Source organism: Trematomus bernacchii, unplaced genomic scaffold (assembly GCF_902827165.1).
Source record: "Trematomus bernacchii unplaced genomic scaffold, fTreBer1.1, whole genome shotgun sequence".
Classification (NCBI taxonomy): domain Eukaryota; kingdom Metazoa; phylum Chordata; class Actinopteri; order Perciformes; family Nototheniidae; genus Trematomus; species Trematomus bernacchii.
This window is the reverse complement of record NW_022987728.1, coordinates 1,502,080-1,571,743: the sequence shown is the minus strand read 5'-3', so window position 1 is coordinate 1,571,743 and position 69,664 is coordinate 1,502,080. Positions and strand designations below refer to the sequence as shown.

The window sequence follows — 69,664 nt, the reverse complement described above, 5'->3', positions numbered from 1 at the left end:
GGAAGAACTCATATCTTCCACTTGAGTATAAGTATAAGTATTCAGATCTTGTACTTGAGTAAAAGTAGAAAGACTCAGATCTTGTACTTGAGTAAAAGTACAAGTACTCAGATCTTGTACTTGAGTAAAGGTAGAAGTACTCATATATTGTACTTGAGTAAAAGTAGAAGTACCAGAGCAGGAATACTCTGTTACAAGTAAAAGTAGAAAAGTATCAGCATCAAAATATAGTTAAAGTAGCGACAGTAAAAGTAGTCATTATGCAGATTGGTCCATTTCAGAATAATATATATGATATGTTTTATAATGATTGATCATGAAAGTGTTCTCAAAGCTGGTAAAGGTGCAGCTAGTTTGAATGACTTTGTATACTGCAGGGTAGCTTGTGAATTTACTCCAGGTGGAACTAAAGTCTGATTTAACACTTGGTTATATTTCACATCATTCATCCACATCTGTGAAGTAACTAAAGGCTAAATGTATTAAATACATGTAGTGGAATAAAAGTAGACAATTTACCTCTGAACTGTAGTGGAGTAGAAGTACAAAATAGCATAAAAAGTCCCTCACAATTGTGCATAAGAACAGTATTTGAGTACATGTACTTAGTTACTAACCTTTGGTTGTGGAGTCCCGCCCCCAATATCTCTGGACGCCCAATGAGAGGACGAGGATGCAGAAAGGAAGCAGAATCAAGATGGTGGAGATGGAGTAGGAGGTGAAGATGATGAAGCTGTTTCTGCAGTCATAGCAGTTGTAAGAGGAGGAGGAATCAGAGGAAGGAGGAAGGAGCGAGGCGTTGGAGGAGTTGGAGAACATGGCTGTTTATATAAAGGAGAGAGAGAGGGAGAACATCTAGATTAGACATGGTGGAAACGTCAGAAAAGGAAGAAAACATGCCATTAAATTCCATTAAGTCAGCCCTCAATTCTAGATGAGACATGGTAGAAACAAAACACCAATAACCCAGCTAAAAGTAGTTTTAAAGTAAACTAATAATTAATTCTGAATTTAATATTTATTTGATCTTTTATTGGACATTTTAACTTTATCTTTGTATTTTTATAAAAATATCTTCATTACATTTTTTCTAAACTTATATTTTAGAATAACTTTAGGGTTTTTTTGGGACATTTTTACTTTAACTTATGTTGTATAATAATTGTTATTTTAGCTGCTTAAATTTAAATAGATATTTTTATTATATATTATTTAATATTTTATTGCACATTTTGACATAATATTACAAATATATATATTTATATACAGTCATGAAACCCAATTCCCCCCGAAATAAATAAAGCATTCTGAAATCTAACTCCTGACATTGAATCAGCTAAATATTTTAGATTACACAATTAAATTGTTCTTAATTATCTGTCGATGTTAAGGATATAAGTATAATGTACTGACCTTTTAATAAAGCAAAGAAAGGTTCGTTTTTCATAATTAATAAGTAGATAAAAAAACAAAAGTAACTCACTTTTTCAGCAGCGTTTCTTCTTCTGTTGTCTGGTCTCTCCAAACTGAACGACAGCCTTCTCACTCCTATATATTAATATCTGTGTGCAGGTGCCTTTGTATTTTTTTCCTGTTTGCATGAAGATGGGATTTTTTGCATCGCCAATACAGGTATCATGATAAAGCCCTGAAACATTACACTGTAAATCTCAGTATGCAAATGTCCTTTTTTCCTCCAGCTGTATGACGTCCACAGATCATTCATCAGAGACAACAACAACACACAGACACACACAACAATCTTTAACTACATCACTCTTTATTAAATGAAAACACACAACTTTTACACCAACAGTTCTCCTTTATAACGTTTACACTTCTGTATTTTAATTTTCATGGATCATGCATGAAGTCACACTGTAATCAAAGCGTGACAGTAAACAGAGATCACTGATGAATAGAGTAAAGGGAGATAGAAATATATTAATCTATTGTTGTTATTTGCATCACAAACACACATTTCAAATGATTAGGAAGGTGGGGAAGGCGGAGGGATTCCCCAAAATGCTGACACACATTTAGGCTGTTTTATACGGAGCCCCCTAGGGGACATGGAGAAGGAAAAAAAAATTATTTGGAAAAAAAAAAAACCTTTGCGAGATCTCGCAATACTTTTAATTTAGCTCAATGTACTTCCTGGTCAGTTCGGCAACACAGAAACCACAACAATGGAGCGGTTCATCGATTTTACTTTGAGCTTGGCCTTAAATATAAAGATATAACATCAGTGCTTGGCAATAGGGGTTTCACATTAGTTACATTATTAATCCTTGGATATTACATGTCACTGCATGCATGCACGGAGCAGCTGTAGCACGGAGATCATCATATCATTCTGTCTTGTATTACTTAACAACAAAAAACAAAACAAAAAAAAACCGGCTCGTTCGCAGGCGCGAGCCGGCTCGTTCGCCACCGACACATCACTATTTCACATAAGTGAAAGACACCTCAAGATAACACGTCGCAAAGCATACTCTGAGCTGAGTTATTAACAGATTCGAATTTCGCGGATCAATAACTCATGAACATAATGTTGTAAAAATACAAACAACATGACTTTACAATCATAGCAAGGTAGACAACGAGCTACAGAGTCGTTTTTATCAGAACAGTTCGATACGTGCCCTCATCCGAGCTAAACTTCAAGAATTGGTCACAATCTGCAGCTGGAGGAGGGAGAGGAGTGCTTAGGGACCGTCTACAAACTGCAACGGGATTTTTGTGATATCTCGCAAATCTTTTTTTTTTTTTTTTTTTTAAATAATTGTTTCTTTCTTCTCAATGTCCCCTAGGGGGCTCCGTCGTTTTATGTGATATTTATTTGATAATTAATGTAATATTTTACACTTTATTTTGCAGCTAGGTCCTCCTAAAGCCATGTTTGAGTTTGCACCCTTTCTGTGAGTGTTACTTGCTATTTTAATACAAAAAACAGCCAATATAACCAGGCTTTAGGGGAGTCTGACTGGTGAAATGTAGTATAAAATTCTTTATTTTCAACAAGATTTTGTCACTTTTTTCTATTAGAAAAAAACAAATGTGTCATAGAGAGACAGCTATTTAGAAAAACCCTACAAAAAGAAAGGTTTAAACTTACTTATTTAAAGGGGACCTATCATGCAAAATGCACTTTGGTACGTCTTTTATACATGAATATGTGTCCCCGGTGTTCCAGGGAACTCACCAAGTGTCAGAAAACACTCTCTATTTTCCTCCATACCCAAATCTCTAAAAAAAGGGGCTGCAACGGATCTGATAAAAACTTATCCAGATTTGAACACTGTCCTGACGTCAGGACAGTGGCGCTACGGCTATTGGGCCAACTCCACCAATCAGGAGGAGACAGCCACGGTCATTGCCGTTCGAAAGCGCTGGAGACGCTGTAGTACATATGCCAGGCATGTAGGTGGTGCTGTTCTCACTGAATCTGCCCTTGCAAAAACAGGGATAAAAAAGTGAAAATTGAGCGAAATGAGGCATGGCTAAAATGCATGATCTGTTTGGTATTTTGAAAAAAAAAAAGTATAAATATGCCTTATATAGGTATGGTCCTACATTATATTATTAAAATATAGCATGATAGGTCCACTTTAATATTAACTAGAAAAACCTAATGATATATATCAGTCTTTGCTTATTTTGTTTATTTCTAACCTTTTCTCCTTCTGGTAATTCCCATATATTTCGCGAGACTAAATCAACACACTTGCAAGCGTTTAGACGAGTTGAAACTTGACTACTCTGTGCGTCTAACCTCTGCTCTGCTCTGATCCTGAATCAGTTTTCCTGCAACACGTTAGTTTTCCTGCAACACGTTAGTTTTCCCGCCCTGTGCAGAAACAGCAGTGGCAACACCAAACTACAAGGCAAACCCAACCAGGTACTCGCCTCCATCACCACGCACCGGAAGCTCTGGCTCGTCAGCGATAAAGCGTAGAAAATCGTTGACAACAAACTCCCCCCAAGCCTCAACAATAACGCCCCCAAAATGGCCGTGATGGTGGAGAATGCACGCCTTTTTGATCGATCCACCCTCGCTATGCCTCCAACCCCCGGTCCTGGACGCTTTAAAACCCTGAGCACGGAGAAGCTACAGAAAGAAATGCTGATCAAGGTTAGCGCCAGTTGCACAGTGTACAGCATAGCAATAACAACCAATTCTTCCGTCACGTTTAAGCTCATTTCCGCACAGGCAATCAGCCACACACTCCCAACGCTGACGTTTCTGATTGTGTCGCCGCGGCTTTGCCTCAAACTCCGGTATTTAATGGGATGAACCACGGCCAGGTAGCGCTCGACACAAATAAGGATGTGTAAGGACATCTGACCGCAACTGGTGATGTAGTAAACATGGGTCGAAACCAGCCTCATGGCCTCCGAGTTGAGAAGGACGCTGAGGCAGTAGAAGATGGATCCGAAAACCAGGAAGACCTCCATGACGGCCATGTTGTAGGTGATGATGTCCGAGTGGTTTTGTTTAACTGAGCGATGTCGACGCCATTGCTGGTGCCCGAGGAAGAGGACTGTGATGGAGAGAGGGACGATGATGAGGGTGACGCATACGGTGAAAACGCCAAAGATAATGTTTCCAATTTCGACTTCATAACAGCTGAAAAAGAGAAATTCAGGAGATTGATGGGGATGATCGAAGGAGGAAGAGGAGTTGGCTGACATGTCTGAAGCCCTGAAAAAGGAAAAGATAAAAAATATGTTTTCCCAAAATAATCTCACGCCCAATTTACACATTCACACACTTGGTCAGGATTATTCACCAGAGAAGGCAAGAGTACACACATCCTACTCAAGTAGAAGTACAGATACTCGTGTTTAAAAAGTAGAAGTACAGACTAAACTTCTTTACTCAAGCAAAAGTAAAGAGGCTTTGAAATGTACTTAAAGAGCAACTTGCAGTGAATAAATGTGTAGGAAAATGATGTATACACTAGATTTTCAAATAAATATACAGAAATATACACTACAGTGACATATGGCGTCGTTTTTGTAAGACATTTTTACTTCCGCATAGAAAAAGCCTCCCCATGTGACCTCCCGCATGTGACGTCACATGGGGGAGAGCGGCCGGTCTGACGTATTAATAAACATGGATCACAATGCTAGTTTTGACACAGAAGAGGTTGAAAATATATATTCGAATGCATATAATTATAATTATGAGCCTGCTAGGCGTCCAAGAGACCAGGAGCAGCCAAGGATTAGAAGAAATAACGGCCATCGGCGAGAAATGGAGCTGTGGTGTGAGGAGAACCAGTGGAGAACAGGGCAGCTGTCTTGGTGACTGACCGGCGTTAGCTACAGTTAATGTTAGCTAACGTCGTCACATCATAACATTGTAAAGTTAGCTATCATATATCAGGCTATAACTAAAGTAGTATTGATAATATAGTAACGTTACTGGCAGGACTGTTGATACTGATCCATAACAGAAACTAATGCGCAAGTATCAGCCGTATCTCGCGTTACCTAATGCAACTCCACACTACGTCTTACGGTGCTGTGTACCAGAGGGGAGAGAGAGAGGAGCGAAGGGGGGGAGAGAGAGAGGAACGAATGGGAGAGAGAGAGAGAGAGAGAGAGAGAGCAGTGAAGGGGGGGAGAGAGATGTAATACGGTTTCCTGATAAACGTTTTGTTTGATAGGCTTCAGCTGTGGAGAGTATGTGCTGCAGGGAGGTGGATGCACCTCGCACAACGCACCCAGGAACGAAAGCTAGCTCCGGTCCTTTTCCTGTTAGGGAAACTGTGGACTCGATGTCCTGACACTGACAGGCTCGAGTTTTTGCAACCTGCACAAACTCAAGCTCACCATGATTAAAAATGGTGAAATGCAATGTAAAATTACCGAAAAAATACCAGCTCACTAAATCACAACCGCTCAAACCAACTACAAACTACTACCGCGGATTGGGCAGAGAAGGAGTCCGAGAAAGTTGCTCCCCCATGTGACGCAATATGACGCGTTTGACGTATGACGTTAAAAAAAGCTGTTTTTAGTAGCAGAGCTCAAAACGGCTCCTTTCCCTCTGAATTCCTGCACTTATGTCTTGTAAAACATATCAAATCCTGCATTAACTTTTTTAATTGTAATTTTTAGGCAAGGTTAAGCATAAATGTAGTAAAAAAAAAAAACTGCAAGTTGCTCTTTAAGTAAAAAGTACCCATAACTATCTGTTTTAAAGAGTACCTGACCTCCCTTTATATTAATATAACAATAATGTCATTGTTAGCTAATGAATGTTTCGATGTTGAACAACGGAAAAATGACAACGTTTTCATTGGTCCCTCTTCTTTAGAGAAGACCAGGGGCCTCATTTATAAAGCCTTGCGTCGGATTGGCATGGGAAGGTTGCTTACGTAGGACAAAGCAAATAAATACGCACAGACATTTTCTGATTCATAAAAGACTGCGTACCGGCGCAGGACTTGCGTACGGCACATCCTACGCCGGTTTTCCTTTATAAATCACAATCAACTCGAAATGCGGCGCAGCTTTTGCGGGCTTCACGTAACGCCCATATTTGCCTATAAATAGTCAAAGAAACGCCCATTCATTGTGACTGACTGCATGAAGAAGATCGCAGGAAATGACGACAGAACAGCTAAAAAAGACATCTCACACCGTGTCAGATTTTGGTTATTTTGGGGAGGTCGAGATAAATCATATTGTTTGGTGGATGCAGTTTGAACCAGAGTAGCAGCATGGAGGTCGGATCGTCACCAAAATAAATAAATAAGTGGTCCGAAAAAAGTTAATGACAAAAAAATACACATAACCTTCCTCAGGCAGTGTGTTTGTACCAGGGACAGGAGACACCCCCCCTTGATGAGAAACTGTTAGAAATTATCGGGGAATCCCTCCGGAGTGGAGTCATGACGACTGGATCTGAATTATTTGTTTGTATTTGGTGGTTTGTGTTCCAGCTGTCGATCAGCAACTATATATCCATAATCCACCAGTTAAAGGAAATACAACTAATGTGTTGTGTTATATTAGCTGTACAATTGACCACATATGGTGTTCTTAGTTTCCATACCTCCTGTGTTTTACGAGCGACTTATCAAGTAGGCTATTGGCGAACGGCATATTGCGTGGAGGACCGCACATTTTCCCGTCAAGTTTGTTTTTAATAAATCGCAAACATTGCGTAGAAACTGGCGTACGCCATCTTTTGAGCGTACGCACCATTTATAAATGAGGCCCCTGGAAATGATGGATACACGGATCGTGTTCAAATCAATAGGCACGCAATGACTCTAAATAATAATGATCACGCCACCAAACACACATTCAAACTAAAGTAACCAGCCTGTTTTGAAAATGTAAGAAGTAGAAAGTACAGGTATTTGTGTTCAACATGTAAGAAGTAGAAAGTACAGGTATTTGTGTTGAAAATGTAAAAGTAGAAAGTACAGGTATTTGAGTTGAAAATGCAAAAGTAGAAAGTACAGGTAAACATTTAAGAAGTCAAAGTAAAAAGTCGTCAGAAAAATAAGTAGTGGGGTAAAGTACTGATACCAGAAAAATGTACTGAAGTACATTGACAAAGTATTTGTACTCCACTACTTCATACCTCTGCTATTCACTCTAGCCTCGCTCCTTTTCTCTCTTCATTGTAACAAAAAAACATTTTATTTGGGATAATTTACAGCTAAACTGAGCCTATAAGATTGTTTTACAGCCACATCCATCCTCTGCTGGCATGATGACAAATGCAAATGGCCCAACCCAACATCTCATATTCTCATCACATTTGTAATAACTGCAGGGTCTCTCGGTGTAGATGTCTCCGCTAAAACAAAGTATGGATGATTAGAAAGTCGAGAGAAATTGAGGAGAGCTAAACATCTAAAGACTTCATCCTGGACTCTGGGAAGATTAGGCACTTCTTTAACTAAATTAAACACAGATCAATTAGTTAAGAAGTAATTGCCAGATGAAGTCATAACACAAGTGATCGTATTATAACATTAACAACTTAAACATGTAATTATATTCTTAAAAGACACCCACCTTGTTAGTGTTTCTGCCCTTCGTGCTACTGAGACGCCTCAAAACTGATGTCTGATCAGAAAAGTGTGTGTGTGTGTGTTTCTGTAAGTGTGTGTGTTTGCATATTGACAAACCTTTCCTGACTTTAATGCCTTTTCATACGGTTCATTTCTCTAGGTAAATTGTTCTCGTCTCATACACCTGTTGCAGTGACACTAACCTCTAATGACTGAAACAATAACAACATCATTCATTCATTCATTCATTTCGACAAGTCATCAACTTTACTGATAGATTAGCCAATAATAAATCAGTCTATTTAAAAATCTAACATTTTGAAAATCTATCTATTTATTGTCTGAGTTTACATTCAACACCTGTGTCCAGTGTCGTAATACATGAATGCAAATCTGACTCTGATTGTATGCGTCATTTAAAATATACATTTGACAGAATTTAAATCCCAGCAATGACTTTTGTATTCAAATTAAAAAAGAAGATACGAGCCTGCAGGTAAAACATTATTCTGTGGTGTTGTTGGACTATCATGCAAATAAAGCAGATTAAAGACTGCATCTGATCAGATATCAATGATTTGGTATTAAACTAAAAGCTATTATAGTTGTATTACTTCAAAAAGCTCACTAGATGTCACCATTTATCTCTACGTTTTTGATTAATGAACCTCCATTTACATATTATATACAGAACTACGGTGTAATTACGTAATGAATGAAAAACTTAGATAGCAGGTTCCTCATCAATGCAATTTACAAGCCATAACAAAATTAAATTAAAAAATAAAAAGGAATAAAGATACTTTAAAGTTTATTTTTGATGCTTTTACTTTATTCGAGTTGTACCAGAAATGGCAGATTACGCAAAATAAGTAGTTTTGGTACTTTAAATATACTTTTTATGCTATATTATAGTTACATATATTCTTGCACATGCACATAAAACTCACTAGATGTCACCATGTATCTCAACATTTGATCTTTCTTTAAATTTGCCCAACAAGTCCTCCAACTCATACGGCCAAATAGATCAATTGTTCAAGCGCTTATTACGACCTATAATCACGTTTTAAAGTTATCAACCTCTAGTGCTCCCGTTGACTGCAAACGCTCCGGAGGGTCGTATTTTCATAAATAACCCTCTCTGGAAAATCATAGGATAGTTTGGCCATTAAAATGCTTTTTGATTAGATTTCTAGCGAGAAGTGTATATTGTACTTTTAGAATCCACGTCCAGTGGATGTGTAGGATCTATAGTTTGATAGATGATTTGAGGTCTCGCCAGGAGAACGTGTAACGGCAGCATCCATGCCTACCATGGCATTGTTAGCGTCAACCCTCACGGGGTGAAAACAGTATTTCCAGTCTCGAAGTTTTCATAATAAAACCGTATTCCCCTCACTGTCAAATGATTTAATTATGGGAAATACGAAAACGTCTTTTAAAACTACAATTCCCAGTAGAGACGTGCCATAGAACATGTTGCGAAACACAATTATCCAGCATGTGTAGTTCTGGGGGGTGAGGGGTGGGGCTGGACCTGTTCGAGTCCAGTTTTGGATAGTGTGCCGTGGTTTCATTCCATTTCAAAGAGCTGTTTGACGCGAGGCGTAACCTTGGCGCACTGCCACTCCAACATCCTATCACAGAGCTTGAGGACTAATCACGGGGTTTGTCAAGCAAAGCGGATGTTGTAGTCCCAAACGATAGCTGAGGATTATGGGTAGTGTAAATCAAATCAAATCAAATCAAGGTTTATTTATAGGGCACATTTAAAAGCGATTTTTGGTCGGGCCAAAGTGCTGTACATGTAATAACTACAATCACATAAAAACACATTTCTATAATCACAATAAAAGACAATAAATTACAACAGATATTTAAAAAGAAAACACAGGGAAAAGTCAGGAGTCGTGCTCCGCTCTGACTAAAAGGCCAGGGAGAAGAAGTGTGTCTTAAGAGTAGATTTAAAAACCCCTACGGTCTGGGCCCACCTCACATGGAGGGGCAGAGTGTTCCAGAGCCTAGGGCCAGCTGCTGCGAAGGCTCGGTGCCCTCGGGTTTTGAGCCTGGTCTTGGGCACTATCAGCAACAGCTGGTCAGCAGACCTTAAAGCTCTGGCTGGGGTGTAGCGCTGGAGGAGTTCGGCTATATAGGCCGGAGCCAGCCCATTTAGTGCTTTAAAAACAAATAAAAGGAGTTTAAAATCAATTCTGAACCGAACTGGAAGCCAGTGCAGTGAGGCCAGAATTGGGGTGATGTGGTCATGCTTTTTGTGGCCAGTGAGTAGACGTGCAGCTGCGTTCTGGACTAGCTGCAGGCGTTTAATTGACGCCTGGTCCATACCCATGTACAGAGCGTTGCAGTAGTCCAACCTCGAGTAAAGTAGCGAGTAAAGGAAGTAATATGAAATAATTCCAACTCATACTACAGATTAAAAGGGGTATGATTTGTAAAATATGCATAAAGAAAAAGTAAATCTGTTCAGTTCTCTTTCATATGGTTTTGAGAGATGTATCCATAGATTTAGTCCCTAATGTTGCTCTCAAAGTGCACCAGATTGATGCATTTAACTTCAACATTTAAAAAAAAATCTTCCCGGAGGAGCATGCCCCCTGACCCCCTAGAGGAGGTTAGGTCCACCACCTGCCCACACCCCCCGTCAAATTGTCCCACCCACATTGAGGATGCTTCCTACGCCCATGCCTGAGACACAGTTTCGTGAATATTGTTGTTTTTTGCCCCCACGGGCAGGGGCATGGGGTTTGACAGGTTTTAAAGTATCCCATGTGTTAGTGAATTTTTATATATTTTCCTTTAGAATGGCAGGAAATTAGTATTCAAATTTTGATTTAATTTTTTGTCCCCCCCAATGTTGACTCCATGAATACGGCGTGTGTGTGTGTGTGTGTGTGTGTGTGTGTGTGTGTGTGTGTGTGTGTGTGTGTGTGTGTGTGTGTGTGTGTGTGTGTGTGTGTGTGTGTGTGTGTGTGTGTGTGTGTGTGTGTGTGTGTGTGTGTGTGTGTGTGTGTGTGTGCGCAGAGAGTCTGCAGCGGTGTCGCAGAAGCCCCCCCGACCCGTCTTTCTTAAACCATGCAAAATATGTGTGTGCATAAAGCTGAGGTCATAATAACACAGAATTTGGTGATATATTGTGTATATAATAATAATTTAAGATGTGAAATTAATTCCAGTTTATTTGTAGTACTTTCTTTTTTTATTGTTTCATTTGGTGGCATCAATGTGTGCATTAGATACAGATAATGGAGCAGTTGCTTTAGGGCCTCATATATAGTATACTGTAGCCCTTAAGGTCAAATCATGAGATCCTCGACCACCCATTTGATCTTGCTCTCTTTAAGTAAAGTCTAAGGCTTTGTATTATACATGAAATATAGAGCAGGTGAAACATGTATTCAGGCCTCTTTATCAGAATAAGGACATGAAAACATCGATGCCAAATTGTATTAAAAAGGAGGCCACTGTGATTGTTGCCATGGCAGAGTTATTGAAATAGGAGAGAAATATGGGATAGGTCTGTTTAGCTGTGCTGCAAACCATAGCGTGCACTCATTTGACTTGTGATATGTTTCCTCCTAAGTCAAGTAAGAGCAGTCTTTGTTCTTGTTGTGCTGTTTTGATATGTTCATGTAAATGTGATGTTAATATTCCGGGAGCCTTCCTGTGCCACACAGCGACTGCCCCAGTGCTCTGTACATGGCCTGGCTGGATCAGTCCGTAATCCCTACTGTATTATGTATATTTATATTTAATATTTTACTTTAAACATGATCTGTGAAGCTAGACAATTACCAGTTTAATAAGTGGTTGTTATCACTATCTTTCTTGTAGAATTCAGACAATAGTTTTCAATCGTTCCATATCAAGTCTTAAGGTTTTGTTTAAGGTATCCCACACTGACTTACACTTGGTCCTTTTGAGAAATTGTTTTCTCAAAAGTATCTTGTTTATGCACAATTATTGCTATTTACTGATCTTGATATACTTTAGGATAATACTAATGAATAGTTATTGGTGTATAAAATGCCTGCACATTTATTTGAATATCTTATTTCAATAAAATGTATGCTATTAAGAGCACTACAAAGTTCTCCCATTGAAACGGAAACTGGAGTTACCGCCTGGCACTTGTGTGCTTCTGCCAACCAGTCATGTAGCAGTTTACATCCATGTCTGTCCAACATGTCATCGATTCATAATTTTATCCTATCTGAAAGTTGAGTGACATTGTCATAGCTAACATATTAATTCTTGTTACTGCCACAACATCGTGTTTTGTGAGGTCACAGAGACTTTTGGCCTTTTGACCACAATCAAAAGGTCAAAAATGTGACAGAAATGGATTCATCCTTGAGTCCAAGTGGAAGATTGTGCAAGACTTGAATGAATTCCTCACGTTCTCCTGAGATATAGCATTCACAGGAATGAAATAGCTGGATGGACAGACTCATAAGAATAGAGACAACAAAGAGATAATGTTTTTGACTTGTGTTTCAGAATAAAGAAACTATGTGACTGAAACTAAAATAATTGTGACAAACTTGTAATATGAGGGGCTCAAATACAGCCAGAATGTTCTCTTAAAGTTTTTCGACATATGGTAACAAGCAATATCCGAACAAAAATATAAAAATATAAACATGCAATAGTTATCATTAGTGCATATTTTGGAATGGTACCTTTCTTTCCGTGTGTCAGACAGTCAACAAGGAAGTGTGTTCAACCTTTTTCCCTGTTACATTTAATTAATATTCTTTCCTTCAATGGATCATATATCCACCATGATAGACCTCGTTGACATCTGAATTTTAATATTCAAATGTTTCCCCAAAGGTGGCTCAAAGAGAGCAGCGACCACGTGGATATCTGAGTCTTCACCAGCACATCGAGAGAGACGGAGAGAGAAGCAGCTGACAGGACGACTCAGGAGAAGTAAGTGTGATTCTGTTCAGTCATTTTCATATTTTGTTTATGTTTGAGAAAGATATTCTCCTTCAGAATATTTTCCAAAGGGGAGGAACATTTAATGAATCACATCTCAATCAGAAGCAATGAAATCTAAAACCCTATTATGTTCATTTATTCCCTTAAATAATTTGTTTCTCTTGAAATCACTTGGAATGTTTATTTTTTGATAAAAAAAACTCAGTGTTTATTTTGAATAATAAACTGTATCTAATGTTCACTTTGAAACATTTAATTTTTTACAAAAGTCGGCACTTTACCAAGAACGCTGGACATTTATAATGAAAACAAAACAGTCTGAGTCTAGTGGACATGTTTGCCCTGAGTTTTACCTTTCAGGTTCATGTTAGGTTTTTAGAGCTTTGTGGGCGATGTATGCAGCCTGTCCCGTAGACATTACTCAGGGCTGGAAAAACACTATTTTCCTGCTTTAAAAAACGGTGGTAAATCTTAAATGTTTTATTGGAGACGATGTGTATACACAGCAATCTCACTCTCAGTTCAAATAAACAAAATGTAATTTTCATTAGGGTTAGTTCACCCCTAATGAAATAATTAACACACATCTTTTAATTGGGCTTATAAAAGCAACGATACACAATTTAATGAAGCTAGAATTTCAGTTTATGTCTCTGATAGTAGGAGTACATTGTAATGTGAATAAATAATCTACAAAATATATCACCAGCAACATATTAATACGTATAGCCTCGAGAAAAAAACAAACTGACAAAAAGTCAGTGTTGTTGTGTGGCACTATACAGTTATTGTTTAGTTTGCAAATGGTGTTTCATTGAAATGAGACATTTCCATGTGCTAAAAATAAATGTTATGGTCAAGTCAAGTCAAAGTCAACTTTATTGTCAATCTCAAAATAGGTTTGTACACACGATCGAAATACTGTTTCCGACAGTCCCGAGGTATAAAATAACACATTAAAATACAAGAACACTCAATAATTACAAAAAAACACGAAATAACCGTTTACTTAAAGTAAGCAGGATATATATATATATATATATAAAAAAAGATGATGTACATAGTGCAAATGAGAGTGCAACATATTTCCATAGCAGCGTAAAAGTGACTGGTGCTGGATTTTTTGTGTTTGTGTGTGTCTGTGTGTGGGGGGGGGGGGGGGTGTTAAAGTCCAGTGGGGGCACGGTGGAGAGGTGATATAGAAGGGAGAGAGGGGAGAGGTGGGAGGGGGGGAGAGAGTTCAGCCTCCTGACAGCCTGGTGGTGTGTGCCTGTTACTGCTGGTGCTGCTCAGAATTTGCATTTCCTTAACATGAACTTCCTCATTAAACTGCTGCACTGAAGAGAGTGGTGCAGTCTGTGTTTCTGGTCATTTGACTGACCCATTAGGTTTTTTAAATAATTTAAATGTAACTGACATAATTTATAAGATTTGTAAATGATCACTGTACACTAACAATGTTGGTTTCATCTAACAGAGCAAAGATGCAGTGGAGTCTGTTTGTGCTCTTTCTGATGGGTAAGTGGATTTTAAATTAATATCACATCTGGAGTCATGAAACTGCTCACTCTTCATAACAATAAAAAGTGGAATAAGTGAACTCAGAGCTCCATTAAGATGAAGGGGATGATGTAAGAGGTGGGGGTGATTCTAGTACTCATGAGTTTGATTTAATGATCAGGTGCTTGTCATACTGTCAGCTCCATCACTGCAGAATGGTCTCTGTTTTTAGGTCAGTGTTCCTTCTTCACATGTCACCTCTATGAGTACCACTTCATTCCTGAGGGAAAGACCTGGGATGAAGCCCAGAGTTATTGCAGAGAGCATTTCACTGACCTGGCCACAGTGTCTGACATGAGAGACGTGGAGAGACTGACTAACTCTTCACAGACTACAGGCGCCTGGATTGGACTGAGGAGCATCAATGAAAAAATGATCAAAGAGTGGCGCTGGTCTCTGCCGGGGGAGAAGTACAATCCTACAGAATGTGATCCAGAATGGCTTCCAAATGAGCCGAACAATGGAGGTGTCGATCCTGAGAACTGTGTGGTGATTAAAACCTCCCAAAAATGGTACGATGACCATTGTTCTCGCACCCCTAAAAGGTTTATCTGCTACAATGGTGAGTATATGTCACTATTAACGCTATATAAATGATATCATACTGTGTAACAATAGTTGACAGATAACACATGTTGTACACTGTGGTTACATTTAATGAAAATAAATGTTGCTTTTTACTTTTAAAATAACATTATTGGTAACTTTGATACAATTCTACTTGTTTGAATAAATTGTAATGGTAAAGTATAGGCCTTTTTTTTATGATGCAATCTACATTATTATACCAAACACTTTCATCAATCTGAAACTTAAGTGAGATGGGATTCATATTTGTTTTACATTATTTGTTTTAACATGATTTAAATAAGAGAACATTATTTAAAAACTTGTAAAATGTGTCTTTTCGTTCTCACAGAAACAGGGCCACAGAAATACTTTTTAATTGATGAACCAAAGAACTGGCTTGAGGCTCAGAGCTACTGCAGAGAAAATCACACTGACCTGGTCAGTGGAATCACACACATCAGATCAGATGGATTCAAGGAACGGGTTGATGAATTCAAGAAACGTGTCCAAGATAAGGGTATAATTCATAAGGTCCTGTGGATCGGCCTGTTCAGAGAGATCTGGAGCTGGTCAGATGGGAAGAATTTCTCTTTCAGACACTGGGATCCGGACTCATTTAAAGATGAAGCCTCAAAGACATGTGCTATGACTACGTCCAATGGAAAGTGGAGCTCCGACAACTGCATGGATCCAAAACCCTTCTACTGCTATGACGGTGAGTTTTGCAAAAGTCTATAAGTAAAGTATTCTTATTTCATGTCTTCAGTTATATATTTTTACATTCATGTTGAATATCCTTTAGTTGTGAAAATATGTTTAATATACACAGAATTAATGATCTGGATTCTGTCCTTAATCTTACGAGAGACTGTGAATATAATATTCTTACTAAAGTTTGAATATCATTTAGTCATGTTTTTGTCCTTAAGACGCATCTTTTTAACCTGGCTTTTACACAAGGTGCCACGTCATTTCTGGACTTATATTTCCTTACCATTGGTTTTTATTCCATTTGTATCTTATTTATTTATTTTTTGTGGGGACTTGTATGTATTTAAAAAACACAAGGATTATTGTAAGAAAGGTTCTATATTATTACAGTTGAGTTTTTCTGCAATAAATAGTTATCCTAACTAAAAAATATATCCATTTCAATTACAGACAAAGTGATCCTGATCAATGAGAGTAAGACTTGGGATGAGGCCCTGACTTACTGCAGAGAGAACCACCATGACCTGGTCTCCATCACTGACAGTCACCAGCAGAGATGGGTCGAAAAGAGAGCCAAGATGACCGACACTGAGTTCGTCTGGCTGGGAATGCGCTACACCTGCACTCTGGATCTGTGGTTCTGGGTCAATGATCGTCTGGTCTGCTATCACAACTGGGCCCAAGACAACATGGATGAGCAGTGTGGCATGGCTGGAGTCATGGAGAGAGATGGAGAGTGGTACACAAAGGCTGACAGTGAAAAGTTTCATTTCATCTGCGCTAAGTAAACCCATTGGTATATTTACTGCAACAAGCTCACTCTTCTCTAATATGTGTCTGCTCTCTGGGTTTATTGAATGGCTCTAGTTCAAATATAGAAATCACAACCTGAAGAGGGGAGAAACTAAATTACTAACAGATTACTAACTGAAATTGAGAAAAATGGGCGACACTAAATTTAACATGTGTTTGCCTCTGTGAACATCTGAATGACTTGATATGGTTTTGTTGTAGTAGTTATTGATATAATGCATGTATATTTATCCTCTTAAAGTGTGAAACCTGTAATCTTCATTTGAATTGTTGTTGTGTCCTATTATATGTTTATGAGAAAAAATATATAAAAAGACAAATCTATTATGTTTTGCTTTCCATAAAATATGTTACGTTATGGTTGAAATGTGGTGATGGTTATAATATGTGTATCACTATTTTTGTCATATTTACCTTAATGGAGTTTTAACTGGATGTTTAATTGTCTAAAACTGAATAAACGATCTGACCCAAAAACAAGGTGTTGTTCTTTCATCCACTGGCTTTAAATAGTCATGTTTTACATTTACATAAGAGGTGCTTATTTTAAAGTAAAACAGATATATAATCTATGGGTTTATAATTGTATAAACTTGTAAATTGATGGAGATGTTTTTGTTGGTCTAGTTATCTTTTAACACTAGAGGGCGCTCTTTAACCAGATATGCTGTTGAAAATATGAGCCTGCTGTCAGTGAGATATGCCTATGAAAGTCACAGCAATGCATGAAAAAACATCTTACAAACAATTTCATTATGACTTTCAAAATAGAAATTTGGTGAAAATAAATGTCCTGTGATATTAAAACATGAGCCTCAATTTAACCCCATTAAATATTTTGGAAACTTTACTGCACACGTGTTCAGTTTTACACTATATTGAAATGTAAAAGTTTAATTAATATTAGCTATATGGGCCATTCTACCGAATTGGACCAAAGTCAGGTTGGAAATGTTTTGAAATTTTGTATGTTTTTTTCCCAAAACTTTGTCCATATATATTTTGTACCATATCTAAATTACACATATCTAGTAAAAGAACCGTACATTTGTATATCGTATTTTCAGACTGTATTGGAATGTTCTTCCTCTACCAAAAATGGTCACTACCGAAACATAGTACATACACTGTAGTAGAAAACTATTATATTAACCTGTTAAGATTGTTTTACCTTCCCTTCTCTAAATAGTATTTTAACAAATATTTCTTGAGGGTTTTCACAATTAAATCAATAAAAGTGAATTTTTAATCAAATTTCAAAGTTCAATTTATACAATTCATAAAAATCATAATGCAAACTTTCTTTGTCAAATGCATAATACTGATCATATTGATTCCAGAGTTTATGATTGTTGAAATTGAAAATACATTAAACCAATCAGTATCATATCATTTTAGTTGATAACTCAATATACTTAATTTTTTACAAAACATCCACTGTTTCGGTAGTGACCACAGTATTTTGCTCTCAAGGTTGTATCATATTCCCTCAACCTTATTGCTTAATCTTAACTCATAACATGCCTTATGTTGAAGTGTGAATGTTTGAAGCTACTGACCCAGATTCAGTACTTTAGTAACAGGCTGAAATAGAGGGGAATGAGGCTAGAATGGGTGATCTGTTTGGTATTTTGAGCAAAACACTTCATAGACATGTTTTTTATATATCTGAGACTTATAATATATGCCTAACAATAGCATAATAAGAGACCTTTAAAGTAACACACTGATTTTCAGACTTTAAAACACATTTATTTCAAAACTATGGGATTTACCTGCTTACCATTCCATTTTGTCACTGCCGAAACGTTCATGTCAATTACCGAAACTTAACCATATGTTTCAGTAGTGACTGTTTCGGTAGTGACGATTCTAGCTAAAATTGAGCATAACTAAAGAATGCTAGCAAGTGCATGGCTAGCATACACGTTTTTGAAGAGGTTTACACACATAAAAACCTAATACTTTGCATAAAACCCAGAAAAAGTTTACTTAATTGAAGATAATATGTGTTCGGTAGTGACAATTCTTAAGGTTACAATTTTCTGATTTTGGAACAGATTTATATCAAAAGTATGGGATATAGCTACTTGCCATTCAGCCATGAGGGACAGGGATGCAGTGTCACTGCCTTGTCAAAAATGCAGGGGTGTGGCTAAAAACCAGGCTCAGCCATTGGACTAAAACCCTTTGTGTTTCGGTAGTGACATGAAAACTGGGGACATGATTTTTTGAGTATAGTTTTTTTATTAAAAAATGATACCCACAATAAATCTAAATATTCCAACTTCTGTTTGAATGTAATCATAAAGATCTTCTAAATACACCATTGAACAACATTTAAAAAAAAGGTTTATTTGTTATTTACAGAAATTGAAATGTAGATGTCAGGGTTGGGGACAGCTACTTCCCAATAGAAAGTACCCTATAAATGATGTTTTTGTATATATTAAGCTTATCACTATATAATGTAATGCCTTGTGTTTAAATAGACCATAACATATTCTTAGTAAATATCTATGTCTGAATACTTAATTGTTTTGTTAAATAGTTTTTCTTGTTGTGGGACCGCACTTTGTACTAATTCAGTAGAAAGTCCCATATAACACGTGGCAGAAACATACATTATCGTCTGCTTTTTTCAAACAGTTTAAGAGAATATCATTTTTTCTATAGTTAAAAATATGTTCTTTGCTGCTCTCTGGTGGACAATCCGTGTTCTGCTAGAGCAGCCTCCCTCTCCTCCATCCTCATCCTTCTGAACCTTTTTCAGCGTTGACATTAAACCACCAGTTCTCCTTCACACCCTCCAAGAACTGTGAGTTTCTGGCTCTGCACCCTCGCTGCATACCTCCTGCCTCAAAGACCTACAGGGTAACTTGGAGCGGATCTGTATGTCAATTCACTCGGCTCCAAAATGTGCTCTCATGGCTTCTCCTGGAAACGACTTGATTACTAAAACTCTGGGACTCCCTCCTGGCTGGTCTACCTGCAAGCACCATCCAACCTTTACAACTCATTCAAACTGCTGCAGCTCGACTGGTTTTCAACCTCCCTAAGTTCTTCCCATGGACACACCACTCCTCCGCCTTCACTGGCTGCCAGTGGCTGCCTGAGCCAGGCTGTTGTTCCCTCGTGCTTCAAGGTAACCACCATCATACCTGTGCTGAAGAAGTCATCACGTTCCTGCTTCAATGACTTCCGCCCCGTAGCGCTGACTTCCACCATCATGAAGTGCTTTGAGAGGCTAGTCATGAAGCACATAAAATCTTACCCACCCCCCCTCGCTGGACCCGTTTCAGTTTTCTCACCGAGCGAAGCGGTCCACTGAGGATGCAATCTCCTCTGCTCTCCACCCAGGCTTCACCCACTTGGACACTAAAAACTCTCATGTTAGGATGCTGTTCATAGAATTTAGTCCAGCGTTCAACACCATCATCCCCCAGCAGCTGGTTTGTAAACTAACAAACCTGGGCCTCAACCGCTTCTCTGCAACTGGCTGCTGGACTTCCTTACTGCCAGACCCCAATCTGGGGTCTGGCAGTAAGGGTCGGCAACAACACATCAGGCACCATCACACTCAGTATGGGGGCCCCCCAAGGATGTGTGCTCAGCCCCCTGCTCTTCACCCTGCTGACCCACGACTGCACACCCACCCACAGCTCCAACCACTTCATCAAATTTGCGGATGACACATCCGTGGTGGGTCTCATCCGCAACAACGATGAGACCCACTACAGGAGGGAGGTGAACCAGCTGGCCACGTGGTGCATAGATAACAATCTCTTTCTCAATGTGGAGAAAACAAAGCAGATTGTTGACGACTTCAGGAGAACCTGCACCCAACACCCACTGACCATCGGTGGTGCTGCTGTGGAGCTGTTTTATTTAGGTTGTAATATGTGCATATGTATAAATGTGTCTTTGATTGGTATATACATATTTGCATACATATTTTTATATATATTTGTTTTTGTATTCAGGATTGTGGGAAACGGTATTTCGATCTCTCTGTCTGTACACACAAACTGAAAGATTGACAATCTTAGCCGGGCCGGCTAAAATGATTGGTCGTGCTTTTTACAGTACTACAGCTTCCACAGATGACATTTTTTTATGGATTTTTTGTCAAAGCACTTCAGATATTCATTGCTATCGGGATGTTAAGAGCATTCCATGGAATATAACAAAAAGTGTATCTCGAGCCGGTTTCTCAAACTTACTTACCCTACCTTTACATTAAACTGTTTGAAAAAGGCGGACAATTATGTATGTTTCTGCCACGTGTTTTAGAGCTTAATGACAGCCATGGAGGAATCCCTTTACATTATAAACCCATACATTATATTATATATGTGTTTTACTGTCAAATAAGCACCTCTTAGGTAAATGTAAAACATTCATATTTAAAGCCAGTGGAAGAAAGCACCACATCCTGTTTTTTCGGATCGTTTATTCAGCTTTAGAAAATTAAACATCCAGTTTACCTTCTTTCCAAACTCAAAGAAGGTAAATATGACAAAATAAGGTTTTACATATTTTAACCATCACCAAAAAGTTAAATATTTTATGAAAAGCAAAACATTATAGATTTAACACAACAATAACTCAAATGATGATTACATGTTTCACACTTTAAGAGGATAAATAAACATGTACTCTATGAATAACTACTACAACAAAAACATATAAAGTAATTCAGATGTTCACAGAGACAAAAACACGTTACATTTAGTGTCGCCCATTTTTCTCAATTTCTAATCCTCAATTAGTAAAAATAAATTATTAATAATAGTAATTAATAATAATAATTCTGTTAGTAATTTAGTTTCTCCCCTCTTCAGGTTGTGATTTCTATATTTGAACTAGAGCCATTCAATAAACCCAGAGAGCAGACACATATTAGAGAAGAGTGAGCTTGTTGCAGTAAATATACCAATGGGTTTACTTAGCGCAGATGAAATTAAACTTTTCATTGTCAGCCGTTGTGTACCACTTTCCATCTCTCTTCATGACTCCAGCCATGCCACACTGCTCATCCATGTTGTCTTGGGCCCAGTTGTGATAGCAGACCAGACGATCATTGACCCAGAACCACAGATCCAGAGTGCAGGTGTAGCGCATTCCCAGCCAGACGAACTCAGTGTCGGCCATCTTGGCTCTCTCTTGGACCCATCTCTGCTGGTGTCTGTCAGTGATGGAGACCAGGTCATGGTGGTTCTCTCTGCAGTAAGTCAGGGCCTCATCCCAAGTCTTACTCTCATTGATCAGGATTACTTTATCTGTCATTGAATTTTCTTTAGTTAGGGTAACCATTTATTGCAAAACAACTCTCAACTTCAATAATATAGCACCTTTCATATAAGGATCATTTGTTTAAAAAATAAATAAAAATGAAAGTTTCTTAAGTTAAAGAGATACAAATACAATGAAAACCAATGACAAGGAAACATACGGCCAGAAATGATGTGGCACATTCTGTGAAAGCCAGGTTTAAAAGATCTGTCTTAAGGACAAAAACAAACAAATAGCTTAGTGATATTTAAAACTGCTCTTTCATGTTTTTTTAAATAATTTTAAGTAAAATTATATTTGTTCTATAGTAAGAATAAACAAATTATCCAGATCTCTAATTGTGTGTGTATTATACATATTTTTATCCACAAAAGGATATTCAACATACACGTATAAATATTTAACAAAAAACATGAAACAAAAAAACATTCAATGACTTTTTCAAAACTCACCGTCATAGCAGTAGAAGGGTTTTGGATATGTGCAGATGTCGGAGCTCCATTTTCCATTTGGCGTAGTCATAGCACAAGTCTTTGAGGCTTCATCTTTAGATGAGTCCGGATCCCAGTGTCTGAAAGAGACATTCTTCCCATCTGACCAACTCCAGGTGTCTCTGAACAGGCCGATCCACAAGTTAGAAAAGCCATGGTGATCAGTGAATTCATCAACCAGTTCCTTGAATTCTGTTGAATTGATGTGTGTGATTCCACTGACCAGGTCAGTGTGATTTTCTCTGCAGTAGCTCTGAGCCTGAAGCCAGTTCAGTTCAGGTTCATCAATTACAAAGTATTTCTGTTGCCCTGTTTCTGTGTGAACGAAAAGACACATTTTAAACGTTTCAAGAATATGTTTTCCTACTTAAATCATGCTAAACAATGATGTTAAATATAATGAACACGATCTCACTAAAGTTTCAGATTGATGAAAGTGTTTGGTATAATAATGATGATTGCATAATCAAAAAATAGGCCTGCACTTTACCTTACAATCTATTGTAATCACAGTTACCAATAATGTTATTTTAAAAATAAAAAGCAAAACATGTTTTCATTAAATGTAACTCTGGAACAACTTGAGTTATCTGTCAACTATTGTTACACAGTATGATATAATTTATATAGCGTTAATAGTGACTTATACTCACCATTGTAGCAGATGAACTTATGGGTTTCAGGACAATGGACATCGTGCCATTTTTTTAGGGCCCTAATCACCACACAGTTCTCAGGATTCTTAACATGATTGCTCGGCTGATTTGGAGCCCATTCAGGTCCACATTCTGGATCACATTCTGTAGGATTGTACTTCTCCCCCGGCAGAGACCAGTGCCACTCTTTGATATCGCTTTCATTGATGCTCCTCAGTCCAATCCAGGCGCCTGTAGTCTGTGAAGAGTTAGTCAGTCTCTCCACGTCTCTCATGTCAGACACTGTGGCCAGGTCAGTGAAATGCTCTCTGCAATAACTCTGGGCTTCCTCCCAGGTCTTTCCCTCTTGAATGAAGTGGTACTCATAGAGGTCACATGTGAAGAAGGAACACTGACCTAAAAACAGAGACCATTCTGCAGTGATGGAGCTGACAGTATGACAAGCACCTGATCATTAAATCAAACTCATGAGTACTAAAATCACCCCCACCTCTTACATCGTCCCCTTCATCTTAATGGAGCTCTGAGGCCACTTATTTCACGTTTTATTGTTATGAGCTGTTTCATGACTCCAGATGTGATATCAGTTACAAATCTGATAAGATGATCCACTTACCCATCAGAATCAGCACGAACTGAATCCACTGCATCTTTGCTCTGTTAGATGAAAGCAATATTATTATTGATCATTGATCAATCTTATAAATGATGTCAGTTACATTAAAATTATTTTGAACACCTGATGTTTCAGTTAAATTAACACAAACACAGACTGCACCACTCGCTTCTGTGCAGTAGTTTAATGAAGATGTAAATGGAGAGAAAAGGCACATTTAAAGCAACCCCATCAGTAACATACGGAGCCCCTAAAGGACATGAACAAATAAATAAAAAGAGAGAGAAAAAAGTCGGGATCACGGGTTAGTATCTCGTTATCCCGACTTATCTTTTTTCTCTCTCTCTTTTTGTTGTCCCTTTAGGGGCTCCGTAATGCACCGTAGGCATACACCGTAAAATGTATTTTTAGCAGATGAAAAGGTCTTATTTGAATGAAACATGCAAACACCAGTTAGAAACTAAACAATAACAGTATAGTGCCGTACAACAACACTGACTTTTCATGTTTGTTTTATCAAGGCCATTATATTTTTCTGATTCTATAATTTTTCGTAGCCTACTATCAGAAACATACACTATGTTTTAGGTGTGGGTGAGGCTTTATGGGTTCTTTAACAGGAACGGAGAAGTAAACTGAAATAAAAGCTTAATTAAATTGTGTATCGTTGCTTTTATAAGTCCGATTAAAAGATGTGTGTTCATTATTTTATTAGGGGTGAACTTACCCTAATGAAAATTACATTGTGTTTATTTGAACTGAGAGTGAGATTGCTGTGTATACACATCGTCTCCAATAAAACATTTAAGATTTACCACCGTTTTTTGAAGCAGGAAAATAGTGGGTTTTTCAGCCCTGAGTAATGTCTACGGGACAGGCTGCATACATCGCCCACAAAGCTCTAAAAACCTAACATGAACCTGAAAGGTAAACAAAAATGTCCACTAGACTCAGACTAAATATTTTTTTGTTCATTATAAATGTCCAGCGTTCTTGGTAAAGTGCCAAAAAAAGTTTCAAAGTGAACATTAGATGAAGTTAATGATTCAAATTGAAACATTGAGATTTTAAAGGTAGGGTAGGTAAGTTTGAGAAACCGGCTCGAGATACACTTTTTGTTATATTCCATGGAATGCTCTTAACATCCCGATAGCAATAAATATCTTAAGTGCTTTGACAAAAAATCCATAACAAAATATCATCTGTGGAAGCTGTAGTACTGTAAAAAGCACGACCAATCATTTTAGCCGGCCCGGCTAAAATAACTGGATGGCCTACCTGCCTGTCAGCCTTCCATCTGTGCACAAACTTATCTTGTGCCCTCATTGGTCATGTGCGCGTTCGTGTGTGTTGGAGGAGGGGCTCTGTAAGGAAGTCTGAAGGAAGGGGCATATGTTTTCCGGCTGTGTATTTTCAAATTCTAGCGATCTCGAGCCGGTTTCTCAAATTTACCTACCCCACCTTTAATACAAATACATAAAATATTACAAGTGATTTCAAGATAAACAAATTATTTAAGGGAATAAATGAACATAATAGGGTTTTAGATTTCATTACTTCTGATTGAGATGTGATTCATTAAATGTTCCTCCCCTTTGGAAAATATTCTGAAGGAGAATATCTTTCTCAAAAATAAACAAAATATATGAAAATGACTGAACAGAATCACACTTACTTCTCCTGAGTCGTCCTGTCAGCTGCTTCTCTCTCCGTCTCTCTCGATGTGCTGGTGAAGACTCAGATATCCACGAGGTCGCTGCTCTCTTTGAGCCACCTTTGGACAAACATTTGCATATTAAAATTCAGATGTCAAAGAGGTCTGTCATGGTGGATATATGATCCATTGATGGAAAGAATATCAATTACACGATGTAACAGGGAAAACAGTTGTTGCCTTTTTTAGAGTTATTAGTGATTCAAGATTAATTATTTAATCAAATGGGGTACATAAGATAAAATAAATAAAACAACTTTGACTTGATAATTTGGTTCACAACATTAGACCTGTCCTCTAATCTCTACTAGAATAAGATAAGTGTGCATGTTTGGGTGTTTTAACACTCCAGTGATGTACCTAATCTTGATATCCTTTTCATTACAGAGCTGGGAAAATGGTGTATTGATTAGATTCTGATCCGTGCACGTCCAATTTTGACTGACTTTAGTTCTAATGTTAATGTTAATTTGACTTCAACCCATAAGTAATTATTTAAATTAACTCTACATTTCACATGATGATGGATTAGTGTTCCACAGGAATACACAGTTGCACTGCTCTCAAGCAGATAGCAGAAGGAATACCGGCAGATGAGCCTCTGCTTCACTGGGGGATCAACTACAGTGCTCACTGAATGAGCCACACAAAAGCAGAGCAAAAGGGGTTGAAATATGGCGCTCTGATGAAGAAGAGTTTGAGCCAATCAGCACCTCAGTGCTAATCTACAGTATCAGGATGCCTTTACACACCAGACACTCGGTGTCATAAAGGGAGGAGGAGAACGAGTCAGGAAGCCTGACGGACATGTTCTTCCAGCTCTCGTACAAAGATGAACTTTGAATTGAATGACCAGATGTTTACAGATGTACAATTAATGATTGGTTTTTATATTTCCAATGACCAGACATGTGTTAAATAGTGGTGATTCATATATTTTTGTCAGATCAGATTACACTTTCGCACTAAACAAAATAAATGTTTTAAATAATAAAAGGTATTGAATAATAAGGTATTTCTACTATTATCACAGATAATGTTAATATCCTTAAGTATTGAACAAAATGTTATTAGACTAAGGTTTTTAGGTTTTCAAAATTGATAAAAAGAGAGGAACTGTTGGGGAAATATGTTCCAATGTATCAGTTCATGCTGTCCTGACTGAGCACACGCACCTGTAGCCTTGGCTGCTGTGCTCTCAGTGCTTTGTCTCCCTGTTCCTGCCTGTTGGCGTCAGCTGATAGAGGTGTTATGATTCTATCTTGTTATGCACAATGTTGATTATTCTCTCTGAACTAGATAAATACAGGTCTGGGGTAGAGTTCTTCAGAATTGACGTGGCAACAGAAGTTTCCCCCACACATGCAATACATATATGAGAGGAACCAGTTACAATACGCAAGTGTGAATCAGTCAATTCCTGCCACACAAGGGTATGGCAACCTAAACATGTATTATAAAGACTTTCTGTAACTGTGTACACCCTTCGTGAAAGTTATAGAGCATTAAATGATAAGAAAGTATACTAGAAATTAGAAATACTGAAGGAAAAAAGATACATTCACAATATAATGTGTACTAAAATAAACTCTATCAAAATAAGAGACATAACAGAGGTTAAACTTACCCTGTTTCTTCTCTCCTCGCTTCACTCTCTGCGTCGTACTGGTTTAGACTTCTCCCAATAGATGTTTAATATGTCGCTAATTTACTGCCAGCATTTGAATATTACAACACAAAATATTATGATCTCTGTCGCGACCATTGATCCAAAGCAGAAGTCCATATCAGTTATGACAGGACATTTACATACAGTGATGTAATGGAAAAAACCCAGAGATGGGACCCGGAAAGCTGGCTGTCCAACAAACATGGTTTAAAAAATGCTGAAAGCTACACTGATGAAAAGTTTGGAAATAATGGTTTTATCCTCAAAAGAAATACAATTCATATTAAGCTGATGTCCCGACGGTGTTTAACAACAGGGAGAATACATTTGGAACTAATTAAACCCAATATCCTATCTTTTTTATTTGTTTCACAGAGTGTGTTTGTTTCGACCCATGGCGAAATATGAACCGAGTCATTGCTTTGTGATCAGCTTCATTTTACTCTTGTAAAAATATGAGGTTTACATTCTGAGAAAAATGCATCTGTTAATTAAATAAGCTGATAGATACAAACAAATAAAAAATAATAATGTAAGTGACCCTGGAGCAGTGTTTTTCCAGTGTCTTATGAGCTCTCACAGCGTTTTACATAAACAGGTCAGCATTCACCCGTTGTCACCCATTCATACAGAGGCCGAAATTAACATACACACATTCAAGCACCGTTTAGTCTTACGTCCCAGAGGGGTCTCTTGGGGGAGAACAGAGACATACAACACCAATACATTGAGGCAGTCGGAATAGAAGTGGGTGCAGGTGGTCCTAGACTAATTTTACTGGCGGGGCCGTGATGGGGCCAATCATTTAATGAGAGGCAAATGTAATGCAGGGAGAAGGAGATTTAAAATGTTTTTGTTTAAAGTCAGAGCGCATAATAAAGCATCAAATACCATTATTGGTGTTTGATTAAGTAACAGAGTTTGTGTCAATGACTTTGTTATCATTTTATTTGGTTGTTTTAGTTACTTTGGCCCAAGATACAGAAGAATAAAATAAGTTTGGGATAATAAATACATTATTTATGAAAAACTTTGGTTTTATTGTATTTCTTAATATTTGTTGGGATTTGTCTAAGTTACAACATTTGTTCCAGTAACTCACTTATTAAATTATATTACTGAAAAAAAGCACAGTAATTTAGTATTTTACATTAATTGAATTATCATAGATTATTTTGGAGTCGGGCCACAGGGGGGTCCAAGCTCCCCGTCACAGCCCCCTGTTTGCCCCTCCTAGAAGTGCCCCTGGCTACACACAAGACATGTTTAAACCAACAGGGCAGTGTGTGTTTGCTGTTACATCATGTATAGGATATTTTTTAGCAACAATGGATCCTATATCAACCATGATAGACCTCTTTGACATCTGAATTTTAATATTCAAATGTTTGCCCAAAGGTGGCTCAAAGAGAGCAGCGACCTCGTGGATATCTGAGTCTTCACCAGCACATCGAGAGAGACGGAGAGAGAAGCAGCTGACAGGACGACTCAGGAGAAGTAAGTGTGATACTGTTCAGTCATTTTCATATTTTGTTTATTTTTGAGAAAGATATTCTCCTTCAGAATATTTTCCAAAGGGGAGGAACATTTAATGAATCACATCTCAATCAGAAGCAATGATCTATTCCTAATAGAACATATATTTGTTTCAAAGTAGCACACACACACTCTGTAATCTGATTCCCTCCACAAGGTAAACATGTGGAAAAGCAAAGAAGATAGTACACATTTAGACAAAAACAGATGTTTGCATGTTTATCTGTCAAGAGAAAGCTTTCAGAACAAGATGCAAACCTTAAAATGTAAAGGTCAATTATATTGAATATGACCCAAGGTTGCTCAGGCTTTATACCAAAGGTCCCATGTCATGGCCATTTCTACTGATCATAATTCCATTGTTGAGGTCTACCAGAATATATTTACATTGTTCAATGTTCCAAACTCACATTGGTTTCTCATACAGCATCTCTGTATAGTATGTGTATTCACTCTCTGTCCTAAACGGCTTGTTGGAGCTCCTGCCCCCCCCCCCCTCCCTATGAGCCCACTGTGCTCTGATTGGTCAGCTCGCCCACTCTGTTCTGATGAGTCCACCATCGTTACAGCAGAACATCAGTGATTATGTGTTACAATGGCGTTTGTTAGCAACCAGGAAATGACCCCAGTAATGACAAACAGATGAGAATGCTGCGTGGGGTCTGGGTGCCGTGTTGGAGGGACGTTGCGGGGCTCTCTGCTCCGCCCTTTGAGGCTCGAGAAGCGGACAGTGTGAGCTGGATTACTGGTGTCGTTTCCTGGTTGCTGCGTAGGGTCTGCGAGACAGCCTGGCTGTGAGTTTGTGTGTGTGCTCAGGCTGAGTTCAGGCTGAGTTTTGTTGTGTCTCGCTGTCTCAGGCTGAGTTCAGGCTGAGAAATCCGCGGAGTACAGCGGCTGAGAAAAGATAAGGCTGAGTGAGTGTGTGCGTGTGAGGAGCTCCACGGATTGGTCCATTTGGACCTGGGCATGGTTACGTCACCATACTCAGGAAGAAAAAAATAGAAAAAGAAAAATCTGCAACGAGGCGTTCTGGGGCAGCAACCAGGTATTTTCTGTGTTAGAGTTTTACTCATTACAGGGTGTACTTTGAGGGTTTGTGACTTTGTAGACCGTTTACATGCAGAAGCTACATAACACACAAGGGGACGGGTAATAACTGGAAAAGCATGACATGGGACCTTATACTAAAGTTTTTACGAGCCAGTTAACAGAGGAAAACTTTCTTCATGCAGAACATCCATCTGTTTGCAACTCACATATATCATATATATCAATATTCTAATTACTGTATATATACTATTCTGCACAGTTTCTATTATTCTGTCTCTATTATATTCTATTTTATTTTTATTTACTTGTACTATTTTATCTGTTTTATTGTGTTGCACTGTTGGAGGAGCCTGTGACCTAAGATTTTCATTGTCATAACTACACCGTAGCTATGCACATATGACAATAAAAGCCTTGAAACCTTGAAACTTGAAACATCTTAATCCCAACAGTCATATCAAATCAATGGTGGCACCTCTGGTTAACAGTTTCTGTAATGAGAAGAACACAACAAAATTACTAACATGATTAAGAGCAGATTATATTGAAAAACTACACCCAAAGGATCATTCTGATTCCCTTTGCGCATATGTACTTATGTCACATGTTAAAAAGCACATCACATTATTTTTAGATACTGGCCCCAATGGTAAAGTGTGGATTTCTTGCAGGTTAAACATCTGCTTTATATTTGTATATGTTGTTTTAATTCTAAAAGGTTTGATATAACAAAAATCCAAAATAACAACTATATGTTCTGTAAATACTGGAGTCTATGTTCAGGGGCGGCGCCAAGGGGTAGCTTGGAGTTGCTATAGCAACTCCAACAATTGGCCTAGAAACGGCTTAGCAACCCCATTGTTTTGTTATGAAAATGTATCTATATATAATATATTTATACACATTCTCGCGAGATCTATCAGGGGTCATTGTAAGTTAAAGCGCAAACTGTTACTTGGCTAATGTTGTTATAATTCTCAGTATGTGAACACAGATCGAAAATGGAAAGATTTCTTACAAGTCAGCGTAAACGGCCGCGATCTCCAACGGAGCCGGTCCAGCCGGAAAACCCTGTGTGTGTGTGTGTGTGTGTGTGTGTGTGTGTGTGTGTGTGTGTGTGTGTGTGTGTGTGTGTGTGTGTGTGTGTGTGTGTGTGTGTGTGTGTGTGTGTGTGTGTGTGTGTGTGTGTGTGTGTGTGTGTGTGTGTGTGTGTGTGTGTGTGTGTGTTTGTGTGTGTCTGTCTGTTTGTGGTGTGGTGATGAGGTTAAATGCCACAGCATGCCAGTTGAAACAGTGAACGATCGCTATTGTGTACGCTTAGGGTGTAATGCAGCGACGTGCAGTCAGGGGAGGCAGGGAGGCAGAGCCTCACCTGTCATACTCCGATGTAACGGAAAAACAACTAAAGAAAAACTAAATAGTAATAATAATAAAATGTCTCCACTGATCTGTGTTGTAAGTGTGATTTATGTATGATTAGCTTTTTATAGTCAAAATCAGCAAATTTGCCGAGCTCCGCTACGGGAGCGATGAGAAGTGAGGCGGGACGTGCTCTGCCTCTCGTTAGCCCACAGTAACTTGCTGGAGCGCGGGCACTAATTTAGCGCGGGCACTTAGTTTGTGAGCGCGCTCAAGCCAGTTACTGTGAAGTAAGGTGAGGCACAGATGTATGGAGGACGGAACATGACTTAAGTATAAATAAATAAATAAATGTGTAAATAAATGTATGAAGAAATACAGGAATAAATAAATAAATACGTAAATAAATACAGGAATAAATAAATAAAATAATAAATAAATGCATAAATAAATATGGAAATAAATACACCAATGTATAAATAAATAAATAAAAGTCGAAAATAAAACAGAACACACGTTATTATATATCTTTCATATATTTCTACATTTACGCGACATACATTTATTTATTTATTTATTTATGTGTCCGTATGCTAATGAGGTGGGCGGTCCTAACCTCAGTCTGAAGCAGGATTCGCCAATTGTTGGAGCCAGGCAGAAGCAAGAGATTCGTGGCAAGTCACATCTGTTCATTCTGTGTACAGTGTACACCCACGGCAACTCGCTAATAATGGCTTTTTTATAACCCATAAATAATCCTTACAACTGTGGATAAACCATGGATGTATAAAGATAAGGGCTAAACAGTAAAGCTCCTGCATTCGAATCAGCGCGGTTAGCCAGGCGTTAGTATAGCCCTCTGCCAGAAATGATCACACACTCCTGTAACCAATCCTGCTTCAGACTGACGTTAGGACCGCCCACCTCATTAGCATACGGACACATAAATAAATAAATAAATGTATGTTGAGTAAATGTAGAAATATATGAAAGATATATAATAACGTGTGTTCTGTTTTATTTATTTATACATTGGTGTATTTATTTCCATATTTATTTATGCATTTATTTATTCTTTTATTTATTTATTTGTGTATTTATTTCAACATTTATTTATTTATGTAATTATTTCGTCATTTATTTATTCCTGTATTTATTTATTCCTGTATTCATTTATTTATTTACGTATTTATTCCTGTATTTCTTCATACATTTATTTACACATTTATTTATTTATATATAATGTTCCGTCCTCCATACAGATGAGCTCTGCCTCACCTCAGAATGCGTCACCCCACAGAAACTGGCTGGAAAGCGGGCCCTAAGCGCATGCCTGTTACCATCTCACTGTAGGTCACCAATGTAATGTTTGTAGATCCCTTTATTACATTTATCCTCGCCATCCATAGTCTCTAAATAACTTATTTCACATATGATATTTAGGCTCGCTGGGCTCATCATACAACGGCAATGAAAAAAGCACCAGGGGAGGCAGCCATAACCTCTGCCGCACTGAAGGGGGCGCACGTGAGCCCACAGGTTCTTGTTGCTACTGTAATTCTACGCAGAGACGGTAGACGCAAACAACAAACTAGACTTTTGAAACTACAGGAAGATAAGGAGGACTTTTACAAAAAAGTAATAGAGATTGTTGTCCAGAAGGATAGCATGGACTTCATCTTCAAGTCAAGGTAAGACCACATTTGTAATGCAAATGGGATCTTACTAAGAAAGAACAATCCAATATTTAGATTTTGGGTATCCTTTTGTTGAACGGTCTGTTTAAAATGAATCGAAGCATCAGACTAAAAAAAGCTTTTGAAAATAACCGAATATTTCGATTAAGGTCAAAATATAATATTTGTAAATCTGACTCAGTGAGTCAGTGCCTCACCAGCCATGAACCTCACCGCACGTCACTGGTGTAATGGTATTATACACAAATATTGTAGGAGCACAGAAACAGTGTTCAAATTCTGGTTTTACAAACTTATTTTGGTTGTGCTTACCTTGCAAAGTAATGTTATAAGTGTCAAAGGAATATTTTAATTTAAATATTAATGATAATATTGTAGCGTGTCCAAGTTAATAGTTATTTCAGTTATCAGATGTGCACAGTTTAGTACATTTGTAAAGTTATTTAAGCAATGTTGTTGGCGGGAGTTAGGGAGAGACCGCCCCTTCCAAGTGTGTGTGTGCGTTTTCCGGTGTGTGTGTGGGAGTACGAGACGGTAGGAGTTGTGTTCGAGTGTGGGGATTGAAAAGTCATAATGAGTGTATTGATTGGCTCTGTAAGGCGTGGCTGTGGCCGTCAATACCATAAAATAAAGAGAACTTTTTCGACATTGAAGGCTCGTGATCTGTGATCTTGAATAGCGGTGAACGCTACAATATGAACAGGCTCGCGCTTGGCCCACTGGTATTGTTTGTTTATTTATTTTGAAAATTAACTAGCAACGCCATGCTGTCATAGCTAAGCTACTGCCGCCCATGTCTATGTTTGTTTATATGTCGGTCGTTGGACTACAAAAATCATGTATTTTAAGATTAGGAAGCTAAACTCACCCCTCAGGGACCTTACTACGTTGAAAGGCGCGTCCACTGCTGTCCGTTCGCCAGCTGAGATTGACATCAGTAATCCCCTGTTGTGCCAGTCTCACTTTCAACTGAAAGTAAAAGAAAGTGTTAGAAATAACATAATCCTTCATTCTTACTCTTGTTATTTGTAAAACCTTTTACCTTTTCCAGAAGAGCATCGCTAATTTTTGAGTCAGTGAGGTCGACATCAGAGCGCACCGTCATTCTTATTACAGTCTTCTTCACTTTAAGACCTGCATTACAACACAGAATAATGTTAGTGAACAATGTCAGGCAAAATACAATGATTTAGTGGAAAACAGTAATGGAGTGTAGGTTATTTAACCAAAAATGTAGTTTCCAATGGTCATGGGAGGATATGTCCCGTCACATATCAAAAATCTTAATTTTAAACATCCCATTTTTACAGTTTTAGTTTGAAATACTCATTACAACCTCTAGAAGCATACCATCCAGCAGCCAAAATTAAAAAATTAAAAAGTGAAAGACTAAATGTGGGGAAAAAAAGTTGTGCTAGGTGCAGTATAGGAGGAAGGCATTGCTATCAGCAGACAAATACCTCTGAACGGTTCTCCTTGTTCTTTTTAATTAAGATAATAACACATAAACAATCGTAAAGTATCAGGTCTGGTTTGGCCACTCAGAGAGATTTGAATGAAGTTGTAAAGAAAGATTTTCTTCTTAATAAAATGACGTGGTGAATTTGCTACCAAACCACTACAAGTAATGCTTATGTTGTTGATAATATAAAACATAAGGATTATAATGCAGTTTTATTTCCATTATTCCAATATTAATAACTTGAATAACTTAGGTAGCATGGCTCAGAGTCATGTATTTAACTAGCGTTTCAGGAACTCACCGCCCTGACAGACAAATGCAGACTTCTTGTTGCAATCGGCTCCAACCCAGCGTCCCTGCTCTGCAACAGAAGCACAGTCTCCCCCTGAATCTGAGCCACTCAGCCAGTTCCTGAAGGAGGTTTCTCCTCCATCAGACCACATCCAGGCATCATCGAAGAGACCGATCCACATACCATTGTTCCATGTTTTGGCTTGATTGGCAACAGCTGTATTATTCAAGTCACTGCTTATATAGGCCAGGTCGGTGTGTTTAGTTCTGCACTGCTCTTGACTCTCCACCCAGGTTCTTCCTCCTTGGTAAAACACAAATCTCTCTGTTCCATCTGCCCGGGCTAAAGAGAGATTCAGGGATAGGGCACATATATATTTACGTTTATTTTATCAGCAAACGAAGCAGGGGTCTACTGAGCTCCTAAAGGGACATGGACGTAAAAACAACAACAACCTTTTCGTGCAAACAAGAGCTGTTTGTTTCGGCACTGGAGTGCACCAATGACGCATGCGTGAACAATCAATCAGTCAATCAAGTGATCATATTGTACATCTCTACCCACATCACATATAGATTGAAAATGTGTAGTCTGTTCTGTGCGCAAGGCACGAGGCAGTTTTAACCAAAATAAATGCTTTTAAAATGTCATTAAAAAGATGTCCAAGTTTGAATTATAACTCAAATAATTCCTGTAATGTAATTTCCACACATTAACACAAGGTTCTGCAATTAACTGGTGGTCTCTTGTGTGCGCCATCCCCGCCGGTAACTTTCTTGTGAGCACGGGAAACTAACTCATGCGCACAATAACGCTTTTTGTGTCCATGTCCCCTTAGGGCCCGTAGGGGTCAAACAAGAAAGGGTTAAGAAAAACTGCTGTAAGCTATTGCTAACAACATCAACAAAAGTAATAACTTCTGTTTTTACATCTGGATTTGTATTAACTCAGCCAGGGAGTTTGTGTTTGATATTTTTCAGCAGGATTACATTAAAAATATCCAACAATTTTCGATAAATATTGATTGAAGTTACAGCATGACCAGTTAAACCATTACATTTGGGATCTGATCAGAATCACACGGCTGATATTATTTTTCGGTTATGGAAACGCCCTCTTGGAGGTCTGAGCGCTCAGGGTGCTCTTCTGATTTAAGTTGTTTTTAAAGCTTATTTTATCACAACTTTAACATCTACTACAAAAATCACACTGTGTGCAATTTGCTTACTTTCATAACACGCGAAATCTCTTTCAAATCCACACGGTTTGTCATACCACGTGCCTAGAACCCACATCTCTGCACACGGTTCTCTGCCTTCGTTGCCGTTGGGTTCACCATCGTTCCACCTGGTAAAGTGAGCTGGGCCCCTGCCATCGGACCACATCCTCCTGCGAGTGTTTCCTCTTCGAAGCCCGATCCAGCTGTATGTCGCATTACTGCCAAGCGTGTTGACCAGATCGTTCTTGTCGCTCATGTTGTTCACCGTGGCCAGGTCGGTGTACATTAATCTGCAGAAGCTCTGAGCTTCATACCAGGTCATGGAGCCGTTGATGAGGTGGTACTGCAGAGAGGCTTTGGGCAGAAGTTTAGGTGGTTAACAAGTTAAAAAAGAGCAGGAACATTGAAAGTCACAAACAGGGAATCGGGATTTCCTGAATTACAGCAGAATCAACACTTACTGTATCACAGTCTGAACACAAAACAGTTAGCATTTTACTAGAGGAGAAAAAGTGTTATTTAATTCAATTCCTCTGTTTTCATTGCCATTTCGCTGCCGTGGAATTCATGGTAAAAACCTGCGCTGGAATTATTGGATAAAGTTAGGGTGGGACTTGGTAATGTGCTAATGTGCTTTGATTTTTCATATAGGCAAGTGTTGATGTTTTGATGTTGAAACTTCCTATCTGGAACTTTCCTTGGATGCTTGAATTTAAAACGATAATTTTTAAATTATTATTATTATTATTAATATGAAGACTTTTTTTGTTGAATATATAAATATTATCGTGAATGTGGATAAATACTGTATTTTAACAATACGGTATTCTGTTTTTCACATTTGTTATTTTTTATTTGTTATTTTTTTTAATCGGTTCGAAATAAAGATTGAAATGAAATGAAATGAAATGCTTCACCATAGCTTTCCCCAGCTAATGCTGCGTTGCATTATTCTTTCCCCATTGGTAATTAATCCCAATGCAACGTACTGTCAGAAAGGTTGGTGTACAGGTAGGTTGAAAGGTCTACTTTAAATTAAGATTTCTACTGCAGTCACAGTTCAAATGTTGAGCAAAACAGTTTAACCAAGTGTACACCATTCTTTTGGGGATTTTAACATACATGTAGTTTAACCTGTATTTATAGTTGAAAGTTGTAGTATTTAATCCTGATGCAAATAAGAACTAGGGAACAACCAATTTAGGCTCATGTGGGACATCTCACTTCTTTAACTTGTCTGGTTTTATATGACAAAGACCACTTGATGATTAACTGTGATCTAAAAGTTGTTAATCTATCACCAGGCGGTGGATAAGGCGGTACGTTTTACATTTTCTAACTAAGGCAAAAACATGTCCCGTGACGGTCTAATTTCTGTCTTGGCCAAATCGGTCCATTTTATTAAAACAGTCGATAAAAATAAGGTAAAAAGCATCTAAGCAGACCAAAATTCTCAAGAAATGTTTGCACAGTCCTCACATTTCTGTTATGCCAGTTGTCTCACATGATTAATAATAAAACAAAGAGAACCTGTTGCACATCAGCCAAGAAATAAAAATAAAGTTAGTTCAGTACTTACTCAGGGCAGACATCATCTGTGACAAAAGGACCATCCCTGTGAAAAAAGCAGACCGTTTTTTTTCTCACAATTCAACAACAACCAAGTTAACATTAGTATTAAATGTGCTTACCAATGAAGGGGATAACACCTTGCAGCCACACCATTTTATCTGTGAGACAGAAGACAGCGCACATAAAGTATATCACAAAGAGAACATGGAATACTTTAATAATAATTAAGTTATATCAGAGTAATGACCTTCTAACAATGTACGTACAATAGCATATACTGTATATTATTCCACACAAAGGGCTTACCTCTCTTCCTTCCACATCCAACTCTTTCCAAAGTTTAGATTGTGTGATAGAAATATTTATTGGCAGCTTTGTCACTGTTTCAATGTCACTTCATGCAAAAATATTTCCATTAGAGAGTAGGGAACACATTTGAGTATGAGTCGCCCTTTTGCATCCCGTGCTTTAACCTTCACCTTGGGTTGCACTCCTTTTTTGTTTGTGTTTGTTCTGTTTTACTGAAGTGTTGCTTTGTGTATCTTACCAATCAAATTCTAAGACAATTGATTGAATTTGCATTTGTAGATGCAGAAGCCTGTGTTTTAGGATATTAACGTAACCTTGAAACCTACAAAAATACTCAAAACGTTGGCCTCTTGTTGTTATAATGTAAGTGTTATGTAATCCAATGCACCTGACATTTCCAAGCTCTTACAAAAATATATAATGTATAGATGGACCGTCTGTGGATATGTTTTAATTGTTACTAAAAGGTTCTTAACGATGTGCAAGCATGAATGTGTAAAGATTGAGTTTCAACAAACAACTGGACATAAAATACAACAAAACCCAACAGGCATTTCTTTGGAAATCAATTCGTATTTATTCACAATCAGTATTATAAGAATTTAATGGGCAAACAGATACACATTCCTGACCTCAGAGTGCATCCTAAATAATCAAGTGTGTTGACAGTACATGGCAAAAAGCAAGTAAAATACTAACTTTTCCTCCAGTTACATTGAGTACATTTAAAATAAGAGGTTACAAATTTCTGTTTACAATCCTACTCTAATTTTCCCGTTTATTCCCTCTAGAACATATATTCCTGTCAAAATAGCAGGACTCCTTTTTCACCAAATACACTTAATGGAGAAATGGCAGCTCACACACACTCTGTAATCCGACTCCCTCCACAGGGAAACATGTGAAAAAGCAAAGTAGATGCACATTTAAAACAGATGTTTGCATGTTTATCTGTCAGGAGCAAGCTTTCAGAACAAGCCGCAAACCTTAAAACTTAAAGGTCAATTATATTGAATATGACCCGAGGTTGCTCAGGCTTTATACAAAAGTTTTTACAAGGCAGTTAATAGAGGGAAACTCTCTTCACTCAGAGCATCTTAACCCCAAGAGTCATATTAAATGAATGGTGGCACCTCTGGTTAACAGTTTCTGTATTGAGAAGAAGACAAATAAATTGCTAACAAGATTAAATGTTCCTATACATGTATATTCTTAATTAAAAGCAGATTATATTCAAAACTACACCCAAAGCATGATTCTGATTTCCTTTGAACATATATGTACTTATGTCACATGTTAAAAAGCACATCACAGTATTGTTAGATACTGGCCCCAATGGTAAAGTGTTGATTTCTTGCAGATTTGCTTTTAATGAGTATACAGTATGTCGTTTTTATTCTAGGAGGTTTGATATAACACACATCCAACATAACATCTATATGTTCTGTAAACACTGGAGGCTAGGTTTGTTTATATGTCAGTCGTTGGACTACAACGATCATGTATTTTGAGATTAGGAAGCTACACTCACCCCTAAGGGACCTTTAACTACTTATGACGTTGAAAGGCGAGTCCACTGCTGTCCCTTCGCCAGCTGAGATTGACATCAGTAATCCCCTGTTGTGCCAGTCTCACTTTCAACTGAAAGTAAAAGAAAGTGTTAGAAATAACATAATCCTTCATTCTTACTCTTGTTATTTGTAAAACCTTTTACCTTTTCCAGAAGAGCATCGCTAATTGTGGAGTCAGTGAGGTCGACATCAGAGCGCACCGTCATTCTTATTACAGTCTTCTTCACTTTAAGACCTGCATTACAACACAGAATAATATTAGTGAACAATGTCAGGCAAAGTACAATGATTTAGTGGAAAACAGTAATGAAGTGTAGGTTATTTAACCAAAAATGTATTTTCCAATGGTCATGGGAGGACATGTCACGTTACTTTCTTAAAGGGGACCGATCATGCAAAATGCACTTTTTGATGTCAGTTATACATAAATATGTGTCCCCGGTGTGTCGGGGAACTCACTCAGCGTCAGAAAATAAAACCCTTTCTCTTTTCCTCCGTACCCAAATCTTTTAAAAACGGGGCTACAACGAGCGGATACAGATTTGCTGCCGATATGACGTAATTTCGGATGGTGGACCCACAGAAAGTTGCTATCAGAAACAATGCCTGACGTGTTTTGGACGTAATATGGTCGGTGTTTACATTAGCAAGCCTCGCTAACACTCAGAGCTAACCTGTAGTGTAGAGCACTTGTGTTTAAAAACCAGGAAATAATGCTGTTCCATACTGTTTCAGAAATAATCCTTGATGTGGTTTAGAACAGTATGGCGTTTTATCCCAGCAGAATTTAACTTTATCTCCGGTAGGATTCTGATCCAACACACTCTCACTCCAGCGTCCAGGAGCGACGCTTGGTCAGGGTCCCATGGCGTCCAGTTGTGACGCGCCGAGGCTCCTTCAGCTTCATAAACGGACGCAAAGAGCTTTCAACTGATTGCAATGTATTCCCATCGGCGTCGGTATTTGACGCTCATGGAAGCACGGCATTCGTTTGTGTCGGAGGCTGTTAAAGGCAATGTGAGCGTCCATTCCCATTGGATAACGGAGAATTGTACACCCGGAAGTAAGTATTCCCCTTACTGTCGATTGATTTGACAGTGATATCTCCACTACTCATCAACTCAAAAACACCAGATTATCCTTGTTAATTACACAACATTGATAGGTTTTAGTGTGTTCACAGCTGATAGAAAGGGACACCTACTGGTTAAAGCACGTTATTGCATTTTATCATTTTATTATTAGATATTAATAGGAGGATGTGCAAAACAGACAAACTAATAATGCTTTATTTAAACATTAAAGAATACTTTAGGTTAAGGTCTTCTTTTGAATAAGAAAAAAGCTTTGGGGGTATAGAAGATGAATATGGAGGGATGAAACCCTCTGATGGTCACACATGCAGAGCACACAGCACACACAGTGACATTTGTATCTACAGATAAATATTAAGCCTGACAAAGTACTTAACGTCTAATATATTGCTTTCCTGCAATGTTAACTATGTTTAAGCACTTATTTTAACTGATATTATACATATGTATTATACTCTTATAAGATGTATGTACACCTCCGACACAAACGAATGCCGTCCTTCCCTAAGCGTCAAATACCGACGCCGATGGGAATACATTGCAATCAGTTGAAAGCTCTTTGCGTCCGTTTATGAAGCTGAAGGAGCCTCGGCGCGTCACAACTGGACGCCACGGGACCCTGACCAAGCGTCGCTCCTGGACGCTTAGGGAGTGAGAGTGTGTTGTTCTGATCAGGCATTAGCTCTGCCTCCTCTTTTTTTTTTTTTTTTAAAGCTAAGGACCAAAAATCCAAATTTCTCTAATGGCGCATTTCCACCATGGCGCGGAGCGCGGTTTAAGCGTGCCGTGTCGTACCCGTTTTTGGTTGCGTTTCCACTATGCCTAGTTCCGGCCCGGGGCTACTTTTTCACCTTTTTTCTGGACCGACAAAATCGTGGTTCTATCGGGGCCAACAAACAGGGCTGAGTCGGGCTGAGTTTGCTAAACTAGAGAGAGAATCGCTGGCAAGGGGGCTACAACTACAACAAGATGAACATATTTGACCGTGATTTAATTGTAATACACGTTTCAAAATGATGCCGAAGTAACAACATACTGATACCGGTTAGTAAAAACCATGAATTAATGCTTTGACAAGTCTGCAGACAGACGGCAGGCGAAAAACCTTTTAAAATGCGTGTTGTCTAAATGGAGATCGGCTAAGCTAACGTTGTATATGCTCCGACCGTCCACACTCACAACAACGGCCTATACAGACATCAGGGATGCAAACTTGTCACCTTTCGGCGAAATTCGCCGTTTTGAATCCAAAATAGGTCGTTTGTGTGATTCATGTAGATCTGCAATAAAAATATTTTTGGGGAATGGGGGGGGTCTGGGACCCGGAGTAATCTGCGGCCGCGAGCTGTTATGTGCCATCATGACACGCATGGTGTTCTTTTTTTATATATTATAATGAAGCGCGAGCTGTGTGCTCGAGTCTTCCTGCCTGTCGGCTCTACTCCGCGATGAGGGTCTAGCTTCAGCAGCTACATTACCTACGGGTGCGTTCGTTAATATTAACTGTGCGGTCCGGAGTCACTGTGGCACAGACTGGACCGCTGGTGAACAGCTGTTAGAACGGGCCGTTCAGGTGTTCAGATCAGAGCTCCCTGTCGGAGCGGCAGAGCGTGATGTGCACTGAAAAGTGTTCCTGTCGCAATATTATCGTTGAGCTAGCTAACTAGCATACATTGTCACTATCTGCTAACGTTAGCTTTAGCCTTCGTTTTCAAATAGTTTTTTTCATAGGCTATAAACGGAGGTGGTATAAGTATATATCTTGTACTTGAGTAAAAGTAGAAGCACTCAGATCTTGTACTAGAGTAAAAGTAGAAGTACTCAGATCTTGTACTAGAGTAAAAGTAGAAGTACTCAGGTCTTGTTCTTGAGTAAAAGTAGAAGTACTCAGATCTTGTACTTGAGTAAAAGTAGAAGTACTCAGGTCTTGTACTTGAGTAAAAGTAGAAGTACTCAGGTCTTGTACTTGAGTAAAAGTAGAAGTAGAAGTCCTGCATTCAAAATGTTCCTCAAGTAAAAGTATAAAAGTATTATCATCAAAATATAGTTAAAGTAGCGACAGTAAAAGTAGTCATTGTGCAGATTGGTCCATTTCAGAATAATATATATGATATGTTTTATAATGATTGATCATGAAAGTGTTCTCAAAGCTGGTAAAGGTGCAGCTAGTTTGAATGACTTTGTATACTGCAGGGTAGCTTGTGGATTTACTCCAGGTGGAACTAAAGTCTGATTTAACACTTGATTATATTTCACATCATTTATCCACATCTGTAAAGTAACTAAAGGTATTAAATACATGTAGTGGAGTAGAAGTACACCATTTACCTCTGAACTGTAGTGGAGTAGAAGAACAAAGTAGCAACACATTGAAATACTTAAATAAAGTATCTCAAAATTGTACCCAAGTATAGTACTTGTTGAGTTTATGAACTTAGTTACTTTACACCACTGGCTATACAGATAGAAAGACTAAGCCTTGCACAGAGGCATGAAAATACATTTTCAAAATGCTCAACAGTGCTGCCAAAATTATAAACTGACTGCTACACAATTCAAATAAATGCTTTCATACATTTCTATTAGATGTGACTCTTTTGTTATTATTAACTGCTTTAGTTGTTCTGACTGCTAAAATCCTCTGTTATTCCTCATTTTAAAGCCGATATTCCGTGGGGTCGGGGGGCTCGGATCCTTGTCACCTTTTTCATACCTGATGAGTTTGCATCCCTGAGACATAAATAAACCAGCGACTGTATTCGCCATGACACAGACAGTCTGTGGTTTGTACTTGTTTTACTTTTGTCTAGTTTCTGAACAGATATGAGGAGCTGTGAGCTTGAGTGCTAACAGCTAACAGCTGATGTTGTTTTTCTGGGGTGCTCATTGAAGATGACGTCACGGCTCCGCCTACACTGCGTTACTATAGATACTACCCCAGTTCCTAAACTGTAATGGAAGCGCAGCATTAAAGTGAGCGTGGCCTAACAAGGCCTAACAAGGCCTAACAAGGCCTAACAAAACGGTACTAAGTCGAGCGAGGCCTGCGGTGGAAATGCGCCATAACAGGGCTGGAATAGAGGGATATGAGGGATGTCTAAAATGCATGATCTGTTTGTATTTTGAGCAAAACACATCATAGACATGTTTGTATATGTTTTTATATATCTGAGAACCATGATATATGCCTTAAAATAGCATGATAGGTGACCTTTAATTTTAGACATCCCATTTTTACAGTTTTAGTTTGCGTTTCAGTAACTCACCGCCCTGACAGACAAATGCAGACTTCTTGTTGCAATCGGCTCCAACCCAGCGTCCCTGCTCTGCAACAGAAGCACAGTCTCCCACTGAATCTGAGCCACTCAGCCAGTTCCTGAAGGAGGTTTCTCCTCCATCAGACCACATCCAGGCATCATCGAAGAGACCGATCCACATTTCGTTTTTCCATGTTTTGGCTTGATTGGCAACGGCTGTATTATTCAAGTCACTGCTTATATAGGCCAGGTCGGTGTGTTTAGTTCTGCACTGCTCTTGACTCTTCACCCAGGTTCTTCCTCCTGGGTAAAACACAAATCTCTCTGTTCCATCTGCCCGGGCTAAAGAGAGATTCAGGGATAGGGCACATATATATTTACGTTTATTTTATCAGCAAACGAAGCAGGGGTCTACTGAGCTCCTAAAGGGACATGGACGTAAAAACAACAACAACCTTTTTGTGCAAACAAGAGCTGTTTGTTTCGGCACTGGAGTGCACCAATGACGCATGCGTGAACAATCAATCAGTCAATCAAGTGATCATATTGTACATCTCTACCCACATCACATATAGATTGAAAATGTGTAGTCGGTTCTGTGCGCAAGGCACGAGGCAGTTTTAACCAAAATAAATGCTTTTAAAATGTCATTAAAAAGATGTCCAAGTTTGAATTATAACTCAAATAATTCCTGTAATGTAATTTCCACACATTAACACAAGGTTCTGCAATTAACTGGTGGTCTCTTGTGTGCGCCATCCCCGCCGGTAACTTTCTTGTGAGCACGGGAAACTAACTCATGGGAACAATAACGCTTTTTGTGTCCATGTCCCCTTAGGGCCCGTAGGGGTCAAACAAGAAAGGGTTAAGAAAAACTGCTGTAAGCTATTGCTAACAACATCAACAAAAGTAATAACTTCTGTTGTTACATCTGGATTTTTATTAACTCAGCCAGGGAGTTTGTGTTTGATATTTTTCAGCAGGATTACATTAAAAATATCCAACAATTTTCGATAAATATTGATTGAAGTTACAGCATGACCAGTTAAACCATTACATTTGGGATCTGATCAGAATCACACGGCTGATATTATTTTTCGGTTATGGAAACGCCCTCTTGGAGGTCCGAGCGCTCAGGGTGCTCTTCTGGTTTAAGATGTTTTTAAAGCTTATTGTATCACAACTTTAACATCTACTACAAAAATCACTCTGTGTGCAATTTGCTTACTTTCATAACACGCTAAATCTTTTCCATATCCACACGGTGCGTCATTCCACCTGCCTCCAACTAGCATCTCTCCACAGGGTTCGCTCACTCCGCTGCTGCTGGGTTGAGATGGATACCACCTGGTAAAGTGAGCTGGGACCCTGCCACCGGACCACATCCACCTCTTCGAAGCCCGATCCAGCTGTATGTCACATGACTGCCAAGAGTGTTGACCAGATCGTTCTTGTCGCTCATGTTGTTCACCGTGGCCAGGTCGGTGTACTTCAATCTGCAGAAGCTCTGAGCTTCATACCAGGTCAGGGAGCCGTTGATGAGGTGGTACTGCAGAGAGGCTTTGGGCAGAAGTTTAGGTGGTTAACAAGTTCAAAAAAGAGCAGAAACATTGATATACACACCACAAATTATATCAAAAAGGAAGAATAAGGGTGTTCAGAAGTACTGCAGAATAAAGACCTACTGTATGTCACAGTCTGAACACAAAACAAGTGGAAAAAGAGGAATAGTGTCTAGAAGTAATGCAGAATCAACACCTATGTCACTGAAAAAAACACAGAAATGCATCTAAGCAGACCAATATTTAAAAGTTATTTTCACACAGTCCTCACATTTCTATTATGGCTGTTGTCTCACATGATTAATAATACAACAAAGAGAACATGTTGAACGTCAGCCAACAAATACAAATAAAGTTAGTTCAGTACTTACTCAGGGCAGACATCCTCTGGGAAAAAAGACAATCCCTGTGAAAAAAGCACAGCGTTTTTTTCTCACAATTCAACAACAACCAAAGTTAACAGTAGTAGTTATTTAATTTGCTTACCAATGAAGGGGATAACACTTTGTAGCCACACCATGTTATCTGTGGGACAGGAGAATAAAAATGTCACAAACAGCGCATCACATAAAGTATTTCATACAGAGAAAGATTACAAAAATTAAGTTATAACAGAGTAATGACATATTTTGTGTGGGATACATTTTAACAAATTACTAGTACAATAGCCGACTGTATAATATTTTAAACACAGCCTTACCTCTTCGTTCAACAACCAACTCTGTTTTGGAGTTCATGCAAGGCTTTGTCATTTTTCTAAAGTCATTTTATGCAAAACGCATCCTTTTGCGCAGAGGAAACAAGAACACATTTGGTTACAAGTTGTCCTCGGGCATCGGGTGCTTTAACTAGCTCCTTTGGTTGTTTTCGTGTTGCTTTGGTTATGTTCCAAAACTAATTCTTAAACATTTGATTGAATTAAAATAATTGTTATGTGTGTATGACTCACATGCATGATATGTTCAAGCACTTACAACTGTTTAATGAAATGAGACTAAGTATTGATTGACCGTCTGTCGGAATCTTTTACATCAAAAGGTTCTCAGCTTTTAAAGAGACCCTATTGTGCTTTTGGGGGCTTCCCTCTCCTGTAGTGAGTCATATAGGTGTGTTGTGCATGTGAATCGTCTGCAAAGGCTAACATCCCAAAGTTTCTCTTCCACACACAGAAGAATGTAAAAACGCCTCCATTGGACTCTTTTGTTTACTTCTGTAATATATTGAAATCAGTAGGTAACACAAGCGCTTCTATTGGCTAGCGCTCCAACACATTGTACGTGATAGGCTAAGGGGCGGGACATCTCTAAGTGATTGACCAATCACAAAAGAGCCGGCCAGCTAACCAATCATCATTACTCTGTAAAGATTTATGTGGACATAAAATGAAAAAATAACACAGTGCTCAAAATGGGCATTTTAATTTATATGTTTATTTTTATTCACAATAAGTATTAGAAACATTTGAAGGGGCAAATGATACACATTTCTGATCTCAAAATGCATCTTAAATAATCAATCAAGTATTAACCATATTCATGCATCATTTTGAAATGCAAAAAACGGCTAGCTTTGCTCTTTCATTTTGTAACAATTAACTTCTTAATTCAACAGTACATGGCAAAAAACAACTAATATACAATGCTTTTCTTCCGGTTACCTTCAGTAAATCAAAACAAATAGGTTTAAAGAACTACATTTTTTTACGCAAGTACACAAATTAGTTCACATTGTTTAACTTCAGTCCATTCAAGGTAGCAGGACTCATGTTTCACCTCCTCCAGGTGAAGCAACAGATGTTTACATAGTTATCTGTCAATAGAAGGCTTGAAAAACAAGGCCCTAAAACTAAAATCGTAAAGGTCAATTATATTGAGGATGACTTCTAGATGTTTGGGCTTTATACTGGAGTTTTACAAGCCAGTAACCAGACAAACTCTCCTGCAGCACATTTCTAAACTGAGCTATTCACAAAGGCTCCTCACACAGAAAAAGAAAAGGAATTATAAACACATCAAAATAAGAAATCAGTACCAACACTAAATGCACAAGTCAAACTAAAAGTTTTAACTAAAAAATCATGATGTTGTTCACATGTTCAATTTCAATAGCCAAAAAAAGTAGGTTACATGTAAAATGTTATGACACCTTGCTTAGACACTGTCTATCTAGACTTATATTATATAGTATATTCTTACACACAACTTACATTTGAGTTTGACGTCAGTTTTTAACAAATGTCTCTCTGAGAGGGTTACTTAAACATATACACAAATACAGAAGTGAAAAAGCATAGTGTACAACTTAACAAGTTAATTCAATGGGAGGTTGTTTTGGTTGTTTTTGTTGTCCGGACATCTTCCAGTTGATCTTGAAATCAGTGATTCCCATGTTTCTCATCTTTGCCTCCAGCTAAGAGAGATACACAAATTTTTCATTATCAGTTCATCAAACAATTATTCTTTTAATCAACTGAAATGAATATGTATTGTACAATGAGGGAAATGCACCAAATCCTTTTATTTGAAAAAAATGGTTCTACTATTTTAGTTTTTTTCCCACTCTCTAGATAACCCTAACCCCTAGGATTAACGTTTGTTCTGATGGAGGAGCCAGCTACCCGCTATAAAAAAGTGGCGACAGATAACCCACAAGTACCAACAAAACAAATAGATGTATTGTCTGACCCCCTGTAGCACTTACTGTAGCAGAGAAACATAGATTTGGTGTCGCAGGACCTGACGTTCCATTTCCTGTCGTAAACATGAGCGCAGTTGGGACCCTCTCCTGAAAGGGGTTGTTCCTGAGACAAGTATCTGAACGAGGAGTAACTCCCGTCCGACCACTTCCAGGAGTCTTGAAAGAGGCCGATCCAGGCCAGCTTTCCTTCCGGCACCATGCTCTGGACTTCCTGGTTCTCCGCCTGGTTTCTCACACTGAGCAGGTCTGTGTGGTGTTTCCTGCAGTAGCCTTGAGCGTCGGCCCAATTCATAGCTGTTTCCACGAGAATCTTGCTTTTGAGCGCGCCTGTTCTGCCTGTGAACACAGAAAGAATCATGATGCACCAAAACACAACGAAAACCTACTTGTTCCTGGAATAAAAGAGCATTAGCTTTGAATATATGTTGATGTGTGCATAATATTTTCCTTCATATTACCATCAAAGCATAGGAAGAAGTTAAGTAAGTCACACTGCAGGTCTCTCCATTCTCCCGTGTGTTGTATGCCTGCACAGTCCTGGGTGGCACTCTCCAGATTGGGTTCACCAGCACCCCAGTTCCTGAACTCAGCTTCACTCTCTCCATAATAACCTGACAGAGACCACCTCCAGGTAGCAACGTCTTCATACAGCCCAATCCAAAAGTCGGAGTAACTCCCCATTTTTTCCATGACCCTATACATGTCCTGAACGTCGTTGATGGTGGCCAGGTCAGTGTGCTTCTCTCTGCAGTAGCTCTGGGCTTCAAACCATGTTTTGGGTTCATCGGGAATGAACATGTAGTCTCGGCTACAGGACACATCGTAGCAGTAATCTTTAACTGTAATTTGATTAGAAAATGCAAATATGAATGCCTGTTACACATCATGCTCTATTCAATCAGTAACAATTTAACGAGGAACATTTTCAATTTTCATTCAGTAGGTGATTCGATCTTTGGTTTTAACAAGATACTGATGTAAATGACAGTATGGTCTGCAAATGGTGAGCCTTACAATCCTGGTTGGATGTTTGCATTGTAAGGAGATTGTAATACAGCGTTATATGTTTACCATGGGGCGGGGGCAGCTGAGGGAATCTGTTTTGAAGATTTTCCAAAGTGCTATAGACCTCAACCTCGCACAGAGGCGGTGCTACGTCATGATGGATCACAGTCACATAGCGACCCACAATCCCACCACAATCCAGGGTCACCAAAGAATATGAACTACTGGAGATGACCTCACAGCTGAAAAAGATAAAGAAGAAGAAGTGCTTAAAACTCTGCTTGATTTACCTTTAAACTTCATTTATATAATTTCAAAAAAATGTCAACCCACGAGACAAATTATGAGAAAATGGTCGAGCTATGCATTCGTCCAACATTGTCCAACAATATATTACCTTGTGCCGTCTACACGAACATCATAACTGTAGCAGCAGTCGGCGCTGTAGGCCAGTTGGACTGCAGTCACACTGTAAGGAACCAGTAGATCCACTGTTACCCACGGACCTGGCTGCTCATTGGCTACGATGCAGGTGGAAGACCGATTACCATCAATGACTTCGCTGGCTACACTGTTTTCCAGACTTGAGGAAGAATGAAAAGCCAGTCCTCTCAAAGCCACGTTTTCTAGTGAGGGTAGAACAGAACCAAGAAAAGCATTCTTTCCAGGAAGAAAATATAACAAAGGCTTCTGTTTAATTTCAAGTAAACAATGCAGTCTTGAGGTTTAGGAGAAGTCTAAACAGCCATTATCATTTGGAGCTTACCAAGCAGAGTACCATACACCTCTACTTCACAAACAGTCAAAGTCTTCTGTAGACCAGGAAGGTAAACATGTACGAAGCGTCCATCCATTATTCCACATTGGAAGTTGTATTTCTGCTCTCCCTCTGAAACGGAGATGATGGCACACCTGAAAGAAGGAGGAAGTTTAAGGGGAGAATGGAAGGTATTAAAGGTCACCTATTATGCAAAATCCACTTTGTCCTGTCTTTTATACATAAACATGTGTCCCCTCTAAAGAGACTCTGAAAGTTTCAGGAACAAAGATTCTCTCTCTTTTTGTCCTGATCCATTTCTATAAAAACCTGTCTGAAAATGAGCTGATCAGATTTTGGCCACTTTATGATGTCATAACGATTTTTTGGCTTGAGTAACCATTAGCCATTCCACCTGGATTTGTTGTCAAAGCACTTCAGATATTCATTGCTATCGGGATGTTAAGAGCATTCCATGGAATATAACAAAAAGTGTATCTCGAGCCGGTTTCTCAAACTTACCTACCCCACCTTTAATGTCTCTTTTTACTCCAGTACATTTTTGACAGCTGTCGTTTTGTTGCCAGATTAAGATTTTAAATAAAAATACTATGCTTACCAATGGTTTCTCATATGTTAGCAGTTTTAGATAAAAAAGGGCATTAGATAAAAGTCATTTTCAGCCACAGAACTTTGCATCAGGGACGTGCACAGGTACGGGCTAATGTTGCCTGGGCAACGGCCCGTTTGGTCTTTTTGGCTGACCTGCCCCTCTGGAGAGAGCGAGAGTTTGTTTTTCTTTTTTCTGTTGTGGGCGAATCAATATGATAAGCCCACAAAGTATTGTAGCGTCTCGCTGCATGAAACACACTTTGTCAGCGCTGTCATCTGCCGGTGCGTTAATACCACCTCAGTGTCGGATTTTGGAAACTTGATTTTGAGTTGTCTCATGGCAGTTAGGGTATAAGGGACAAACTAGGGGACTTTACTTCCTCTTGATACCGTCGGTTATTTACAAAAAACACCTAAATATAGCCTACTTGTTATTGTGCTTCTGTCTTTCTCTGTCTTTTCATCTGTAAACTCCCTCAACGGGGCCGCTCGCTCTCTTTTCTTGATTGCCCTCTCACGGGTGAACAGTTCAATGTCCCGCTTCATTGTAGGATTTCTGCCATGTCTCTACCACTTTAGTTTGACCATCTATGTTATTAAGTTATGGAATACTAAATAAATAAGTAATTAGATACCTTACCGTTACTGACTGCACTCATAATGATAAGAATAAGAATAATGCGTATTGAACTGGTTTCATTAATTAGTGAGTTTATTTAAGGTAATTAGTTAGAGGCCCTATTTTATCAGTATGTCTGGACTGCACAGCAGTTACAATGGTCAAACTACATTAGAACAGAATTGTCCCGATTTTGTCTTTATTAGTTACTAACATTAGATATTTTAATGAGATATGGACCGCAAAGCAAAACATTTCCCTAGTTTTCATTTTTAAAATCAAGTCACCGAATGCAAGTAGTCGCCTTAGCTTATTTTGTTATGAGATGTGAATTACTGTTCAATTTAGTTGATGTAATAATCGTTTGGTTTCTTTTACATTAAAAACAAGATACAATTTTCAAAAGGTCTTATGTTTTTTTTCGGGGGGGGCCCTTTTTCCAGTTTAGAGCAATAGCCCCTTCAAATGTCTGTGCACGTCCCTGCTTTGCATTACTTCTTTTTACATTCGTATCACAAATCGTATGGTGTTAACACGGGACATTTTACTGCAGGACAATCCCTAGACATTGTTGAATTGTTACTTATATTATAACTTAAGGGTCTCAGTATTTCTTCCATCCATGCTTTTCATACTAAACAGTCACTTACTTGCTTGATGAGTTATCCTCAAACTGAGAAGTAAAGCCCCTGCGAAAACAAATATATATCTAATGAAGTCTGATCAATACACAATTATAGTTTCCATGTGGCTAAGAAATACATTTTAGTTTCTAGATGTGGCCCAGTGACAAATCTGATATGTCACCATCTAGGATCTAATCTGTAAATGAGACATATGAAGTTAAATAACATGCTTTCTATAAATTAAAGGAATGTAATAGTGATTGTATCCCTTTTTTTGAATCAAATAAATACATAGAAATCAACTAATGTATCCATATATATATATATATATATATACATATGACATGACTTACCCCAAATAAAGAGCAATTTCCACCTCCACCCCATCATCTTCTGAGCGTTCTAGTTGCATTCGTTGTGTCAAGCAGAGAATGACCAGCTCAAATCCAAAATGTGTGTTATAATGTCTCGACAATGGTTGACATTGAGTTGCTGGCATCCTGTGTCCTTAACTCTTTCTGTGATGTTCAATATCATTTACCTACACACAAATTAATTCAAAACACATTGAAATTATAATGTACATGTTGTCAACACCTGCCTGGTGTTCAGATCAAGTGTCTGTTTGTGACACACACACGAGAGCCCTACTGTATACATTATTTTTTTAGTATTGACTGCAGGGGGCCGTTGAAAATGAATTGTAAAACATTTTGAATTTCCTCTGTACATCATTGTGAATGTGAAATGTATTGATATATACATAATTGTACTCTCAAAGCTGTTTCTTTCAATCTTAGAGTGGGTTTTAGTATGTTTTAAAACAGGATATGTATAATTCTATAGTTTATTAATTCATAAAAAAAATCAGAAACCACCAGGGTTCCTTCTGCCACAGAGAGGAAAAACATCTCAAGTGGGGAAATCGGTGTGTTTCATCTCTGCCATCAAGTGCATTGCTTGGTCGATGGAAGTGGTCGAACGTTGTTGACAATACAGCGGTTCCTCCCAGAGCCAAGTTAGCTGCAGAGTAAGGACAGTGACGCAGATTTATGTTCCCTATGCAAAATAGTAAAACATCTAGACAGGAATACACTTGTTGAGAAGCTTAAAATGCTGTTAATATGCCTCTTTTGTAGTTTTTAAGACTAAGGTTTTACATACAAAAGAAACAAATAGTTACCAATTGTTTCTGTAATGTTAGCAGTTCTACCAAAAAGTTACTTCCCTTGTTTTAAATTATATTTATTTGTACAAAACCAAAATAAAAAATGCTTTTAAAATGCTATTAAAATACTTTTTTAAGACCTGCAAATAACGTAAATAATTGTTCAAGGCCGAGAGAGGTCACATTTTCTTTTTTTTAAAGTGAAGCATTAGATAAAAGGTATTTTCAACCACAGCACTTTCTATTACTTTTGTTTCTGTCCCAATCGTCATCACATGGTATATTTGTATCACAAAGGATATAGTGTTAACACAGGACATTTTACTCTAGGACAATACCTAGACATTGTTGAATTGTTAATTATATTATAACTTAAGGGTCTAAGTATTTCTTCCATCCATGCTTTTCATACTAAACAGTCACTTACTTGCCTGATGAGTTATCCTCAAACTGAGAAGTATCGCCCCTGCAAAAACAAATATATATCTAATGAAGTCTGTTCGATACACAATTGACATAAACGTACATTTTCCATGTGGCTAAAAAATACATTTTAGTTTTATAATTAAATAACATGTTTGTTTTTTTAAATAAATAAATGTATTCTTGTGTAATAGTGATTTTATCCCTTTTTTTATCAAACAAAGACACAAGAATCAATTCATTTATCCATATATATATATATATATATATATATATATATATATATATATATATATATACATATGATATGACTTACCCCAAATTAAGAGGAATTTCCACCTCCACCCCATGATCTTCTGAGAGTTTTAGTTTTATTCGTGGTGTCAGGCAGAAAATGTTTTATGAGCTCAAATCCAAAATGTGTGTTATGATGTCTCGACAATGGTTCACATTGAGTTGCTGACATCCTGTGTCTTTAATTCTTTCTGTGACGTTCATTTGAATTTACCTACACACAAATGGATTCAAAAAATATTGAAATTATAATGTGTATGTCTGTCACAAATGTTGGCAATACCTGCCTGGTGTTCGGATCAAGTGTTTGTTTGTGACACAGACACGAGAGCCCTTTCAAAATAAAATGGTATTTCTTCTGTACATACATCAAAAGTGCATTTTGCATGATAGGTGGGGTGTCTAAAGTCAAAGATGAATCTTGATAGGGCCAAATTTGACCCAGTCACCCATAACAATTCTGCTGGGTCTCCCCAGGAGTAGTTATTATATAATTTTAACTTGAAACGGGTCACGGAGACCCGAACACAACATAAGGGTTAAAATGTCAAGTTTGTTTGAATGTCCAAAAATCACAACAGCTCTTTACAAGCTGCACACCATACATCAATTAAAGCTTTTATTTTTTTTGCAAAAATTAGGTAAACCCTCTTGCCCGACAAGTTTCTGGTTCTTCCCCACATTCTCACTCTGAAGTGACACAACAAGATTTTTCGAACAAACGGGTTTGGTGGGAAGACTCAGGGCGCCTCAGGAGTTCAAAGAAACACTCGGACCGCTAAACAGCTTCTTGGTTGAACTTTATTGAAAGAAAAGCAGCGTTTCAGCAGGGACGTTTGGTGTCAAAAAGGTCAAACTTGTGTCCTGACAAGCGGATAATGACTTTAAGGATTTAACGGTGGGGTAGGTAAGTTTGAGAAACCGGTGACCGGAGAAAATCTGCCACTTCCTTACAGAGCCCCTCCTCCAACACACACGAACGCGCAAATGACCAATGAGGGCACGAGATAAGTTTGTGCACAGATGGAAGGCTGACAGGCAGGTAGGCCATCCAGTTATTTTAGCCGGGCCGGCTCAGATGATTGGTCGTGCTTTTTACAGTACTACAGCTTCCACAGATGATATTTCTTTATGGATTTTTTGTCAAAGCACTTCAGATATTCATTGCTATCGGGATGTTAAGAGCATTCCATGGAATATAACAAAAAGTGTATCTCGAGCCGGTTTCTCAAACTTACCTACACCACCTTTAAGTATTTGTGTCCAATCCAATCCAAATAGATTATGCAGAAAATAATGACTCTAGTCCGTATAGTTAGGGGGAATGATATACGCTGCCAATATAGAAAATAAACCATTTTAAAGATCAATTCAGTCTACACCATCTTTTTTTAGACATCCATCTTTGTTTGGGCAAGCTGATAAGAAATTGCAGTATAAAAATGTGATTTCTAACACCTTTTCTCACCAAACGTTGAGAAAGTGAATCATTCTGCTGGACAAATGTTGCTCTGAACATCTGAGACAATTCTTTAATGACTACATTGAAAATGATTACCTTAAAGCAGGGGTGTCAAACTCAAGGCCGGGGGCCAAATCCGGCCTGTGACTTCATTTTCTGTGGCCCCACAAGAGCTTGCAAAGAATATAATATGTTTATTATACGGTTACATGCCGATTTACAGAAGCACGTTGTCCATAAACTACATCTCCCACAATGCATCTCAAAATAGACTTTTTTTCTTAGAATTCGCCTTTTTTTCAAAATGTTTTATATTTTTTTATATATGTATTTTTTATATAGTCTTAAAGTTACAACCGGCCCGTTGAGTGCAACCAGAATGCGAATGTGGCCCGAGATGAAATTGAGTTTGACACCCCTGCCTTAAAGCATGAGCATGAGGGTTAGGGTTAGGGTTAGTTTCCTTAGATTTTTACCTTGTGAAAAATCGAAGGAAATAACCAAGGGTGTTTCTCAATGTCGAGGACGCTTCCTTGGTAGGACATGTCCCTCCGAGTCAGGTCCATCAGAGGCTAGGCAAGAATCTTTCCTTTTATTCGGAGAACGAAGAATGGAACAGGCTAGCAAGTGTGCAGGTGTGCGTCATATGCGAGGCCTCGCCTTAAATGGAGCACGATTTCCGCCAAAGATTTGGAAATTGGTCCGTGCGCAAAGCATTGTGGGGATTTTAAGACCGCTGAGTCTACACATGTACAGCCTCGAAATTTCTCGCTACGAAGTACGCCGGCCTCGGTAGAATTCCAAGTATGCTGGACATTGGAACAGTCCTTCGGCGGCACTCGATGACGTAGTATGCTTGAAATAGTGGCTCTGAAGCAGCCTTCCTCGACATTGAGAAACACCCAATATATTTTTTAAACACAATTGCTTTCTTAAATTGCGTGCTGTAATTGTTTTAAGTTTGCCCATTCTGCTTTCACCAAGTAAAAATTGTAACATCTTCAAATGTTTTTTGTAAAGAAATTAAATCATTAAATCTTTAAAATCGCTAAGCAATATCAGAAGAAATTCACAATAAAGAGTTGGGTCATTCTAAAACAACAATTTGTTAATGATTGAAATAGCCTTTGGACAAATCAACTTACTTGTGATCCGTAATCCTCAAATGTACCGATTACAGTTGAAAAGTTAAAGCATTAAAAAAATATATATTCCGAGTGCGAGGAAGATTTTCCACGCAGTTTGACGAGGGTGACATGTTTTCTACTTTCTGTAAAAACAACCACAGAAATGTCACCCCACGTTTGTGTGTGTGTGTGTGTGTGTGTGTGTGTGTAGCCCTTGAACAAGTCTAGTATTACGTTGACGACAGACGGTCAATCAATACTTAGTCTCATTTCATTCAACAGTTGTAAGTGCTTGAACATATCATGCATGCGAGTCATACACACAAAACAATAATTTTAAATCAATCAAATGTTTAAGAATTAGTTTTGGAACAAAACCAAAGCATCACGAAAACAACCAAAGGAGCTAGTTAAAGCACCCGATGCCCGAGGACAACTTGTAACCAAATGTGTTCTCGTGTGTGTGTGTGTGTCTGAGAGTAGTGTACATGATGTATGGAAATTGTGTGTGTGTGTGTGTGTGTGTGTGTGTAGCCCTTGAACAAGTCTAGTATTACGTTTCCAAATGTGCAGACAAAGAAAAAGAGCATTCAAATCTACAGTTCCTTTTAATTTTATTACAAAAACAAAAAACAGGATTTTCAGAATTAACAGTACGACAACAAATCTACTGAAAAAAGACGGAAGGGGGAAACAGAACAAGTGTGAGGGAAGTGGTGTGTGTGTGTGTGTGTGTGTGTGCATGAGTTTACGATCCCCATTAAAAAGAAGAATAAATCAGAGAATGTATATGTGCCCCCCTTCAAAAATGTTCCATATTATTACTTCAATTGAACAAATATTGAAGAAAACATGAGGGGGAAGTGAGACGTAGACAAGGAGAGTTTGATATAAAACACTTGGCAGAGGATGTCAAGCCTTTTTTCATTTTATTATCCATTAGTTAAGAAAAACAAATCATTTCTTTCAAAACGGAAAAAAAACAATGCTCGCAATAAAAACCCATTTAAACACACATGCACGCACACAGACACACAAACATGACACCTGATGGGTGGATGGAGATGGGAGGAGGAAAGGAATTAAGAGGGGGGGGGGTGTTGATGAATGAAGTGTGTGTGTGTGATCGCTCGTTCTTTCCTACCATTTCAACATGACACTTCACTGACCAACACGAAAAATAAGGGGCGTCTACGTCTATATACACATTGTGTGTGTGTTTGTAAGTGTATGAGTCAGAAGAGCCATTTGGGGTTAATGAAAGGTCAACTAGGTTTGGCAGTTTGCGTGTGTGTGTGTGTGTGTGTACGTGTGTGTTTGTAAGAGACATTTAGGACCGTCGCTTCTTCTTGGCGGAGTGGCTTGGGGGGGCTGGGCGGATCTTTCTCTTCCTGGGGTTGGTGGTGGTGTCCTCTTCCTCGTAGACGCTCTCTTTGTCAGCTATAAAACAGAAAAATATGACACGTTTATCAATAAAGAAAATTCACATTTCATGTATAAAAAAGGACATTAAATTGCGCTACAAGAAGAACACAAAGGTCTTTTCTTTGTATGAGACTGGTTTCAGACAGAGGGTGAAAAGAGGTGCTGCAGCACAGGCAGGATGAGACAAATAAAGAGCTTTGTGAACATTAAAGCATGGAGACATGTAGAGACACTACATACTGATATACACCTGAACATCAGCAGGAGAGGACTCTTTAAAGTAGAGACACTACATACTGATATACACCTGAACATCAGCAGGAGAGGACTCTTTAAAGTAGAGACACTACATACTGATATACACCTGAACATCAGCAGGAGAGGGACTCTTTAAAGTAGAGGCACTACATACTGATATACACCTGAACATCAGCAGGAGAGGACTCTTTAAAGTAGAGGCACTACATACTGATATACACCTGAACATCAGCAGGAGAGGACTCTTTAAAGTAGAGGCACTACATACTGATATACACCTGAACATCAGCAGGAGAGGACTCTTTAAAGTAGAGACACTACATACTGATATACACCTGAACATCAGCAGGAGAGGACTCTTTAAAGTAGAGACACTACATACTGATATACACCTGAACATCAGCAGGAGAGGACTCTTTAAAGTAGAGACACTACATACTGATATACACCTGAACATCAGCAGGAGAGGACTCTTTAAAGTAGAGGCACTACATACTGATATACACCTGAACATCAGCAGGAGAGGACTCTTTAAAGTAGAGGCACTACATACTGATATACACCTGAACATCAGCAGGAGAGGACTCTTTAAAGTAGAGGCACTACATACTGATATACACCTGAACATCAGCAGGAGAGGACTCTTTAAAGTAGAGACACTACATACTGATATACACCTGAACATCAGCAGGAGAGGACTCTTTAAAGTAGAGACACTACATACTGATATACACCTGAACATCAGCAGGAGAGGACTCTTTAAAGTAGAGGCACTACATACTGATATACACCTGAACATCAGCAGGAGAGGACTCTTTAAAGTAGAGACACTACATACTGATATACACCTGAACATCAGCAGGAGAGGACTCTTTAAAGTAGAGACACTACATACTGATATACACTTGAACATCAGCAGGAGAGGACTCTTTAAAGTAGAGACACTACATACTGATATACACCTGAACATCAGCAGGAGAGGACTCTTTAAAGTAGAGACACTACATACTGATATACACCTGAACATCAGCAGGAGAGGACTCTTTAAAGTAGAGACACTACATACTGATATACACCTGAACATCACCAGGAGAGGACTCTTTAAAGTAGAGACACTACATACTGATATACACCTGAACATCAGCAGGAGAGGACTCTTTAAAGTAGAGACACTACATACTGATATACACCTGAACATCAGCAGGAGAGGACTCTTTAAAGTAGAGACACTACATACTGATATACACCTGAACATCAGCAGGAGAGGACTCTTTAAAGTAGAGACACTACATACTGATATACACCTGAACATCAGCAGGAGAGGACTCTTTAAAGTAGAGACACTACATACTGATATACACCTGAACATCAGCAAGAGAGGACTCTTTAAAGTAGAGACACTACACACTGATATACACCTGAACATCAGCAGGAGAGGACTCTTTAAAGTAGAGACACTACATACTGATATACACCTGAACATCAGCAGGAGAGGACTCTTTAAAGTAGAGACACTACATACTGATATACACCTGAACATCAGCAGGAGAGGACTCTTTAAAGTAGAGACACTACATACTGATATACACCTGAACATCAGCAGGAGAGGACTCTTTAAAGTAGAGACACTACATACTGATATACACCTGAACATCAGCAAGAGAGGACTCTTTAAAGTAGAGACACTACACACTGATATACACCTGAACATCAGCAGGAGAGGACTCTTTAAAGTAGAGACACTACATACTGATATACACCTGAACATCAGCAGGAGAGGACTCTTTAAAGTAGAGACACTACATACTGATATACACCTGAACATCAGCAGGAGAGGACTCTTTAAAGTAGAGACACTACATACTGATATACACCTGAACATCAGCAGGAGAGGACTCTTTAAAGTAGAGACACTACATACTGATATACACCTGAACATCAGCAAGAGAGGACTCTTTAAAGTAGAGACACTACACACTGATATACACCTGAACATCAGCAGGAGAGGACTCTTTAAAGTAGAGACACTACATACTGATATACACCTGAACATCAGCAGGAGAGGACTCTTTAAAGTAGAGACACTACATACTGATATACACCTGAACATCAGCAGGAGAGGACTCTTTAAAGTAGAGACACTACATACTGATATACACCTGAACATCAGCAGGAGAGGACTCTTTAAAGTAGAGACACTACATACTGATATACACCTGAACATCAGCAAGAGAGGACTCTTTAAAGTAGAGACACTACACACTGATATACACCTGAACATCAGCAGGAGAGGACTCTTTAAAGTAGAGACACTACATACTGATATACACCTGAACATCAGCAGGAGAGGACTCTTTAAGAACTTTTTCCACCCCTGTTAACACGTTTTTGGAAACATCTTTAAAGGTCCCCTATTATACTGTTTTTCATCAATATATCACAGGTCTCAGATATATACAGAGCCTGTCTCTGATTGGCTGAAACACTGTCTCTGATTGGCTGAAACACCAAACAGATCATTGCAGCATTACCCATAATCCCCTCTGTTTCAGCCCTGTTTCCAAAGTGCTGATTCTCTGTCTGTTACTTTAGATGAAAATAAGGAGCCCCTCCCCACGCCCCTCTGAGAGAGATTTGGTTAAAAAGAACACAATGGTGCTCTAGGAGGAGATTCAGGTGATAAGGTGGGGGGGGGGGGGGTTACCTTGGTTGCTGATTGGCTAATGGTTACACAGGACAACACATCATTATGACATCATAAAGTGGCCAAAATCTGATCAGCTCATTTTCAGACAGGTTTTTATAGAAATGGATCAAAAAGAGAGAGAATCTTTGTTCCTGAAACTTTCAGAGTCTCTTTCCACAGAGGGGACACATGTTGATGTAGAAGAGACATGAAGAAGAGGGGACACATGTTGATGTAGAAGAGACATGAAGAAGAGGGGACACATGTTGATGAAGAAGAGACATGAAGAAGAGGGGACACATGTTGATGTAGAAGAGACATGAAGAAGAGGGGACACATGTTGATGTAGAAGAGACATGAAGAAGAGGGGACACATGTTTGATGTAGAAGAGACATGAAGAAGAGGGGACACATGGTGATGTAGAAGAGACATGAAGAAGAGGGGACACATGGTGATGTAGAAGAGACATGAAGAAGAGGGGACACATGTTGATGTAGAAGAGACATGAAGAAGAGGGGACACATGTTGATGTAGAAGAGACATGAAGAAGAGGGGACACATGTTGATGTAGAAGAGACATGAAGAAGAGGGGACACATGTTGATGTAGAAGAGACATGGAGAAGAGGGGACACATGCTGATGTAGAAGAGACATGGAGAAGAGGGGACACATGTTGATGTAGAAGAGACATGAAGAAGAGGGGACACATGTTGATGTAGAAGAGACATGAAGAAGAGGGGACACATGTTGATGTAGAAGAGACATGAAGAAGAGGGGACACATGTTGATGTAGAAGAGACATGGAGAAGAGGGGACACATGTTGATGTAGAAGAGACATGGAGAAGAGGGGACACATGCTGATGTAGAAGAGACATGGAGAAGAGGGGACACATGTTGATGTAGAAGAGACATGAAGAAGAGGGGACACATGTTGATGTAGAAGAGACATGAAGAAGAGGGGACCACATGTTGATGTAGAAGAGACATGAAGAAGAGGGGACACATGTTGATGTAGAAGAGACATGAAGAAGAGGGGACACATGTTGATGTAGAAGAGACATGAAGAAGAGGGGACACATGTTGATGTAGAAGAGACATGAAGAAGAGGGGACACATGTTGATGTAGAAGAGACATGAAGAAGAGGGGACACATGTTGATGTAGAAGAGACATGAAGAAGAGGGGACACATGTTGATGTAGAAGAGACATGGAGAAGAGGGGACACATGATGTAGAAGAGACATGGAGAAGAGGGGACACATGCTGATGTAGAAGAGACATGGAGAAGAGGGGACACATGTTGATGTAGAAGAGACATGAAGAAGAGGGGACACATGTTGATGTAGAAGAGACATGAAGAAGAGGGGACACATGTTGATGTAGAAGAGACATGAAGAAGAGGGGACACATGTTGATGTAGAAGAGACATGGAGAAGAGGGGACACATGCTGATGTAGAAGAGACATGAAGAAGAGGGGACACATGTTGATGTAGAAGAGACATGAAGAAGAGGGGACACATGTTGATGTAGAAGAGACATGAAGAAGAGGGGACACATGTTGATGTAGAAGAGACATGAAGAAGAGGGGACACATGTTGATGTAGAAGAGACATGGAGAAGAGGGGACACATGCTGATGTAGAAGAGACATGGAGAAGAGGGGACACATGTTGATGTAGAAGAGACATGAAGAAGAGGGGACACATGTTGATGTAGAAGAGACATGAAGAAGAGGGGACACATGTTGATGTAGAAGAGACATGAAGAAGAGGGGACACATGTTGATGTAGAAGAGACATGAAGAAGAGGGGACACATGTTGATGTAGAAGAGACATGAAGAAGAGGGGACACATGCTGATGTAGAAGAGACATGGAGAAGAGGGGACACATGTTGATGTAGAAGAGACATGAAGAAGAGGGGACACATGTTGATGTAGAAGAGACATGAAGAAGAGGGGACACATGTTGATGTAGAAGAGACATGAAGAAGAGGGGACACATGTTGATGTAGAAGAGACATGAAGAAGAGGGGACACATGTTGATGTAGAAGAGGATTTTGCATAATAGGTGACCTTTAAGGAATTACTGTCCGAACGTTTGCATCATTATCTCCGCTTTGAACTTGTGTCAATAAATATGGCTGAGCAACACATCCTATAACATGTTTGCCATGAAAAGCTTTACAGACCTCTCCTGGCTTCTTCCTCCAGCTCGTCCCAGTCTTTCCCGCTCTCCTCCTCGCTGCCGACAGACTCGCTGTAATCTGCAAGAAATAATAAATATATATGTAAACTATCCACTGTAAAGAGAAAGGTTTCCAACAGCAACAATTTAAAAAAAACAGTTTGTGTTTTCTCAAGTTGTGGAAAAAGGAGAAAGTAATAAAAGTCGTACTGGATTCCTCTGTCTCCGAGTCGTAGTCTTCGTCACTGTCCGCCTCCTCCTCTTCCTCCTCTTCATCTCCAGACGGGTTGAATGTTTCATCCTCTACTTCCGACTCGGAGTCTTCCTCCCGACCGCTTCCCTGAAAAAAATGAAATAAAACGGTGAAGCAAGAACGAGGAAAAACTGGTCTGTTAAATACAAACTAGAATAGAGTATCAGTGTTTCCCCTAGGATGGAGTCATAGCAGCGGTGCTAAAGCAAAATGTGAGCGAGTGCGAAGTGCGCCCCGCCAATATGTTCATATGTGTCTTCCAGCACAAGAAAGGCTCTTGAGGCCTCGTGCATACAGTGGCAATGTCTCAAGATTTAGCCAAATACACCTTTCTTGAACATACAGTAACACAAATACACCTTTCTTGAACATACAGTAACACAAATACACCTTTCTTGAACATACAGTAACACAAATACACCTTTCTTGAACATACAGTAACACAAATACACCTTTCTTGAACATACAGTAACACAAATACAAATACACATAACAAACAATCAAAAAGAGCGCTAGGGGGCGCCACTTATTATATTTTTTTTAAATGTAAAAAAAATAATTTGCGCCGCCGCTATTTGTATATAGGAGAGACACTGAATATATATTTATTGTCATCATACAAAGCATAAGCGAAATTTCTTTGGCAACTCGCACTGCAGTAAAAAATAGACACTATAAATAAATAAGAGTAGTGAAAGCAGAGGTAGTAGCGATGACAGTGCAACGAGATCAAATTCAATGTGCATATTTACACTTACAGTCTAAATACAGAACTGTTACAGGTGTGTATTATCAGGGTATATGCAGGAATCCTGAAGTCAAATGTAAGACCTTTTAAGACCCTTTCCATACATTTGAAGACCTCATCGCCACTTCGAGTTGTAACCGGTTACATTGGCGACACACTTTACTATATACAGTATTGATTGTCCTTCCTCCTTATCTTCCAACCATTTGCTGTATTTTTGGAACTTTAAGTATTTTTGGATCTTTAAGTATTTTTGGAACTTTAAGTATTTTTGGAATTTACGGTATTTTTGAAACTTTAAGTATTTTTGGAACTTTAAGTATATTTGGAACTTTAAGTATTTTTCGAATTAACGGTATTTTTGGAACTTTAAGTATTTTTGGAACTTTAAGTATTTTTGGATCTTTAAGTATTTTTGGAACTTTAAGTATTTTTGGAATTTACGGTATTTTTGGAACATTAAGTATTGTTGGATCTTTAAGTATATTTGGAACTTTAAGTATTTTTCGAACTAACGGTATTTTTGGAACTTTAAGTATTTTTGGAACTTTAAGTATTTTTGGAGCTTTGGACCCTTTCCATACATTTGAAGACCTCATCGCCACTTGGAGTTTTAACCGGTTACCTTGGCGACACCCTTTACCTCACATTCACTATATACAGTATTGATTGTCCTTCCTCCTTATCTTCCAACCATTTGGACGCAGACTTGCATTTCCCCATAACGATGTTGTTTAACAACCGGCGTAAACGGACCTTTGCGCGCTATCAAGCAGTGAGCGTGCGATGTCCTGTTCAGATGACGTCAAATCCAACGGGATGCCATAAATAAACTACACAGAATCACACTACACACCTACGCAATGATTACATTCAGGCAGACTGTCCAAAGAGGTTGTATTCCACAAACTTATTAGAAACAAGCTACAACATGTAAGACCTTGGAAAACTTTTAATACTTTTTAACACCCCGCGTATGTATACATTGTGTAATTTTCTTTTCTTTTTTAATATATTTTTTTATGCATGCTTCTTCTGTAACATTAAGCTGTCTTTGGGTCTGTTGGACGAATAAAAGTATTCGGATTTCTTTCTGCGTGGAAAATCCAATAAATGGCCCTACATTTGCCCCGTTTGTTTCCGCAGATTGTTTGTGCTTTGCTATATAATAATAATAATAATAATAATCTTTATTTGTATGGCACATTTCATGCACAAAGCAGCCCGAAGTGCTTCACAGAAAACATAACAACAATATTAAAATGAATACAGCACAAGATAAAACATCAAAAGCGATCCTAATGAAATTCCCGTGAATTAAACCCTGACAAGAAATTAAAATATGTTAAAATAAAAACAATTTAATAGGATATTAAATTTGCTTTTACACATTTCAAGGGAGTTTGCTGTTCTAAGATCCACGGGGACATTTCTAAAAGCAGGGCACTGGAGGATCTAAGGCAGGGGTGTCAAACTCAAGGCCTGGGGGCCAAATCCGGCCCGCCACTTCCTTTTATGCGGCCCCATAAGAGCTTGCAAAGAATATAATAGGCTTATTATAAGGTTACGCGCCGCTTTACAGAAGCACGTTGCCCATAAACTACATGTCCCACAATGCATCTCATTTTGTGACGTGCACACTGAAGAGACTTGCAATTATTTGCCCTAGACTTCTGCTTTCAGACGAAGTTAATCATGAAGTTATTACCCTATCGGATAATAATCCAATGCAGAGGCAATGATGTAATATAATACATTATTTTATATATTTACCTATGTATATTTATATAATCTTAAAGTTACCACCGGCCCTTTGAGTGCAACCATCATTCTAATGTGGCCCGAGATGAAATTGAGTTTGACACCCGTGATCTAAAGGGTTCTTGTTGGAACATCAAAAGAAAGGCAGTCGCTGAGATAAGAAGGTGATGGAAAGCTTTGTAAGTTAATAAAAGAAACAGGTAACCAGTGGAGTGATGCCAGCACAGGGGAAATGTGTTCTCTATGTGTACGTACATCGCCCTCGGGGTCCAAGAAAGACCAGCCTCCCTGCTCGAAGAAGCCCTCGGGGTCGTCCACGATGGTCTTCATGATCTTGGTCCAGTTCAGGGACTGCACGCCCTCCGTGTACTTGATGTCACAGGAGCTGAGGAGAGACAGAGGAGAGACTTTTAGCCTGTGTGCGAACAACGGTTGATGTTTGATTGTCATTTAAAAAGGTCCCCTATTATACTGTTTTTCATCAATATATTATAGGTCTCAGATATATACAAAACATGTTACACGTTAGTCGCTTTTATCCAAAGTGACTTACATACTCAATACTGTGGGCAACAGTAGCACAGGAGCAATTTGGGGTGAAGTGTCTCAGGGACACAACGACATGCTGACTGCAGTGGGGTTTGAACCTGACCACCCTGATCCGAACACCAACGCACTATCCACTGCGCCACACGCCTCCTATACAAAACATGTCTCTGATTGGCTGAAACACCAAACAGATCATTGCAGCATTACCCATAATCCCCTCTGTTTCAGCCCTGTTTCAAAAGTGCTGATTCTCTGTGTGTTACTTTAGATGAAAATAAGGAGCCCCTCCCCACGCCCCTCTGAGAGAGATTTGGTTAAAAAGAACACAATGGTGCTCTAGGAGGAGATTCAGGTGATAAGGTGTGGGGGGGGGGTTACCTTGGTTGGTGATTGGCTAATGGTTACACAAGACAACACATCAGATTTTGGCCACTTTATGATGTCATAACGATCAGCTCATTTTCAGACAGGTTTTTATAGAAATGGATCAGGACAAAAAGAGAGAGAATCTTTGTTCCTGAAACTTTCAGAGTCTCTTTCCACAGAGGGGACACATGTTGATGAAGAAGAGACATGAAGAAGAGGGGACACATGTTGATGTAGAAGAGACATGAAGAAGAGGGGACACATGTTGATGTAGAAGAGACATGAAGAAGAGGGGACACATGCTGATGTAGAAGAGACATGAGGAAGAGACATGAAGAAGAGGGGACACATGTTGATGTAGAAGAGACATGAAGAAGAGACATGAAGAAGAGGGGACACATGCTGATGTAGAAGAGACATGAAGAAGAGGGGACACATGTTGATGTAGAAGAGACATGAAGAAGAGGGGACACATGTTGATGTAGAAGAGACATGAAGAAGAGGGGACACATGTTGATGTAGAAGAGACATGAAGAAGAGGGGACACATGCTGATGTAGAAGAGACATGAAGAAGAGGGGACACATGTTGATGTAGAAGATGAAGAAGAGGGGACACATGTTGATGAAGAAGAGACATGAAGAAGAGGGGACACATGGTGATGTAGAAGAGACATGAAGAAGAGGGGACACATGTTGATGTAGAAGAGACATGAAGAAGAAGGGACACATGTTGATGTAGAAGAGACATGAAGAAGAGGGGACAAATGCTGATGTAGAAGAGACATGAAGAAGAGGGGACACATGTTGATGTAGAAGAGACATGGAGAAGAGGGGACACATGTTGATGAAGAAGAGACATGAAGAAGAGGGGACACATGTTGATGAAGAAGAGACATGAAGAAGAGGGGACACATGCTGATGTAGAAGAGACATGAAGAAGAGGGGACACATGCTGATGTAGAAGAGACATGAGGAAGAGACATGAAGAAGAGGGGACACATGTTGATGTAGAAGAGACATGAAGAAGAGGGGACACATGCTGATGTAGAAGAGACATGAAGAAGAGGGGGACACATGTTGATGTAGAAGAGACATGAAGAAGAGGGGACACATGTTGATGAAGAAGAGACATGAAGAAGAGGGGGACACATGGTGATGTAGAAGAGACATGAAGAAGAGGGGACACATGTTGATGTAGAAGAGACATGAAGAAGAGGGGACACATGTTGATGTAGAAGAGACATGAAGAAGAGGGGACACATGTTGATGTAGAAGAGACATGAAGAAGAGGGGACACATGTTGATGTAGAAGAGACATGAAGAAGAGGGGACACATGCTGATGTAGAAGAGACATGAAGAAGAGGGGACACATGTTGATGAAGAAGAGACATGAAGAAGAGGGGACACATGCTGATGTAGAAGAGACATGAAGAAGAGGGGACACATGCTGATGTAGAAGAGACATGAAGAAGAGGGGACACATGTTGATGTAGAAGAGACATGAAGAAGAGGGGACACATGTTGATGTAGAAGAGACATGAAGAAGAGGGGACACATGTTGATGTAGAAGAGACATGAAGAAGAGGGGACACATGCTGATGTAGAAGAGACATGAAGAAGAGGGGACACATGTTGATGTAGAAGAGACATGAAGAAGAGGGGACACATGCTGATGTAGAAGAGACATGAAGAAGAGGGGACACATGCTGATGTAGAAGAGACATGAAGAAGAGGGGACACATGTTGATGTAGAAGAGACATGGACAAGGGGGTTTTGCATAATAGGTGACCTTTAAGTTTGTGTAGCCTTTCTGATTGTAAAAAACGTACTTGAGCCACTCCTTGATGGGGTCCAGGGAGTTGACGGGCACGGCGTTGATCATGGTGACCTTCTTGTTGTAGTCCTTGTAGACGATGACCACGTCGAAGTTCTTCAGGTGGAACTGAACGCGCTCAAAGTGGATCAACTCCACCTCGTCCAGGGTCACCACGAACGGAGGCTGGACGCAGAGAAAGACAAAAGGAAATCAACAAAAAGGACAGAAGAATTTGACAAATGTCTTGGGGTCAAATGTATATATAATAAAGAATGACTATACATCTAGCTGAGGCTTTTATCTAAAGCGACTTACAAGTGCATTCAAACATGAAGATACGAGTAAAAACCCTGTAAGTTTGCTGCAAATAAGCCAACCTTCCCAAGTGCATAAATTAGGTCTTATTTTATTTATTTGTAAGTGGCAACAGGTGGGTTTTTAGTCTGCAACGTAAGATGTATTTCGTTGATATCAGGAAAGCAGAGAATCAACACCTTGAACGCGTTTAAAAAAAATGGACAACCTGCACACCTGTTTTTTTGTCATTGAAACTGTACGTGTTGTTTAAGAAAAAGTAACATTTGAGACGAAATAAGTGGGAAAATGCCGACTTATTTCCGTGATTGAGGACTCATTCCTGCACCACCTAATTGTTTATTGACTCACCCATTCAGTGGTATTGACCAGGGAGCTGGAGGTGGGCTGCAGGAGGCAGGTCGACCTGTAGGGGGCGCCCTGGAACCTGGAGAGCAAAGGAGGAGAAACATCAGAAATCAATCGGGTTGACTCGTACGAGGAATTTGACTTGATGTCACGGTGCGTACATTATTATTTCTGTTGTACCTATATGTTCACTTTGTTTCATATTTTATATTGTTGCATCGACTCAGTTGTCAGAGAGAAACCATTATTTTATTGTATTTGTATTATCATACCTTTTACCTCCTTGTGTCTATCTAATAAAAGGTTATATGTTGCTGCATGTACGTAATTAAAATATGTAAAAACAATAAAACATGAACGGTGATACTCCTAAAAATGATAAGCCAAATTAAAAACAATTAAATGTACTTTTAAAAATTCCAATTGAGGTTGCCGTTCTAAGATCAAACGGGAAAACTCCACATCAGTCCCAATTTCTCTTTCTTTAAAATGCACGTCTCCCAAAGCGCATCAGACCAGACTCAGGGGGTGTTTCTCAATGTCGAAGGAAGGATCCTCCAGAGCCACTATTTCAAGGATGCTACGTCATCATCAAATCCCGCCGAAGGACTGTTCCAATGTCCAGGATCCTTGGAATCCTACCGAGGCCGGCGTCCTTCGTTGCGGGACATTTCGAGGCTGCACATGTGTATCCTCCGCGGTCTTAAAATCCCCACAATGCTTTGCGCACGGACCAATTTCCCCAAATCTTTGGTGGGAAATGTAAGGCGGGACCTCGCATATTACGCACACCTGCACACTTGCTAGCCTGTTCCATTCTTCGTTCTCAGAATGCCAGGAAGGATTCTTGCCTCGCCTCTGATGGACCTGACTCGGAGGGACATGTCCTACCAAGGAAGCGTCCTCGACATTGAGAAACACCTGAACTTTTGAAAGAACATCCATCTGTTTGCAACTTGTATATAGACTATTCTTGCACTATTTCTATTATATTTGTATTTACCATTTTATCTGTGTTATTGTGTTGCCCTGTTGGAGGAGGAGCCTGTGACCTAAGATTTTCATCGCCAT

General features: G+C 38.9%; 3 protein-coding genes across 3 annotated transcripts in view; 1 reads left to right on the top strand and 2 right to left on the bottom strand.

Moving 5' to 3' along the window:
- The first annotated feature begins 12,930 nt into the window (after nucleotides 1-12,930).
- LOC117494629 (C-type mannose receptor 2-like) lies at nucleotides 12,931-17,137 on the top strand. The gene is made up of 5 exons (XM_034145560.1): nucleotides 12,931-13,001; nucleotides 14,491-14,531; nucleotides 14,746-15,135; nucleotides 15,493-15,858; nucleotides 16,305-17,137. The coding sequence occupies exons 2-5, from the start codon at nucleotides 14,498-14,500 to the stop codon at nucleotides 16,640-16,642; spliced, it is 1,128 nt and encodes a 375-aa protein (XP_034001451.1). The 5' UTR covers nucleotides 12,931-13,001; nucleotides 14,491-14,497; the 3' UTR covers nucleotides 16,643-17,137.
- A 4,179-nt stretch (nucleotides 17,138-21,316) lies between these two features.
- LOC117494630 (macrophage mannose receptor 1-like) lies at nucleotides 21,317-27,157 on the bottom strand. Its single transcript, XM_034145562.1, has 6 exons — nucleotides 27,067-27,157; nucleotides 25,401-25,499; nucleotides 23,726-23,766; nucleotides 23,107-23,505; nucleotides 22,415-22,768; nucleotides 21,317-21,949 (listed from the first exon to the last, which is right to left on the bottom strand). The coding sequence occupies exons 3-6, from the start codon at nucleotides 23,757-23,759 to the stop codon at nucleotides 21,612-21,614; spliced, it is 1,125 nt and encodes a 374-aa protein (XP_034001453.1). The 5' UTR covers nucleotides 23,760-23,766; nucleotides 25,401-25,499; nucleotides 27,067-27,157; the 3' UTR covers nucleotides 21,317-21,611.
- Nucleotides 27,158-56,467: 29,310 nt separating this feature from the next.
- The window catches only part of supt16h (SPT16 homolog, facilitates chromatin remodeling subunit), a 28,675-nt gene continuing 15,478 nt past the window's right edge, over nucleotides 56,468-69,664 (bottom strand). Inside the window, exons 19-24 of the mRNA XM_034145558.1 lie at nucleotides 68,597-68,672; nucleotides 67,944-68,113; nucleotides 65,452-65,581; nucleotides 62,645-62,774; nucleotides 62,439-62,513; nucleotides 56,468-57,318 (exon numbers count right to left, since the gene is read on the bottom strand). Of these exons, the coding sequence (XP_034001449.1) occupies nucleotides 57,209-57,318; nucleotides 62,439-62,513; nucleotides 62,645-62,774; nucleotides 65,452-65,581; nucleotides 67,944-68,113; nucleotides 68,597-68,672 (691 nt within the window). The 3' untranslated portion in view covers nucleotides 56,468-57,208. The remainder of the gene's footprint in view (nucleotides 57,319-62,438; nucleotides 62,514-62,644; nucleotides 62,775-65,451; nucleotides 65,582-67,943; nucleotides 68,114-68,596; nucleotides 68,673-69,664) is intronic.

Bases quoted from the DNA above. Each gene is read 5' to 3' on its own strand.
- LOC117494629 (XM_034145560.1), top strand. From the start codon at position 14,498: ATGCAGTGGAGTCTGTTTGTGCTCTTTCTGATGG. The intron at 15,136-15,492 runs GTGAGTATATGT...TCGTTCTCACAG, and splicing joins AAGGTTTATCTGCTACAATG to AAACAGGGCCACAGAAATAC. The intron at 15,859-16,304 runs GTGAGTTTTGCA...TTTCAATTACAG, and splicing joins ACCCTTCTACTGCTATGACG to ACAAAGTGATCCTGATCAAT.
- LOC117494630 (XM_034145562.1), bottom strand. From the start codon at position 23,759: ATGCAGTGGATTCAGTTCGTGCTGATTCTGATGG. The intron at 22,769-23,106 runs GTGAGTATAAGT...TCGTTCACACAG, and splicing joins TAAGTTCATCTGCTACAATG to AAACAGGGCAACAGAAATAC. The intron at 21,950-22,414 runs GTGAGTTTTGAA...ATTCAATGACAG, and splicing joins ACCCTTCTACTGCTATGACG to ATAAAGTAATCCTGATCAAT.